Below are 72,089 nucleotides of genomic sequence, written 5' to 3' on the forward strand. Positions count from 1 at the left end.
ACATGACAGACGGGCACCTACAGAGTCATCATGACAGACGGGCATCTACAGAGTCATCATGACAGACGGCATCTACAGAGTCATCATGACAGACGGGCACCTACAGGGTCATCATGACAGACGGCATCTACAAGGTTATCATGACAGATGGGCACCTACAAGGTCAACATGACAGACGGGCACCTACAGGGTCAACATGACAGACGGGCACCTACAGGGTCAACATGACAGACCGGCACCTACAGGGTCATCATGACAGACGGGCACCTACAGGGTCAACATGACAGACCGGCACCTACAGGGTCATCATGACAGACGGGCACCTACAAGGTCAACATGACAGACGGGCACCTACCGGGTCATCATGACAGACGGGCACCTACAGGGTCATCATGACAGACGGGCACCTATAAAGTCAACATGACAGACGGGCACCTACAAGGGTCAACATGACAGACGGGCACCTACAAGGTCATCATGACAGACGGGCACCTACAAGGTCATCATGACAGACGGCACCTACAAGGTCATCATGACAGACGGGCACCTACAAGGTCATCATGACAGACGGACACCTACAAGGTCATCATGACAGACGGGCACCTACAGGGTCAACATGACAGACGGGCACCTACAGGGTCAACATGACAGACGGCCACCTACAATGTCATCATGACAGACGGGTACCTATAAGGTCAACATGACAGATGGGCACCTACAGGGTCATCATGACAGACGGGCATCTATAAGGTTATCATGACAGATGGGCACCTACAAGGGTTAACATGACAGACGGGCACCTACAGGGTCATCATGACAGACGGGCACCTACAGAGTCATCATGACAGACGGGCATCTAAAAGGTTATCATGACAGATGGGCACCTACAGAGTCATCATGACAGACGGGCACCAACAAGGTCAACATGACAGACGGGCACCTACAATGTCATCATGACAGACGGGCACCTACAAGGTCAACATGACAGACGGGCACCTACAGGGACAACATGACAGACGGGCACCTACAATGTCATCACGACAGACGGGTACCTACAAGGGTCATCATGACAGACGGGCACCTACAAGGGTCATCATGACAGACGGGCACCTACAGGGTCAACATGACAGATGGAGCCTTCGTACGTATACCTGGATCATCATTACAGATGGACTTCTATCGGGTGAATCATGCCGGACGGGCTCCTACCGGGGGCATCAAAATAGATTGCGTCGTCAGAGGGCATTATGATAGACAACCAACTACCGGAGTCATCATGTCTGACGGTCCCCGTCAGGGGACATTATGATAGACAACCAACTACCGGAGTCATCATGTCTGACGGTCCACGTCAGGGGACATTGTGATAGACAACCAACTACCGGAGTCATGTCAGACGGTCCACGTCAGGGGACATTATGATAGACAACCAACTACCGGAGTCATGTCAGACGGTCCCCGTCAGGGGACATTATGATACAGATCATTGTAAATTATTACTATAATACGATACATTTAAATTGTTTATTTTCTTGTTTTATGGTTAACCATGAATATTTATACATAACAAACATTTTATTTCATAATGTATATTTCTGTAACGTACTGGATTATTGATGGTTTGTTTGTATTTCTTTACCGTAATCTTTTATTTTAAATGATATTCCATGTGAAGTTTTGTGAAGTGAGATAAACGACTGCGATTTCCTCAATTATTGTAAATCGGCATCCTATCAGACGGGCACTTATCGGGGACATCAGGACAGACGAGGCGCCATCCCGAGACATCAGGACAGACGAGACGCCATTCGGGGACATCAGAACAGACGGGCGCCATTCAGGGACATCAGGACAGACGAGGCGCCATTCATGGACATCAGAACATACGGGCGCCATTCAGGGACATCAAGACAGACGAGGCGCCATTCAGGGACATCAGGACAGACGAGGCGCCATTCAGGGACATCAGGACAGACGAGACGCCATTCGGGGACATCAGAACAGACGAGACGCCATTCAGGGACATCAGGATAGATGGAGACTGCATGTAGAGTAGGAATTTCACCTGGCTATCTTTGTTTGCTTTACCTATAGTCACGAAACCTTAATCTTCTTTTATTCCAAATTCCGAAACAAGTCACCGCTAGCAAGAAATATGATATACTGTACACATTTAAAACATCACATTTAAATCAGGAATAAAAAGAAAATCAGCTCTTATTTATTAGATGTTTTAAAACATTTATACAATTATTCTCATTATATATGCGTGACATTTTGTGGCACATTTTAATCAGTTTTCGTTTTCCTTAACAACTGATCTTATCCTGTCAAAAATAAATGAACGTCAACAGGAATAGGATTTGAAAACCTTGAAAATGCAAACATATTAGTTCAGCGATTACTTTTAAAGTTAGGTTTGTATTGGATATTTATATTTCACTTATGGACAGCTTGACTCTTCTTATGGTGTTTTCTTCTGTTTTTCTGAAAATGATTGACAATGAAAGGTTAATAATGTGACAATTGTTATATATGTATTACATTTCTCCATAACGAAATGTTAAGACAACAAAATAAACATAAGCAAGACAATATCAAAATATATGTTCATCAACAAATAATCAAGATAGGAATGAAAATATCACACCATCTGTAAGTCTCTGCGAGAGGGCAACAGATTACCAACGGGACACTAACGTAATATGAAGGCAAAATCAGCGCATAACAATGTTATTGAAGCGTAAACTTTTATCAAAATCACGTGTTACGGTATTGAAAGGATCACATTGTCACAAGCTGCCTGCGTTATGAAGTCCTCTGTCAAACAAGTAATAATATCTTTGTGCATTTCAAAACCCTTTTTCTGACCTTGATAAACAATCTCAAACGACCGTTTATGCCGGTAGAATATCCTAATGTTGTTCTGACACCTGATAAAAGACACTAATAGGGCATTTGTCCACGAGGACAATAACCTAATTTGGAAAACTTTTCCCCATTTAAATCCGTTTTCAATAATGTAAACTGGTTGTATGTATTTATACATACTCAGCGATGGTCTTCGTTCTTACAGTCAGGTGTAATCTTTAAACTCTCGGTTCTATTTTACCGAGCAGTATGAACGCCCCCGTCATTCGCGAGGTAGGATTACTAACAGGGGTATTGGGAGAGTATATTTACAAGATCATATGATGAGATCGAGTAGTAGGTGGCTAATGTCCCGATAGCACACTCTTTCGGAGGAATCTATGGATTGTGTAAGTACTATTTTATACATTAAGCCAGTAGATATAGCATATTTGTATAAATGATATTACATTATTTGCTGTAGAATAGAGGAGGCTGATCGGTGTATCCTTTAACTAGGTAAATGACGAAGAAGACAACACTGAACGTTGATGATGACATAATTGTTAACTGTGTTGTACTTTTTAACTTTTGATGTCCCTTCGGTCTAGAAAAAGAAAACGAACTTAGGTGGTTGTCATATAGAGTGGTACATAAATGTTGATTGTATGGACATATTTGTTATGGTTTTTTTTTTGGTTTTTTTTTTTTTTGGTCTACTGTAATTTTCTGAATACTACTGTTTGTAATATATACGTTATCACAAAAAGATGTAAAAAATAATCAATATGCATGTATCCATTGTAGCACTGAAATATTGTAATGTAACATACGTATAAATTCTTCCTATTTGTATGCCACACGGACCCGTTATTTTGAGTCTACGTTATTTTGAGCTGAGCGTTGTACAAGTCGTTATATAAATATGTTAAACAAACATACACGCATAATAAATTAGCAACTGTATGAAACATTTTAGTAGTGTATTTTGGTTCACTTTTACTCAGTCAAAATCAATCACAGCCGAGGTAATGCGACATGAAAATCCGTAAAATTAAATACTTCAACAGGAAAGTCAACAGAGGTTTGTCGACAGTTAATGTGAACTATATTGCTGATCACAAGTCCGTCGTGGGTTGACCAGTTAGATTCACTGACCCGCGTTATCACCGTACAGACAGTGATAGATCGGCGGATCGTCCCCGTAATAAACTATGTTATCACTGGGTGGCGTTAAGAGTATTTCGGAGTGTAATTGCTTACCGCAGAATACAATGATACACTGTACAAACATTCCCAATTACGTCAGTTAGATCTATCCACACGTAGAGGGTGTGTAAATACTAATTACTGTATGATAATACTAATTTGTGAAAATACCCTGCCAGCAGAAAAAGTACAAATCAAGTCATTATAAATAAACCATGTTGTATACAGTGTTTCAGAAACTATGATCATTTTTCGCTAACTGTATTATCTGTATTACGTGTACAACCTGAAAATAGTACAGGATTTTTCTTAGTTTTTTCTTTGACATTGGTATGTTCTTACCGTTAATAACAAAAAAATAAACGTCATGTTATTTTAATTTTTGAATCGTCGTTTTAAATTCATTACTATGCCTTAAGGAAATATTAGCGCAAAGCTAAAAATGTAAATAACTGCAAGAGACAAAATCATGTGTACGCGTCATGTCGTGTGATCAGTCTAATTAAAATGAGTCTTGTAATTTCCGCTTCTCTACAATACTCTACGTTACACTGCCATACAGTACAAGTCTAGTTTTAATAAGATTGGTCGTGTGCTCGGATCAGAGGAGGAAATGTTTCTAAGTCAGTCAATTTTTATATGTAATACATGCCCGACAGAGAGTAATCAGGTAACTTAAAAACAAGAATAGATTGCTGTATATGTTTATACAAATCCAGATACATATTATATGTTCTTTACTACGCTATCATCACTCTCCAAAAGTTTGAATTTTCACTCTACTACGCTATCACCACTCTCCAAAAGTTTGAATTCTTAATTTACTACGCTATCACCACTCTCCAAAAGTTTGAGTTTTTTCACTTGTAAGTTTTAAGATAATAGATAATTACAGCTATAAGAAATCCTATCGTGCTCCCTGTCTATATTTCGTGTGTAGTTTTCGGTCTGTAAGCGATCATTGTTAGGACTCTGTTACTTTTCTCAGTATTAATTGGTTATTTTTACACTGAGTGTGGCATTATATTGGTGAGCTGCTGTTGATACGTTGTCAGTGATATAGCATCTTTAGGATGACGTGAACAGACAAGATGGGCATGTGTTGGAATGGTTTACTTGGGCCAGTTTCTTAAATGTTCCTTAACTTAAGGGAATGCCTGAACGTAAAATTGTCCACAGAAAAGCATTATTGGATTTACGGAGAACTTTCCTTAAATTCTGTAATACTCTCCTACCCCGGATTTTTTAAGTTAAGGAATTTCTTAAAGTTAAGAAATGTTTATGAAACTAGGTCTTGATATTAGGAAATTACAATAACATGTTCTGAAATCAACTGAATGACTTTTTTCTGCAGGACTACACATGCACGAGAAATATTAGCAATTCATAATTTATCCTTAATAGAATCCTTTCGTCCGGAATCCCATTTGAATTAAATAGCTTTTACTATGAATATATTTACACTGATGTGCTTACCGTCTCGTTAATTTAAATATTTTCGGTATGATTTATAGACCTTACAAAGCTATGTAAGTTCCAACTGATGTGTAATTATCTTAGCTTCACTGGATTACAATGGATCATCTCACTTGTACTCACAATATAATGATACGAGTACTAAATCCTTGACTAAAGTTAACAATGGTTGACATGATGCCGGATACCACTGTGGGTACACAGTTTCGTGTACATGGATGTTCATGCTGTTTTTTGTGGTTTGTTTCGTGTACATGGATGTTCATGCTGTTTTTGTGGTTTGTTTCGTGTACATGGATGTTCATGCTGTTTTTGTGGTTTGTTTCGTGTACATGGATGTTCATGCTGTTTTTGTGGTTTGTTTCGTGTACATGGATGTTCATGCTGTTTTTGTGGTTTGGTTCGTGTACATGGATGTTCATGCTGTTTTTGTGGTTTGTTTCGTGTACATGGATGTTCATGCTGTTTTTGTGGTTTGTTTCGTGTACATGGATGTTCATGCTGTTTTTGTGGTTTGTTTCGTGTACATGGATGTTCATGCTGTTTTTGTGGTTTGTTTCGTGTACATGGATGTTCATGCTGTTTTTGTGGTTTGTTTCGTGTACATGGATGTTCATGCTGTTTCTGTGGTTTGTTTCGTGTACATGGATGTTCATGCTGTTTTTGTGGTTTGTTTCGTGTACATGGATGTTCATGCTGTTTCTGTGGTTTGTTTCGTGTACATGGATGTTCATGCTGTTTCTGTGGTTTGTTTCGTGTACATGGATGTTCATGCTGTTTTTGTGGTTTGTTTCGTGTACATGGATGTTCATGCTGTTTTTGTGGTTTGGTTCGTGTACATGGATGTTCATGCTGTTTTTGTGGTTTGTTTCGTGTACATGGATGTTCATGCTGTTTTTGTGGTTTGGTTCGTGTACATGGATGTTCATGCTGTTTCTGTGGTTTGTTTCGTGTACATGGATGTTCGTGCTGTTTCTGTGGTTTGTTTCGTGTACATGGATGTTCATGCTGTTTTTGTGGTTTGTTTCGTGTACATGGATGTTCATGCTGTTTTTGTGGTTTGGTTCGTGTACATGGATGTTCATGCTGTTTCTGTGGTTTGTTTCGTGTACATGGATGTTCATGCTGTTTTTGTGGTTTGTTTCGTGTACATGGATGTTCATGCTGTTTTTGTGGTTTGTTTCGTGTACATGGATGTTCATGTTTTTTTATGGTTTGTTTCGTGTACATGGATGTTCATGCTGTTTCTGTAGTTTGTTTCGTGTACATGGATGTTCATGCTGTTTCTGTAGTTTGTTTCGTGTACATGGATGTTCATGCTGTTTTTGTGGTTTGGTTCGTGTACATGGATGTTCATGCTGTTTTTGTGGTTTGGTTCGTGTACATGGATGTTCATGCTGTTTTTGTGGTTTGTTTCGTGTACATGGATGTTCTTGCTGTTTCTGTGGTTTGTTTCGTGTACATGGATGTTCATGCTGTTTTTGTGGTTTGTTTCGTGTACATGGATGTTCATGCTGTTTTTGTGGTTTGTTTCGTGTACATGGATGTTCATGCTGTTTTTGTGGTTTGTTTCGTGTACATGGATGTTCATGCTGTTTTTGTGGTTTGTTTCGTGTACATGGATGTTCATGCTGTTTTTGTGGTTTGTTTCGTGTACATGGATGTTCATGTTGTTTTTGTGGTTTGTTTTGTGTGATATTTGCTCCCGTCGGCTGTTTTGTTATTTTGTTTTCGGTTACCTATCCGCGTGTGTTCGATAGACACTATGATGTAATTTTTCCGTTCAGAGCTAAATAGCTTAGTTGATTTACATGCTTTTTCAATATAAATTAGCACACGTTTTTCTTCCAGCTTCTGTCATCTAATTATGTCTCCTTATTTATTTTACAGTGACGTTTACACCCCGGTCTTTAAGATGTGACTTACACGTAAAGGGATTTACATCAGAAACTGGTTATTTTAAATTGACAGTACCCATCGAGTACACCTGTGTCATTTAAAGGCCTGCTCGAGTGACTACTAGGAATCTTAGCTGGTGTCTCCTGCCACGACAGCATGTTATCCCATGACCTTTCCGTGTTGAAGAATATTCCTGGAGGTTTTCACGTATCAAACATAACACCTGTTGGAACTAAGGACGAGTTTTCAAGTTTCCGTTTTTATTATTAAGGCTTACCGTGTGACATATACAAAGTCGTTTTTAAACTGCAGATTTGTCACATATGACAGAACCGCATACTTACGTAACAGCTTGCAAGCAGGCAATGTAGAGTAAGATCAAAAGAAAATAATTTTGTTTTGGAGATCAGACTATCTTACATTTTGCCAGACTTTCTAGCTGTTACATGTGGTGATGCCACTGTTGGATACTATAACTAGGCTTTAGGTTAAGGAATTGAGGCCAAAGGAAAAGAAGGGACTTTAGGTGAAAATATTTCGTGCGAGTAAGCAGCCCAACATGCCGGAAAGGGATTTCTTAACAAGGTCTTGGACAGTTTTGTCCTCGAGGAGAAAGCCAAGAAAGATCCGAATTCCGGAGGTCAATACCTACTCTTCACAGGTAAAAAATAAGCATCTTTCTGTAGATTCTTTTCCTAGTATTCAACGACGCTTTGGTACCTTTTTTATCTTGAAAATATCTGAACGCATTGTCGAACTAATTCAAGATAGTGCTCATGTCATTTCTTCTTTTAACATCAAGAAATATCATTTCGTGGGAATGTCTACTATTATTTATATATTGTGTATATATATGTATGGATTTATGTATGCTAAATGCTTCAGTTTTCATTCGGTTTCTCCCCCTAGCATTAAAGTCATATTTCTGGTACATTACCAGGTCCATCGTAAGTCATATCGTGCAGTTTTCAAAAAATTTCATAAGGAGCGATATATGTCACAATTTTAAAATTCGCGGATATGTGATAAAGAAATACCCCCTAAACTGTGTGATAAAGAAATACCCCCTAAACTGTGTGATAAAGAAATACCCCCTAAACTGTGTGATAAAGAAATACCCCCTAAACTGTGTGATAAAGAAATACCCCCTAAACTGTGTGATAAAGAAATACCCACTAAACTGGGTAATAAAGAAATGCCCCCTAAACTGTGTGATAAAGAAATACTCCCTAAACTGTGTGATAAAGAAATATCCCCTAAACTGTGTGATAAAGAAATACTCCCTAAACTGTGTGATAAAGAAATACCCCCTAAACTGTGTGATAAAGAAATACCCCCTAAACTGTGTGATAAAGAAATACCCCCTAAACTGTGTGATAAAGAAATATCCCCTGAACTGTGTGATAAAGAAATACCCCCTAAACTGTGTGATAAAGAAATATCCCCTAAACTGTGTGATAAAGAAATACCCCCTAAACTGTGTGATAAAGAAATACCCACTAAACTGTAAGTAGGTTATGGAATGGAGTGACAACCTACTTATTAATCCAACATATCAGGATAACTTTATCGCATGTATAACATGCATGACATTGGTCAGAGGACAAGTGTCCTGATGACAGACCTAGTAACAAGTATGTTGTGGTGATGTCCGCCTATACCCATTTTCGAATGTGATATGGGTATAATATCTTTTCAATGGATTCCCGGTTCCTTTATTTTTATTCTGTTGTATCCCATTAGTATATAACAAATCATTGAGAAGCTCAATACATTGTCCTATGATGTTAAACAAACCTACTTCCATTTAGAATCTGGTCTCCGACGTAATATTTTCTATGTACAGTGTCTCCAAGGTATATCATACGCCCTTGAAGTTAACTATGCCATATGATACTTTGTCAGGCGTCTCTTTGCAATGTAGAATTTTGTTCGTAGTTTAAACTCATTTTGTCGACATTTTTCGTTTTTATGTCGGTATCCCCTGTTGTTATTTTTTTGTCTATATTATATGTTTATATTTTAACTCTACCATGTATATTATTTCTCACTTACCTTTGAAATGCAATGAAATAACACTCAAGTCTAAAACGTGTATTTTTATACTGGTATGGTGTCGCCCTATGATACTATATCAGTACTTTTCATATTTTTCTTCCTTTCCCCCTTTTTATTTTTTAAGAGAGTGTCACTGAAGAGTACAGTTGATAAGAACTACTGTATTTCCATACAACATAGTGTAACATTTTATTGTCATAATCCATCATATCGACCAGTAGGAATTTCGTCTGTAGATATTTGAGTCCTAAACACGTCCCCATAGAATCCTAATTGGCCCCTATCATTATCCTGATAGATATGCAATGGATGTTTGTATTATTTTGTTGGACGGTCGAGACAACGTCGCGGAATTCTTCCGTAGAACGGAAACCAAAAGGTGTCCCGACTTTCTACTCACCCAGAGCTTATCGGATTAAACTGTCCATACGATGAATAAGACAACAAGTCTTAAAAACGTGCTCGAGTATTGATTTAGAGACATGTTAGGATTGTAGAGACGATCAGTCATTTTGTGTAAAATCTCGATAATCTGTCGGGGGGCTGAGGTCAGGTAGGGTCTAGTGTCTGCTCGGGTTTGATTTAAGGTTGTGACCATGATACTGCTATCGGAGTGTCTACGTGCTATCGCCCGTGTTAGTCACTTCGGCCTGGGGGTTTGATTGACGACATACCATTGTAGTCTTCAACTAAACAAGGTACTGGTTCATCCTCACCAGTATTAATATCAATATATATGTACGTAGATTTACTAATGGTCGTCGTCGATTGTATTTTTCTATCCTTCTTTGTGAGACGTTTAATTTCCTACCAGATACTATTTATATGATGATTGAAAAAAACCTGTGGTTGAAAAATGTGCGAAGCATGTGGTAAAATAAGGATTTCAAAGGCTAGAAGTCAATATTTGTAAAAATGAATAACAGGTTTGTTGAATTGGAATCAAGAATTTTTACAAAATGTTAGCTAATATAGCCCGAATTATTTGATAGATCATCACTTCCGGTCGTGATTTTGTCTTGTCGTATTTGCATTCGTAACTGCTCGGCCAATTCCTTACTTTCCAATCAATCGGAACTCCTCGTAATTTCCCCCCTACGTTCGCAGACGGAGACGAGGTGTTCCGATTGACTTTCCATCTAACAGTAGAGAATCGACAGAGGTGTTCTGAGTGGTCGTATTTGTTTAGACCCCACTTCCCTTAGCTATATATAATCTATGAATGATGATTGCTGTATCCCTAACAGATGGGGTAACTTAAAAGGGGAAACGGGGATAAATGTTTGAAGCATACCAAACATGGGGTATTCTAGGACAACGGGGTTTTAAGAGTTTGATTTTCTTTGCTAAATCTACCAATAACACCGGCATGTATCTTTTTATTACTTTCTCATATTAGTGTCGCTTATAATCTATTCAACAATATTAAAACTAAGTACCAAGGTATATAAAGAGAACTCGAAGCATTTACTATGTCAGCTGGGAAACGTAATCTTTTATCACATTTCGATTTATCAAATGAAAGTGACAGGATTAACAATATTTAAATTTTATTGCGACACGGATTTGACGCGGTTTGTCATCGACAAATCTGCATGGTATTCTTACAGCTAGGTTTATGGTTGAATGCTTTGCTGTCTGAAGTGTATAAAGGCAAGGTGCTGTGAACATGAGAGTAACGTAACTAATACTCAATATGTTCAGTAAAGAAACACATTTGACATCTTTCATATTCTAACACTACTTTGAGTGCTTCTTTTCAATAACGTTGGGATCGTATATTTTAACACTTATAGCCAAACTAAATTTGTTTCTCTAGATATAATGGCTTTTTAAGCTAACAAATCTTTAGCAATATAATTTTGATAGACATAGTCAATGATATGCTTATCCGTTTTACTGAAGCACAGTTCAATATGACAATGCGATTGAAAAATGTAAAACGATTACTTACGGTGTACACGAGATAAAGGCGCTAGATTTACATTCAAAACGCATACCAATGGGTTCCTAGAGGCACGCGGATTTAAATGGTAATGTAAGATAAACATATTTAATACAAGATATTCAAATGAATAAATCGGTTTTTTTTTCAAATTTAAGAAATATATGTATGCCTTGTTATCATAGTTGTAATGTATTGAATTCGAACCTGATATGAGCTATTTCGCATGGATTCAAATAAATCATACGTAGTCACAATGACATAAATATATACCGAAGCAAGTGAGCAACTTTATCCCAAATGGATACGACTTGTGCAGGTGTTTGTTGTTTGATAGACATATCAAATTGCGATTTTGCTTGTTACTCAACCAGAATATAGCAATAAATCTAGACGTGTTAAATTAAAACAAATCTGTTTTCCCTTTCAGTTCCAACAATGCAATAGTTTACACTCCCGACTTGGGCTACCGTTGAGAACCGACGTAGAATCAAGGACATCCCATTTTCCTGACATCTCATCGTTTCCTAATTTGACGTCATCTCCTCATTTTGCAAGGTCTGCGCCACCGAATGCTTTCCGTGGGTTACATGTATCCGGTAGTCCCGCTGGTCATCCAGCACGACCTGCGTGGCAGACGGATCTTTCAAGTCCGGTAGAAAAAGTGGACACTGGTCAAGTTACACTTACCAGTCAATCGTCGGCGGTGACTGTTGACACTGACCATCACATAGAGGACGATAATGAACACAGGCGGAAACGCCAGATGACGCCGTTACAGTTAACAGAGCATTTACGTCTTCGTGGATACGGTGAGCCCCGGATGTTGACAACGCTGAGTTCTGGTGCAAACCAAAAGTTTAATTCTCCTAATAGCAAGTCAAGAGTTCTTCCTAAAAGTCCATCGAAACGAGAAAAAATCAAAGGAAGGGCAAGACTTGACTACGAAATGGCAAATATGAGAGCTGTTGCTTTTTGTGAACAACAAACTTCGAAAGTGTTCAGAACAGCATCGGCGAATATGCGCAACAGGGACGTCCAATTTGTTGAGGATGAAATGCGAGAGAAGATGTACAAAGAGGATGTGGACACGCATGATCAGACAGAAGGTATAGTCGTGATGGCGATTGACAGGGAAGATCTCTTCAAACGGGTGAATACTTGGATAGAAGAGGTGGAATGTGCCTGGAACGAAGTCACGTGAATTGCACACTTCCAGAACAGAGGAATTGAATCTATTCACGACGCTAGATGAGCAGATAATTCGTGACCAAAGTATAAAATGTAATCAAGAAGGTGTTGAATGGTTTGATTGATCAAAATCCGCAAATGACGTGTACGAATTCTGAAATACGTATATTTATGTGATTGTTTAATATCTGACGATGTGCTCGGATTGCCCACGATGTTTCAGCGTAGTCATCGATTTCAGCATTGATTTTTGGTTTCTGAATATAAAGTTCGGTAAATCGATTTTCGTATATTCTAATAAACTCGCCTGGTATCATCATGTAAGTTGTTACGTTATTTTCCCTTAATACTAAGTATTTGTGTACTTGACAGATAGAGTAGGGAACCACTCTTTCGTATGTGGACATTTCTTCCATGTTCCTTTAGTTCTCTTGTCCTCCAATGAGCTGCGGTGGTTTCAGACTCTTTTGTTCATTACATTGTTTCTGGTATTGACCATCCTCATTGATATAAGGTTCCATTCCTCATCCAGCGTCCAATGAGGATTTGGTCTACGTCTTATCCTCCTGTCCAACTCGTATAATACATGTTCTATCCAGGAGAGGTCAGATCAACCTGAAATTTGATGAGGGTACCAAACCGTACATGGATGGGCATTCTCGATTACACCATAATTACATTCTATATCTTGTTTTTATTTCCTGTAAACCGGGCAGTTTCTAATTGCGTTTGGTTTTCCTTTCAGTATATTTGATTTTACACAAGTATATATGATGTCTCGAAATATGTCACCCAATATTAAAACCAGTCTTGAAACAAGCTGTCATGCCAGGAAATGCACGTACAATGTATATGCAAGTTTGTGATACATTAGACTGGTCCAAGTCTCAAGAAATAGAACTTATAAATAAGATTGAGCCTTATAATTATGTTATCTCGAATATGTCTCATTTTATGTTTCAAACTAGGGATATCAGGTAGTGGAAGACTTCAGCTGGGTAATGCTGTAGAAAGTAAGGGGCTGGTAGCCAGACTTCAAATGTATCATATCAAATAGGACAAACGTGTTGATCACGTCATCCATGGAGGCAGCCTCTCGTCGTGACAAAAACCAGCAGTAGACACATTTGTTGTACAATAAACAGTGTTTACAATTTACATACACACGTATATTAATGAACAAATGCCGCATGTAATATTTCAATCAATCAATTGCCCTATATATGAAAATGCATTAGTAATTAGCATTTTGCTCATGTCAGCACAGTACAATTTCCAATGGATATTATTTTTGTGTATTCAATAACCGAATATGGTTTTATGACTATGCCTTGATTGTACATGTACATAGAACATTCAACAGCAGGCAAAATGTTCTTCAGTGTACGGGTAATTCGTTAAATGCTCACGAGTGTATAAATAGCTGTGTGGATTTTTCTCGTTGCATCCAAGTAGTAGTCTCTATTATGTACATTCCTTTTTAAAGGTTCTCTTTGGAATTCTCGGAATTCACTAGCTGTTTTGCATAACTCTTTACAGGGACAAAAACAACAAATTATGTTCATGAATAAGTATGGAAATCGTTCACATAAAATTACCATATAGACAAGCATAAATTTGATATTCAGAAATGTGATATAGATCAAGCTAGATTGATTTGCAAACGTCCATGAGGCACTAATTGCACGTTAATTATAACAGTGTGAAATACTGGTGTAACATCGACAGGAAATAAGCCTTACGATGTACATATGTAATGAGATTGCGATCCCAGCAGAAACGGTTTAAGTGAACAACTAGACTGGCCTCTGTCTCTAGAATATTAAAATTATAAATAAAATTGAGCTCTATGATTTTGGTCCCTAGGATATGTCTGTTTCTAAGTTTCAAACTAGGGGCAGATAATCTGGTATTAGAATTAAGCTTGGCAATTGTTAACAAAAAAACTTAGGGTCTGGTGGCCAGTCTAGTGAACAACGTATGAACTTGCGTTTGCTTAATATTTACTCAATACCTCGCATAAAATCTTTCGCCTATCCAAAGCTGACCACAAGCAAGACATTTTGAAACTTGCAATATTTTAAAAGCCGTTAGAAAGAGTTCTTAAAAAGGTGAAGAACAGCTACAAATTTAACTTGCAATGTATATGACTTTATGACTGTTGAGCGGTAATCTCTGTTGGGAACGGTAATCTCTGTTGGGAGCGGTAATCTCTGTTGGGAGCGGTAATCTCCGCCAATTTAGGTATGAAACATTGATTATCGATTTAACAATTAATAATCAAGAGAATGATTCACACATGTACAGAATGCAGTATCAGATACAATAAATGTGGAAAATTCACTGACGAACAATGGATGGGTAATACATTTACACTTAATACAATTACTCAACAAAATCATTACAATTACCAGTTAAGAAAAGGCAGAACAAATAGGGAGCATGAAATGTATAATTAAACTTTTAGAAATCAGTATTCTACACAGAAAATAGTCATGAAGGTAAAGAAAGGCCAGTGTCCTCAGCGACTGACCAATGGCTGGACATACATCTATTAATTGACTGACCATTCTCCTTTATCTCATGTGACCGCGAATATCAGCACGAGTCTTGAGAATATCCATCAGGCGAAACAGATGAGATCTCTTACGAAATCAACTACTCTCTATAACAGGATGAGGTCAACCCAATAATAAATAAGACAATCAAACATCACCGTGAGGCATACGAATGGAAACGGTTCAATAAACCTCTGAAACTCAAAGAGTATATGAGCTCAAGGTTTTACTACTAAAGATGTATTGAAGAAAATGCGATTTCATTCACAACTATATAAAACAATAAAATTTACAAACCCAAATATTAAAATGAAACGTTTTTAGTCTGCACTAAGCTAAGAATCTACGCAGAATTAAATAAATAGAGCCGCCATGATGGAAACGACAGAGACTGCCACGATTGTGACCTCAACAATGTGTAAGCTAATGTTAAATTGTCACTCTACCTGGCTCAGTACAACACTTAAAGATGCTACACCGCCTATACAGTACTTGTCACAAAAAGGCATCTCCCGGCCCTACGGTATAGATATATATCTAACACAAACAACTGAAAAATAGTAACATCGTCCTAAATACAATGAGTTTATAAAGGCGGAGCATGATATGATTAAGTATGTATACACTTTCATTTCAAAGTTACAACGAGAACGAACTCACTTTCTTCAGGATGGTTATAGCATGATGTAAAGTTTGGTATAGTATCAGTATCAATATTATAATATTATAGCTGTCTATTATTGTTTACAAAACATCATTACTCTGAGTGATGTGGCAGCTTTAACATAAATAAGGACGTTTGAACAATTCATTTTCGGCAGAACGTATGTAATTATGAAAAGCATTTGATTTCTTAGTTTTCTCTCTCTCTTTTCCATTAGATAGCACTTTAATGTTGTCCTTATCATACTTTATATAAAACGGTATCAACTTTCGGGTTATAAATTGCAAAAAGGAAGTAACTGGACTACTTCTCTATGTAACAATAACATTGACGTGGAAATGTTATTATGATTAACATTGCTGTCATTCGTGCAATTGAACGAACGTTTTCAGTGAGGAGGGGAGATAACCGTGATACTCCATGCTCGTGTTTACTATCACCACAGCTGCCATACATTTCAAAGTTGTGTACTTGAGTGGACACACACAACCTTGGTCCATTAGGAATTCCATAGGGGTTTCCTTTTTACAGTTACGAGCATCAATGTGTGCGCCATTTTCTATTAAAAGCCATGCCAAGCCCTTCCATTGGTCCGCTCGACCAGGAAAATCAAGTTGTGTATGCCATGATGATATACAATGGTGAAGAGGTGAGTTCCTCCCCTTGTCCATGGCATTTACACACGCACCTGTTTTTATCAGACATCGAATGAGATCAACGTCTGGTATAGCCACGTCCACTTTTTCCGGTCGTGTCATCAACGCTAGATGAAGAAGCTGCTCACCCTGTTCGCTCGCTGCGTCGAGTTTTATCACTCGCTTCACTTCGTTGGTGAATCGCTGACTCTCGACGCTCTGACACTCCGAACGGTAAAACAACTGCATGAAATCGATAATGATCACAAGAAGCGCCCTGAATGTTTTGAATGTGTCCTTCTGAAGAGGTCGAACTACAAGAACGTCTGTAAATTCCTCAAGTTGATCCACCATAATACCAAACACATCCACAATGTCACCCGTCTGTACCTGTCAAATACGTATAGCATGTATTATCTAATAACAAACGTTTGTACATCTATGCATGCGTGCTATTGAGAAGATTATACTCTGTCATTATTAACATATTTTACATTATCACAATATTACAATCATATACATTATGTGCGCTACACGTGAATATATTTTGTATGTTGTAGTCAGCCCACAGGCGCTTGCATAGAAAATGTGATTTTCATTTTTTTTTATTTGACAGTGGTATGTGTAATCTGTTAAGCTAACAGATTACACATACCACTGTCAAATAAAAAAAAATTGAAAATCACATTTTCTATGCAAGCGCCTGTGGTCAGACCAGTCAGCTTTGTACTACTAAAGCCCACTACGATTGTCGTATGTATTACAGGTACACATAACATGCTCTAGAATGGGATATAATGATATATATACCTTTTCACTGATTTGTCCAGAAGATGATTTTGTGAACATCTCTTTGAACAGGTCTACAAACATGCTTAAGTCTGACACAAAGTCTTCGTCTTTTGCTGGTAGCGCTTGTCTGCGCAAAATATAGGCATACTTCCAGAGATCGACCGCACGCTGATAGTGCAAGGAATCGGCATACACAGCTCCCCGGTATAATATCTCATGGATTGTCCGTTCGTGGCGCGTACCCAGGATCCTTTCACGTGCAAGCAATGCATGCATGTAAATTCTGTCCTTGTCCGAAGCCACCAAAGATTTGCATTGCTCAGGTGTTGCAGTTTCTCTATGGAATCGGTAAACTCGTTTGGTTTCATCTGGAATGTTTTTTGTAAGAGGTGCCTCGGGATTAGCGTACCTTAAATCAATAGCCTTTTTCCACAATTCGAGTCCATCTGGAATGTTGTCAAAGTCGTCGATCATTGTCGCGCCCAGTAATTCATAGCCGTCCAGTAGACGTGACAACTTCATCACGGAGTTATCTTTGATGTAGTCGAATATTGTCCGATTCCCATGAATTGCTGCCAGATGGAGAATATGAACTTCTGTAGTAATTGTCACAAAATGAGAAGCTCCGGCGTTAAGGAACAACTTGACAAGGTCAAGCCGACCCGATTTTATAGCGTGATACAGTGCTGTATATCCACCTGTAGTTGTTGCATTTACAGACGCGCCGTTATTGACCAGGAACTCACAGAGCTCGACAGAGCCCTTGGTTGCATTCATCAGGCACGTGCCACCATATACATTCGGCTGATGAATATTGGCGCCATTTTCAACAAGATATTTCACAATGGCCAAATTCATGCAGTAGCAAGCACAACGTACTGGCGTCGAGTTTGTTGAAGTTGTGGCGTGAATATCTGATCCATGAGCTACCAAGAGTTTCACAACAGACAAATGTTGCTCACTGACGGCCACCCATAATGGAGTCACTTTTTCATTAAAAGATTCCGATACTAATACGTATAAACCACGCAATTCAATATCCACACTGCATTCCAATAGCATATACTTCACAATATCTTCTCGACCTTTTAAACAAGCAAGAAAAAATGGTGCGTAATTCTCTTCGACATGATTGACTATCCTGCTTTGATCCTCTTTATTAAAGCCATTTAAATATTCCTTCAACCCTTCTAGGTTGTTCGAATTGATAAATGATTTAACCTTTGTACTTGCATTGTCCAGGGGGTTAGGGTTCTCGTTTGCGCCATTCGAAGTTTGTTCGTCCATGCTGCTGGCATCAAACAGGATGTGGATTTCTTTTGTATGAAACTTTCAATATTATAGACCAGGTTACCTCTGTAAAGAGAATGAACGATAGATAATCTACGTGTAAATAGAATCATATATTGTTTGTCAATGATTGAAATAAACCTACAATAGTAATACAAAATAAACAAACGTTTATAAGTTAATGATAAGTTCTTTATAATAAGGAATACGGAGTCGCAGAAAATATATTTTCCATTCTTCGTCCGTCCCCATCCCCTATCACAATACCGGAGTTTCTTCAGACATTTTACTTACAAAAATGTATGTTAACACTTCAGGTTGCCGTTAGACCTTGGTAACCTGCACGTCTCGTTTTAGCTCGTTTGAATAGTGATACGGTTCTGTAAATATACCTGACGTAGAAATCCAATATTTAAAATCATTTATCGTATAAGGTTATTGTATATGCCTATCCAGATTTTGATATTTCTCTCGGACTAATTCCTTACGTCACCACCTAGGCATGAACACTTACGGACCTAACAATCATTGGTGAGTACTACAAGTGTAGCTATTTGATTTGGCGCTGTTGTATCTAACTCTATTTGTATTGAAAAGTGTTATTCTCTTGCTTGTCTTTTTTTACAGTCCTTTTAAAGAAAGTAAGTGAAAGTGCGGCATTTAAATTATTGAATGACAAATCAAACAGTCGTGACAGTGGAGTTACAATGTAAGGATGTAGATCTAGAGTGTATATTATACACTGTACGTACGTGTGCCATTAATTTTAATTTCAAAATATTTTATTAACAATACACATATAAAATACAGTATTGTCAAAAGAATAAGACAACAGGCTAGGCCTATATAAGTCTTCTTATGAAGATATTCCGGTTGGACCTGGCAGAAAGATGTTATGTTCCATATTTAGATACTAAAATTAATGATACATTGCTAGAAAAAGCACTATTGGCTACTGAATAGACGGTAGTTATATCAAAATAGAAATACGTGTGCCATTCAACATGTGCTGAACACAAAATCAACAAGGAATACCGACATAATAACGATATTATAAATCAAGTAAACTAGGACAAAATATGAACAACACTAAAGATTTGTATGGAGATATAGATTTGTATGGAGATATAGATTTGTATGGAGATATGGATTTGTATGGAGATGTAGATTTGTATGGAGATATAGATGTGTATGGAGATATAGATGTGTATGGAGATATAGATTTGTATGGAGATATAGATTTGTATGGAGATATAGATGCACATTCCATGTGGTCCCCAATTATATGTTACATTGTCAATTAATAATGATGAATTGTCATCAAATTGGCTCGATGGTTCCGACTTAATTCCGTTCAGTCGTTCACGTCTAGTATATATTGTAGCGATCGACTTTAGGGGGAAATTGATAGGCAAAGGACGGACAATGGACGTCAATAAAACTAACTTGACAGTCATATTATACTGATGACAATGTCATGAACATTTGACAACATAATTAAACATATCATATACCGTACATATGTTATACATTATATTGGTGACGATAAAAGATAATAGACTGACAATGATAATATAATGTAACAGGAGAGGATAAAATGTAGCGGCCAAACCGGGGTTCGAACCTTGGACCTCCGAACACTAGCTGGATGCTCTACCAATTGAGCTACATCGTACTTGGTCACCGATAATCGAACCAGTCCAGTCCCGCTACACACCTCCCTCCTTTTTCCCAAGTCTTCGCCATCGAAGACACACGATCGAGACCCTTATACCACCATCGTGGGTATTTTAGCTGGGCACCAATTTTGTAACAGGAGAGGAGAAAATGTAGCGGCTAGACCGGAGTTCGAACCCGGGACCTCCGAACACCAGCCGGATGCTCTACCAATTTCAAAGAGCTGTACCTTGTCACCGATGATCGACCCAGTCCAGTCCCGCTACACTAACATATATTGCCTCATTATTGGGGACCATATATACTTTGGAATGTGTATCTACATGTATCTGATACAAGATTCTTGACATTCAATGTTTACAAGGCTATGTATTTTCTATTAGTCTTAGGCAGTCCAGCCACAGGGGTATGTCTAGTCTTATATTAAAAAATAGCCAGAAATACCTATATATAACGTCAAAAACATAGCCAGAATTACAATGTACCTATATCTGTGGCTATTTTTTTTAATAAAAGACTATATACATGCCCCTGTGGTCCAACAACAGGGGCATGCCAAGTCTTACATTTAAAAATATAGTCAGAAATACCTATATATGAAGATAATTTTGTAATTTTGGCTATTTTTCAATATAAGACTAGATCGACATACCCCTGTGGTCCAACTACACACCACTTATGAATTCACATGTCCCCCGATCGCGACCTCCAGTGGTTGATAAAACACATCAATGCATGTAAATAACATTAACGCATGTTAGAAAAACTCGCTCGATTACACACCAATACAGATAAATATATCTGTTTATGGTACTGACCTTTTGGACGTAACGTAACGCCCATAGCGACACCAAATCGAAAGTTAAACAAACGGCACTGGAAAACCCGGAAGTAAACAATATGCGTTCGGAACAAACATACATGTAGGGTTTTTCATTCATGTTGAGGCAAGTTCCGAATGTGATGTCATTACTACGGAATATAAACTATCCATTAAAATACTAATTAGGTAAGACGAGGCTAACTTTTTTCTATGTCAGCAGTACCGACTTGTAATCTTCGTCGTCCGTGTACTGTACTGAACAGGGCTTACTAGATATATAGTTTACAACGTGATACGTTGGTTAGGTATAGGGTGGAAGGGGAATAACTCGTAATAAATTATATTGTTACTTTTGTCGGGAACCCTTTGATTGGAATAATAAACAGAGATAAATAAGTAAACAATAGAGTGTACTCGAATGAAAAGTGCAGATCCTAATAAACCCCGATAGTATCATTAAGATGTTTACCCGTGAATATAAGAAGTTGTGAGCTAGATTGAAACTTTTCATGAAAATAATTTTTAAAACATTTTACAATTTGTATATATCTGTACACTTTCAGTATTGATCAATGAGCTCGACAATTCTTTTTAATGAAATAATGGTAATAAAACGATTGTTTTGATCAATTTCTGTTACAAAGTAAAATAAATTACATTAAAATAATTATAGGTACATATGTATATTCGTCATTTTGTGTTTATGTTCCGTTGTGGATAACTGTCGAGTATACCAAGCCCATTTTTATCATTAGTTACTTCTTATTTGTTATATGTCAATTTAACTTACAAATCGCATAAAAAACAGATGACCGATTAGGCCTAACTTGTACAGGGAATAATGATGTTTCAGAAAAATGTAATAAATGTCTTTTAAAAAGGGATCGCTATATCTAGATAGCCAAACATTGTACGCAACAATCCGGAAACACACGGTATTTATTCATCAATGATTCCAAAGTAAATACCGTACTGATTGTCCAATAAATACCTGATGTTTTGAAGTCAGTATCAAATAGAGAATAGATAAGGAATAAAATATAAACAGTGACAAATAAATACGCACAATTACCCCCCCCCCCCCCCCCCCACCCAACGGCTTCTGTAAATACACTATTGACTCTTTTTCTTTTCTTGTGATTGAAGAATACTTTCGATGTACATCTTGTGATTAAGATGTTATTTACTATCATGCATCTATTGTTTTTTCCTTTAGTCCATTTGATACCACGATCCTTCACTGTCCTTCTTTCCGCTTTTCTCGTCCAATAATATTGTACATGCTTATTATTTTTCTAGCCATCTTATACATACGTGTAATAATATTATTAGGAACGGGCGTTTATAATGTTCTTGTAACTTGTGCCCAATCCTTTTGCTGTTATTGACAATAGAATGTGTTAAACTAAACTAAACTAATTCAGAAACATGTAAATTGGCCGGATGGTGCAATCAGACTTCATTTGATAATTATATTTCAAAAAACATCTTGCATATATTCATCGTGAAGTATTATAATCATAGACCAACGATGTAGCCGTTTTGTAGATTTCTATGGTGATAGTTAATATTCCCCAGGTGTCCTATATACTGGATTACTGTTACAGTATTATCCTCTGTACAGCACTTGGAGGTTGTAAACGAAGACACAGACTTGCATACTAAAGAGAAAGTCAAAACAGCCCAAGATAACAAACCATCTTTATTGATATTTTATACAACATATGCCTCAAACAATCCAAACGGTGCCAAATTGCATAAAACTAAACAAAGATTAAATGAACACAATGCCTGTATTTATACATGTATTTCATTCAAAAGAATAGGCATGTAGTGATACAATTTAGTATTATATATAACATCACCATGTGTCCTTTATTTTATGTGTTCCCCAAAGCTGTATGTTCTATATATACTAATCTGATTCCATCAAAACTCACAAAAAGGGCCAAGATTCATGGTCAACTTTACGTTTGTACTGGTATCACTTGTACTGCGGCTAGTGTGTCTGGTATCACTTGTACTCCGGCTAGTGTACATGTGTCTGGTATCACTTGTACTCCGGCTAGTGTACATGTGTCTGGTATCACTTGTACTCCGGCTAGTGTGTCTGGTATCACTTGTACTCCGGCTAGTGTGTCTGGTATCACAATATCATGATCACAATGTGTCCTACACATTATGTGTACTTTTGTTAGTTGTGAGAAATGGAAATTATTCTAATAAGTGTTTAAGTTATCTATTAATGCTTTCTTAACAAAAGAGTTTTAGAATTGTGAAAAAGAATACCCCCCAAAAAAATGTTCAGCTGTAGATTTCAGTATCATTATAGATTTAAAGATAATTAACACACAAATGCCAAATGTCTTCCAACAATACACTGTACCAAAAACACAATCATGCAGCATTTTATTTTTCTAATAAAATGAAGGACAGTTCATTCAGCAGCAAAAATACCTTTGCAGGACCCATACTTTTTCTGATTATATATTTTGGTATATTTATTGAAATAAATTCAGAATGTCCGAAACAAAACCACAAAAAGTGTTTGGTATCTATATTAAAAGCAAAGTATAGAGTATTATGTATGGTATTATTTACAGAATACTTTAATTTCAATGCACTTATTTGAAATCCGACAGCTCTGATGATAAGTTGGAACTGAAATCATGGCCAGTATAAACCATTCTAATTCATCTGATATGTAACACAGCATTTCATTGGTCAATTATTTGCAGCTGATGGTATCTGATTGATTGAGGCTAGCACCTGTGGTCCATCAATATCTCATTATGATGAAAATCGATCATTAACAGACTACAGTGACCTCTGTCTCAGTCAGCCTCCACTACAGCTATTAAGATTATTGTTTAAATCTGCTCAGTAATTCAATCCACCCTTTGTTAATTAGAATAGTTAGCCAAATGAACACAAATACCTCTTGGTCTCATACAAACAATTCTTATTCTGTATCATTAGGGAACACCAGTAATAGACACAATAAATAATTCAAATAATTTCATCACTAGATTAAGAAAACATTTTCATGTTAAGAAAATCACTTTCTCAGAAAGAAAAACAAGAGGCCCAATGGGCCTGTATCGCTCACCTGGCCTTACAGCAACTTTGAAGTTGATTTAGGTTATTTCTGCAGAAACTATGCTGATAACCACTTTATTCAAATATCAGTGAGGCTAAGTTTCTTTCTGTCAATAAATTTTCTAGTTCTTCATTCCAGTACACAACTGGCCTATTATCAGGTCTCTTTGAGAAATCATTGTTTAAAGAATTCAGGCTATTTGACCTTGAATGTAGGTCAAGGTCATTCATTTGAACAAACTTGGTAGCCCTTCACCCAAGCATGCTACAGGCCTAATATTAAGTCAGTGGGCTTCTTGGTTATTGCGAAGAAGTCATTTGAATATCTTAGCCTATTTGACCCATGTGACCTATGAAGGTCAAGGTCATTCATTTGAACAAACTTGGTAGCCCTTTGCCCTAGCATGCTACAGGCCTAATATTAAGTCTGTGGGCTTTTTGGTTATTGAGAAGAAGTCGTTTGAAGATTTTAGCCTATTTGACCATGTGACCTTGAATGAAGGTCAAGGTCATTCATTTGAACAAACTTCGTAGCCCTCCACCATGGCAAGCTACATGCCTAATATCAAGTCCCTGGGCCTCTTGGTAATTGGTAAGAAGTTGTTTAAAGATTTTAGCCATGTGACCTTGAATGAAGGTCAAGGTCATTTATTTGAACAAACTTGGTTAGCCCTTCATCCCAGCATGCTACAGGCCCAATATCAAGTCCCTGGGCCTCTTGGTTATTGAGAAGTTGTTTGAAGATTATAGCCTATTTGACCCATGTGACCTTGAATGAAGGTCAAGGTCATCTATTTGAACAAACTTTGTAGCCCTTCACCCCAGCATGCTACAGGCCCAATATCAAGTCCCTGGGCCTCTTGGTTATTGAGAAGAAGTTGTTTGAAGATTATAGCCTATTTGACCCCTGTGACCTTGAATGAAGGTCAAGGTCATTTATTTGAACAAACTTGGTAGCCCTTCATCCCAGCATGTTACAGGCCCAATATCAAGTCCCTGGGCCTCTTGGTTATTGAGAAGAAGTTGTTTAAATGAAAAGTTGACGCCGGACGGACGGACGACGGACGCCGCACCACGGCATAAGCTCACTTGCCCTTTGGGCAGGTGAGCTAAAAAAATGTATGAATATGCCAATAAATGAATTAATTTGTGATTTAAGCAAGGCTCAAACAGTGTTATACAATTAACAAACACATTAACAAATAAAACAAAACAGTTTGAAATGATTTTGCATATAAGCCAAATTGTAATTCCATGGAATTTTTCATGGCCATTTACACTTAATTTATGTCACAACATTATATCAGAAAAAAGCTTATTTTCCATTCATCAACAGGAGCACCACAAAAGGACACATAATACTCACTTCTGACCTTATTCAAAGACTTTTTGTTTGTTTGATATTTAAAGTAGCCAGTGTCATGTCTACGTGATAAAAATACTTACACTGATGTTTTTGTTACCAAGCGTGATGTTCATATTTAACTTAACAGTTTGAAAACTTTAACAATATTGTTGACGGACGGGGAATGGACAGAAGGTGCAAATGGAACACCATAATACATATTATGCATTAAGTTAGTTTCTAACATTTTTTACAAAGATATGATGACGTCAATGTAAAGGGAGTGTCAATCAAATATCTTAATGAAAGTAATAGAGCAAAAAAAATGGGAAGAAAATTTTAAAAAGTCAACATAGTTATAAAATCTAAGAAATGGGAGGCCAGTTTTCATTTATGAACCATTTAATTTGAATGTCACACATAACTTTATCTAATTCAAGCCATCTAATAAGAACAATATACCATATTTGACATATTAAGCACACGGTCCTGAGCTTACAAAAACACAAAAGGCTTTCGTAAAGGTCAAACAATGTTCAGGGTAAGGTTTCCTTGTTAAAATCTTAATGATTTCTTTTTTCATTTTCATGAACATATCTTTATGTTGCAAAACAATTCATGCAGTCTTTGGTTAAGAAACTGATGATAATATTAGCAGATCAGTGAGATAAGGAACTTTTTATATGTTTTAATTAGCACACCTATCCTCTTTTATTGAAAAAAAGATGGGGGTGCACTTATGGGGCAGGTGTGCTTATTAGGTCGAATAAGTACAGTACTGATATATATCATACATAACACATAGAAAATGCATTGATTCTGATTAATATAAAACATCAATAAACATAGCATCATCAGATAAATGCTGTTCTTGGTAAGCTTGAAGCATTAAAGTCTTATTTTATCAAAGGTTGTAGTTGCCTACAGGTACAATAGATGGCTTGTGTTATAATAAACACTCAGAACTTGTCCAGAAAATATCTATTTTGTCACTCAAATTAACACACAGGGTATCTAAACTAAAAATAAGTCTTGGGGATCTGGAGGTTATGTCACACTTATTTACAACAGTCCAAAACACTGTCGGGATTATGAAATTTTGTGCTGGCCAAGATAGATAACTCAGTTTACTCCATCAAAATAGTGTAGCATAAAGGTTTACAGCTATCTCAGTTATAATTAAAGTCTAGCAGAACTGCTCTTTTTTTTCTCATTAATTAACACTGCAGTTTTATAACTTCAACCCAATACTTAACCAAATACCGGTAGGCTAAGGTACTAAGACTAAGACTGTATCAATAAATCATATTTAATTGTAGCCCCAACAAATTGTATCAAGTTTGTTCCCTTTTAAAGTTCAATAACAGATTCACTCAACATTACATTGCATGTGAATATATCACTCAACTTTACATTGCATGTGAATATTTCAATAGCTTTCACTGACTAGCTTGCACATTTGCATAATCAGTATTCAAAACTATACATGGAAATCTGTTGCCATAGGAACAAACTAGTCCACGGTACTACTATTTATCGAGTTTTCATAGAGATGAGATTCCTCATCATGTCAAAGCTGTTGCCATCTGGTTGTACGGAGTGTCTTGTTCCGTCGTCTGCTATGACATCCAAATAGCCATACTCGTCAAGGCCCTGTATTGTGACGTCAACATTCTCCTCCTCAAGATGTACACGGCTATCACTGTCAAGATCACAAATACTCATTATATTAAATGATCATAAAAAATAGCTTTATAATGTTTTATTCAAGTCATCAATTTCAATAATATCTAAGTTTAATTATTTTTTTTAAGTAAATTGAAATGTCTCCTAACATTTTTTTTTGAAACACAATACACCATCAAAATAATTATATAACTTCAAAGCCATGAATTTCTGCTCCTTGAAAAGAAACCTGACACAAGTTTGTCCATCCATGTATGACAGGTATTCGTTAGCAAACGTTATTGACAGTACAGATTACTGGTAACCTGATCTGGTACTTAGCATCTGCAAGATTTACTCACCTGTGCAGCCAGCGTTGGCAGTAGAGTTGGAGGAATTTTTGCCCACTATCAGTCTGGAACTGGTTGATGAGCTGTTCTATGATGGACACTGTACGACCCACCAGCTGTTCCTTACAACAGAGACCTAGTGTGTCACCAGTCTCACTGTTGTGACGTTCAATCAGATCGTTGATACAAATTGTGGGGTTCTTGTTGCTTACATTAAACCCACAACCTAAAATAAATTTTGTAGTTTCATAAATTATATATTTGCATTGAAATATTTTGCAGTATTTTGTTTATATTATAATGCAGAAAGGTTGTTTGATGTTGAATTGTCAGTCTGATGATTTTTTTTCAACTGTGCTTAGTTTCTGATCATATTATATTCACCGCATGTTTACTTGACAAATATAATCCCTTTAGCCAAAATTTACCAATGTTTACTTGTAACGTAATAGTATTTTTTTTTACACTCGTGGTCTTCTCTGGTATCAATATTAACAACTCAATAATTGCTTCTCTCCCCTTGTAACAATATGTCTCTGCTTTCTTTTGACTCTAGTTATCTCCCTTTACATCAATTATTTACTAGTGATTGCTTTTTAGCCCAGTTGTCTCCCCTTGTAGCAATATTTTCTCAATGTTTTCTTTTGACCCTAGTTGTCTCTTTTTGTACAAATATCTAATAGTGATTGTTTTTACCAAAGTTTTCTCCCTTTGTACCAATAGTTAATACTAGTGATTGCTTTTTACTCTAGTTGTCTCCCTTTGTAGCAATATTTAATACTAGTGATTGCTTTTTACCCTTGTTGTCTCCCTTTGTAGCAATATTTAATACTAGTGATTGCTTTTTACTCTAGTTATCTCCCTTTGTAGCAATATTTAATACTAGTGATTGCTTTTTACCCTTGTTGTCTCCCCTTGTAGCAATATTTTCTCAATGTTTTCTTTTGACCCTAGTTGTCTCTTTTTGTACAAATATCTAATAGTGATTGTTTTTACCAAAGTTTTCTCCCTTTGTAGCAATTTTTAATACTAGTGATTGCTTTTTACCATAGTTGTCTCCCTTTGTAGCAATATTTAATACTAGTGATTGCTTTTTACCCTAGTTGTCTCCCTTTGTAGCAATATTTAATACTAGTGATTGCTTTTTACCCTAGTTGTCTCCCTTTGTAGCAATATTTAATACTAGTGATTGCTTTTTACCCTAGTTGTCTCCCTTTGTAGCAATATTTAATACTAGTGATTGCTTTTTACCCTAGTTGTCTCCCTTTGTAGCAATATTTAATTCTAGTGATTGCTTTTTACCCCAGTTTTATCCCTTTGTAGCAAAATTTTCCGATGTTTTCTTTTGACCCTGGTTGTCTCCCTTGGTACCAATATATTAACTAGTGTTTGCTTTTTACCCTAGTTGTCTGCTCTTGTAGCAATATTTACAAACTGTTTACTTTTTTTACCCTAGTTTTCTCCCCTTGTGCCAAATTTTACCAATGTTTGCTTGAAGTATGCCATCAGTAATAGTTGACTTGATTACAACTCCTCCCAGCTTCATCTTGTTACTGAAGTAAATGTCATTGGGCCACTTCAGTCTCAAGTCAATGTCCTGTAATTAGAAACATATATTACTACCATCGTTTCATACCTGACTTCTCAAGGATAGCAGAACCGTGAATTATGGAAAACTGAAATGGACTTTAGAATGTCAGCCACTGTCAGGAGTCATTTCAAAAACACATTAAAAGTCGCACCTGTCCTAGGATTAACTGTACACACTCAAGTGACACCAGCTGTATGAGTAGGTTCTTGTCTTACAGTATTTAATTGGACTTTTCACAGAAAATTTGATTTTATTTCATCATAAGCCAATTTCGAAATAAAAAAATTAAGTTCATAGTCCTGGCAAATGAAACTGGCCTAGGACTGGGCACAGCTGACATACATATTTCATGTCAACCCAGTACAGTATCAAGTAGGATAAAGGTGCGAGAAGCTTGACCTTCTCTTCTTTGATGTCATTCCAACAAATGAACTTTTCCCCAGAGATGACTTCAAATGCTCTCTCTTACATTTGTATTCTCTGTTCTACAGCAGAATATATATATTGATACATGTATATTCTTTCAAACACATGTTCTTTTGATCATGTTTTTTATATCAGAACACACTTTTCGTACTGCATTGTGGGATTCGTCAGCCTGATGATTTTGAAAGATTGGACAAGGATTTTCATAAATATTTGAGTATATTACACCTTGTTTGGAACCTAGCATAGTATGAAATTATGAGGTAGAGATATAAAGACAATATCACATATGAATACCTGTCACAAACATGGACAAATTATCTGAAAATTGTCAGTGTTGACCACCTATAAGCTACCAAAATTGTTACACTTAATCAACAAGAATTACAGCCAATTCAAATAAATCCAAATACTGTGAAGGTGACTTTGGTTACCTCATATCCCGAGAGTGAGCGCACACTCTCGACAACAGCCAGTGAGGTGATATGTTGGAGGTAGGATGCATGTCGGCCAAGTGGACTGTCCATAGGTACATTGACAAGGAGGGAGAACATGGCACAACCAACAGGACTCAGCCAGGCATTGCCACCACGGCCTAAAACACACAATGTAGCCCTGCTTACATTAGCTCACAATGTCACTGTCAGTATAAAATGCAATCCCAATACACTTTGAATGTAACCTAACCGTAATTACACAATATTAATGTATTGTCCTGCAGTATGTCCTCCCTTACTCTGAGCCAAAGTTTATGTGTTCACCCATGGACTTTAACATGGTTATATTGTGATTGGGCAAAGATTGATGAAACTGTCATTTCAGTGTGATTGAACTAGAAAATGTCCCATTAGTGGCCATAGCGTTCTTCTCATATGATCTTACCTGTTGCAAGAGCATAACTGTAGCCCTATATTATTATATACCTCAGAGTTTAGCACATGGTTATTAATTGCAATATCTAGTGATTAAGGCACAATATCCCCTCTGTTCCCAGTCTAACTTGTTATCACTCAGACCCTGTTGATAGACATTAGTTGGAATAAACATGACCAACCTTTGCCCCTTGTCTGTTTCCCTGGAATGGCGATCACTCCAACGTCACTGGCCATGGGTACACAGAACTGTAATCTGAAACAAATACATACATTAAAATCTGGTAAAATTAACTTATGCTCTCCTTGTAGGAAAGCTTCTTAAATTCATCAAATGCTCACCAGAAAGTCACACATATGAGAGTTTCAGTTATCTCCCTATGATTTTCATGCATGCATTTCATGCATATGCAGGATCTTAATCATATCAATTTTATTTTGTTATCAGAAATTCAAGGGTATCACCTGTTTGTTGTATCTAGGGTATCACCTGTTTGTTGTATCTAGGGTATCACCTGTTTGTTGTATCTAGGGTATCACCTGTTGGTGTATCTAGGGTATCACCTGTTTGGTGTATCTAGGGTATCACCTGTTTGTTGTATCTAGGGTATTACCTGTTGGTGTATCTAGGGTATCACCTGTTTGGTGTATCTAGGGTATCACCTGTTTGGTGTATCTAGGGTATCACCTGTTTGTTGTATCTAGGGTATCACCTGTTGGTGTATCTAGGGTATCACCTGTTTGTTGTATCTAGGGTATCACCTGTTTGTTGTATCTAGGGTATTACCTGTTGGTGTATCTAGGGTATCACCTGTTTGGTGTATCTAGGGTATCACCTGTTTGGTGTATCTAGGGTATCACCTGTTTGTTGTATCTAGGGTATCACCTGTTTGTTGTATCTAGGGTATCACCTGTTTGGTGTATCTAGGGTATCACCTGTTTGGTGTATCTAGGGTATCACCTATTTGGTGTATCTAGGTTATCACCTGTTTGGTGTATCTAGGGTATCACCTGTTTGGTGTATCTAGGGTATCACCTGTTGGTGTATCTAGGGTATCACCTGTTGGTGTATCTAGGGTATCACCTGTTTGGTGTATCTAGGGTATCACCTGTTTGGTGTATCTAGGGTATCACCTGTTTGGTGTATCTAGGGTATCACCTGTCCAGTGTATCTAGGGTATCACCTGTCCAGTGTATCTAGGGTATCACCTGTTCAGTGTATCTAGGGTATCACCTGTTGTAAGGTAGCCCTATACTTACTTATCAAACAGAGGCATAGTGGTAGGTAGGACATCTATCACCATCAGTGTATTTCCCAGTGTGGTCGTGGTTAGATTTTTGAAGTAGACATCATCGTTGAAGAACTGTAGAACCCCCTGACCAGTGGAGTGCCCTGTTACTACAGGCAGCAAACTTTCAGTGACAGGTCCCTCGCTTGGAGAGTATTCAGGGACAAACTGTAGAGTGACAGTGCTGGACACAAGTTTACCATCTGGATTCAGCTTCCTTTGAACATTCTCCAGAAACTTGGACTTTGTACTCTGTACAATTTAAATTTTTTTAATATTTAAAATGTACAGTTATTACAACAACCCCCATACATTTTACAGGTGTCATTCACTTTGCACCATAATACACCCATCATAATTTGAAGGTGTATGAAAAAGTAGCAATACAATTAAAAAGTTTGATTATATTAGGTTGTGTGCAGTATATATAATAAATAAGAAATCAATTTAAGCATCTACTGTAATGCAAGAAATGAATGTCGGCAGTTGTACTACATAATATAGTATTATTTCACCTCGGGCTAAAGGACAGCGTAATATCTGCATGTGCCCAGAAATGGAGTCTGAAGCAAATTAACGTGTGTGAAATTATTAATAAAAGGTTTAACAGGTGTACCCTGGTACCTACCTCAGAGTTCGACAGTAAGTAACATGGTGTAAACACAGGTACAGAGCTGGTGTCCGTATCTACACCAAGGTCCTGTAACAGTTCCTTCAGGATGTCACACCGGTCCTGGTTCGATTGTTTCAGCAAGGTAAACTGCTCGTCTGAACTGGCATGTTCTGTTGGGTCTCTGTTGAGTAACACCTACAATTATAAATCAAACCGTGATAATGATTGTCTCTAGTCATTAACAGATAAATAATCATGTATACATTTGACAGCTAGCAATGTCTATATTGTTAAATTGTAAAGCACATGTTAGCTTTCCCCAGCTCCCACAAAATATGGAAAACAGAATACACTCCTTATAAAATATCCACCCGAGAGGTCATAGACAATTATTTTAAACTACATGTACAAATGTGTAAGGTGAACACCTTAATAGAGCGGTAACAATATACTATAGGCATATATAGGGGCAATTAGTCATCTATTATAATTATTATTATTGCTATTGGCAGAGGTATATTTATAGTTCAAGTATGTTAACTTTTTATATTTTCATCAAAAAGTGTACAACCATAAAATGTGAAAAGGTAGAGCTGTATTATGCCGACAATGAGAGGAGTCAATAAATACCATTGACACAATATTGTCAGATAGCTAGGGAGATTCCAAATTACTTCAGAAAAACAAGTATAAAGGAAACAAAATCACATCAATTTATAATCCTTCCCTAAATCTCTCACCAAAGTGGCCAAGTAAATTCTCACCTGTGACATAATGGCATGGCCAGCCTCCGTAGCTTGTGACTTAACATCTAAGATAACAGGGCGGCCATCATGGTTCGTTCCCAGTACAGTTAGTGTGACTTTTTCACCAGTGACCTCTTTCGGATCATACAAGTGCTTCCCACACAATACAGACACCTCTTTCCATGTACGGAAATTGATTTTGGAAATTCCAACATGATCCTGATGTTCGATCTCATGTCTAGCAACAAACATGGCATCAAATGGACTACCAAAACTGAGAATAATTCCTCCGCTCTCAAAGTATCGGAGAAACGCATCACCAACTCCATCATGGAGACTGTCACAAGACACAATCAGAAGGGCAGAATTATCTGCCCATGGATCCCGCTTCACTTGATCATGGTTTAAGGCATAGATAACATAACGTTCAAGATTGACACACTGCTCCAACGTTGCTCGGACATTAGCAAACTTTTTTTCAGTGTCTTTCTTCCCACAATATACCAGAATATTGGGAGGTTTCATATTTCCATGCATCATTTTCACACGTTCTACTGATTCTAGAAACTGAGAGTCAAATTCACAGGGCTCTTCTCCACACCCACTCTCTACCTCGTCCTCAACAACACTTTCACTGTAAGGTGTTGGGGTAGTGGAATCCAGTAGGTTAGAGCTACAGATGCTGGTTCTTGAAGCCAATGACTCGTTGGACCAGTCACATGAAACAGTTTCCCCTAACCGATCCCGCTGAGCCTTTAGTAGGACTGACTGTATATTGTTGGCATTCAGTTCTCTCTGGAAGTCAGTTTCATCCGTAGTGACGTCTTCCCCAGCTTGGCACTCCTCAATATGTGGAACAAGGTCAGCGGCAGATCCACACGTCTTCACACCTTCAATGAACATGTAAGCCATATTAAATAGTTTGATTTAGGTTTTATATTGTTTAATGTCCTATCAACAGCTATCATCATTAAAGGACAGCCTCCTGTGTGTGCAAGAATAACATGTGTGTTGTGATTGTGTGTGTGTTTTGGCAAGCTGGGGTATGTTCAGAATACTGCATGTCTCCATATAGTACTACTATATTTCATCACCATCTTACGCGGAGGCATACTTCCGAAGACACTCAGCCAGACACCTCACCCTGTCACATTATACAGAAGAAGGATGAACCAGTTGTTCCTCTCCTAACAAGAGATCCCAGAAGGATCTTGGCGCCCACCATTGAATGATCTTTATAGGTTCCATGTCAGCTTGATCTTCTCTCTATTTTTCCCTTCCTCTTACTAATCTGTGTAAATTGAGAAACATCCCTCCAGTGCTTTTCAAACAAGGGGAACCCATATATGAAATTTGAGATTTAGCAATAATGACTGTCTGTTGGCCATGCTGTTTTCAGATTGGTCCCAAAATTCAATACGAGGGACCAAGGGGAACCTACATATGAAATTTGAGAAAGATTCCTTCAGTACCTTCTGTATTATAGCGATAACAAACATAAATTATCAAAATCCAAGATGGCTGCCTGTCGGCCATTTTTTTTCCCCAACTCGACTGGTTCCAAAATGCAATATGCATAACTAGGAACCAAGGGGAACCTACATATAAAATTTGAGACAGATCCCTTTTGTAATTTCTGGGAAATAGCGATAACAAATTTCAATTAATTGTCAAAATTAAAGATGGCTGCCTGTCGGCCATGTTGTTTTCCGATTGGTCTCAAAATGCAATATGCATAACTAGGCACTGAGGGGAACCTACATATGAAATTTGAGAAAGATCCCTTCAGCACTTTCTGAGAAATAGCGATAACAAACTTCAATTGTCTAAATCCAAGATGGCTGCCTGCCGGCCATGTTATTTCCCCGATTGGTCCCAAAATACAATATGGATAACAAGGCACCAGGGGAACAGACATAAGAAATTTGAGAAAGATCCCTTCATTACTTCTGAGAAATAGCGATAACAAACTTCAATTGTCAAAATCCAAGATGGCTGCCTGTCGGCCGTGTTGTTTTCCGATTACATAACTAGGCACCAAGGGGAACCTACATATGAAATTTGAGAAAGATCCCTTCAGTGCTTTCTGAGAAATAGCGATAACAAGAATTGTTTACGGACAGAAGGGACGGACGGACCACGGACCACGGACCACGGACGCAGGGAGATTTGAATACTCTGGCTTAGCACATAAAAATGTGCTAAGCCAGAGTAGCGAATACATGTACCTATTTATATACTCTTGTATGACTCTGCCAGGGGACGCATCCCAAAACTTTCCTTGACCTGAGAGAACACACAACTGAAGACTAAAAGTGAGGTAGTGTCAAATAGTAATTAAAGATAATGAAAGTTCCTTTATAAACTCACAGATGGTCAATAAAATCCACTCAGGCAATAGAACAAGTAGCATTTAAAAGCAAACTTTAAGTAAAACTCCCCATTCAGATTGAAATAACAACCATTCAATAGATAATCAAAAGTATAAAGATGCATATTAGCAGGAGTACATTAAATTTAATAATTCTCAATAAGTTTCATTCTTACCAGAAATAAAAACTAAAAGTTTATAATCTTCTAACAGTTTTATGTTGTAGCGTTTTCATACACTCAAGGTATTAAAGGTTGATAATCCAGCTCAGATCTACCAATGTCACATGATGTATATACACAGCACCAGAAAACAGACATGCCATAAACACTGCTACATGTATGTGTGGCACCCTGTTAATTTTGGTTATTTTAACTGAATTACTTTTATAATTGCTCGTTGTGTTGTATTTGTGCTGTTCGTATCCCATCGTGTTTATGTGTCTGTTAGGTAAATGTTCTGTACTCGTCGTGTGATTGTCACGTCGTGCGTATCCTATGCTGTGTTACAGGTAGCCGTCAGTTATGTGCTTTGTATGTGTGGTTCGTGAGTGTCCGGAGAGTATGTTCCTGTGACGTATGTTTGTAATAAACTGGTTTGACCACTGACAGGACAGGACATGCACATTGCGTTTCTCCTTCTTTCTTTCTATCCCTTTTTGGCGCTCTTTCCCCAGTTCCACTCTGTACATTGGTCAGAGAAGACGCTTTATACATACACTATATTTTCCATACATTTGTAAATACGTCCTGGGCACCACATGCCAAGTAAGTAGTGAAATTGTTATTATTAATTATTATTATCTATTAATTCATTATCTACTGTGTTAGATGTGATCGGTATTTCCACCGACGTTTATAATTCCAAATTAAGTTAACTTGTATTGTATCAGTAAAGTTCGTCCCGTGGATGATCTACTCAAATCAGTTATCTATCTATATTTTGAAAGTATATCCTAATAATTCTAACTCCAAATACGTGGCCTGAATGTGGTCTAATCTGAGTATGTGTAATTTTAACTGTTTTAAAATTACGCGCTGTTGTTGTAAAGTTGGGCGCGTTAGTTTCGAATGTACATGACATGTATATTGACAGTAGCTATTTGCTTGATTGCAGGGACCTTTCTTCCTGTACCTATTTGATATGTGAAGAATAAACATGTGAACAGAAGCCCCTGCCGTCCATTATCTTTTGCCAAGGCCCCTCCCAACTGAAATCCCGACTTTGTCACATACGTATAATCAATAAGGGACCAAAGGAAGCCATAATGACAACTCTAATGTGCAGTGTGATTTTCAACCTTTATACACAGGTTTTCTACAGCCTCTGATCAGTGTCTCCATATAAATTAGGATATAGATACATGTATACATTATGTACTATGTATGATTATATATCATGGCAAAGTAATAATATTTCAATGGTAAGGCCAAAAAAAAATTAGCTTTGTGTCTGCACGTAACCAAACCCTCCGTATATATCTTTATCCCCTGACCCTGTAGTTTTTATTGACTAAAATACATAAAAAATGAATCCGATCTGGAAATTCGGATCCTATTTGCGAGATTTAGACAATGCCAGAAAAAAGTATCCCTTTGACACTTTACTTGTACTAAATGGCCCATATGCAATTCAAGCGTCTTTAGTTACTTACATGTAGATCGTGTAAAACAATCATGGCGGGAAGCGATCTAAATATGTACATTTACATATTATGCATATATTACATCATATTCCAGCATTTGATTAATCAAATTTGAGATACGAAAAAAAAAGTGAAATAAAATAAAAAGTATTTCTAACCTATCTACCCTATTTTTTTCGGCATGTTTTAATAGGACAAAATGAAAAAAATAGCTGTGTTTCCACTAAATAGGAAAGATGTTCATTTGGGAAAATAATGCTATGCTAGGTAAATCAGCCTGTTTTCAACTGTAAAACATACATGTGCATTGTTATGTGTACATACATGTATATGCCTATAATTATTATAACTTTTACTATTTCTTGTAAACTCTTCCGCTAATTGCCTAAAAATATATTTGTAATTGCACTGCAGCTAAGTACAAATGTATTGTATTATTGTTCACATCAAATAAAATATATAATCAAATATGTGAATACCATTCAAACCTGCCTATATGTCTGTGCTCTGTTCAGTACCATCTTTTATGGTCTATCTGTTACACTATGAGTCACAGCATATATATATCATAAATAATGGAAGCTGGATTTCCCAACAGTGCACACGTGTCATTTCAATTTTCAGTTAAAAATACTAAAGGCTGACTATAACAAAGTGTATAGGTATACTGTATACACACATGTATAATTTTTTAATTAATTAAACATCTTGCCTTGCTCAGACGACACATGTATTGATAACACATTGCTGCTTGGGTCACTTACTTTCATTTTACTATTAGGAATTTTATTGTCCTAAAAATATCCTTCATGTATATAATATTTTTTTTTTGTTTTTGTTAATTCAACATAAGGTAGGCCTTAAGAGCTGTTATAACAGCATACCCATGCTGTAATTTCTTACCCTACCCCACCCAGTGACCCACCCAATCCCCACCCAGTGACCCACTCAATCCCCACCCAGTGACCCACTCAATCCCCACCCACCCATTCCTCTAATGATCAATTTTTCCTCATATATGTATTGGATATTAGCATGAGTGAGTATCAATAATTCTCAATATAAAGTTTCATTTTTACCAGAAACAAAAACTAAGAGTTTTAATCTTCTAGTAACGTTCCATATCTTCTAGCATTTATTCATACACTGAAGTTGAGGTTGATCTGATCAAGCTCAGACCCATGTCACCTGACATATACATATCAATGAGGGACCAGAAGGAAGCCATGATGTGGATGGTCACGCTCTAGATCTGTTTTAGTGTCATATTCAACCCAGTTTTTCTAGTCTCTGATCAGTGTCTCCATATATAAATCCCAATAATTATATACTAACATATGTTCTGTTATGATAGAAGTTCCTTAAATCTTCTTCATTTTGGGAAAATAACACTTTTGCAAAAGGAAACCAGCCTGTTTTTGACTGTAAAGCATACAATGTGCATCATAATACAAATTATGTGCCTCGATAGAAAGCCAGGTGCTAATATTCCTTGTAACTTAACTCTTCCCCTAGGTATTATTTAGTAATATCAGTAAGTGTTACACTTCAGCTATAGATACAAAATAGACAATACAAACCTGCCTATATGACTGTCCTCTATTCAGTGAAAAGTATGGTCTGTTACACTATGAGTCATAGCATAGCCTTATAAATAATGGAAAGCTGGGTTTTTCCAAACACGTGTCTACATTCACATTCAGTTAGAAATACTGAAGGCCCACTGTACCATAACAGAACTGTACACTATATACACATTGTACTACATCCATGTATATAATATGTGACCATCTTGCCTTGATCAGACAACAAATGTATTGATTAATGATCAATGCTGTCACTTTTTACTTTCATTTTACTATGGACATTTTACTGTCCTTTGTATATTAATTGAAGGTACATGTACATGTATTTATGAAAAAAAGGCAAATCCATTTGAACCTCTACCCAAAATTATTTGTATTGTCAGCAAAAATTACTTTATATTATAGGTATTTGGTGGATAACTAGTCTACACTAGGCATTTTTTTTTGGGGGGGGGGGGAGGGAACTAATTATTTAATATTTCTAGATTACAAGATCATGCATGTTTATGCCTCACTCATTCATAATATATCTTTGCCTTCTATGATACTTATATAAAAATCTGATTATCAAAACTTCAATTGAAATGTAGCTTTTAACTTTTAAATTACGACATCTCCAATATGCCCTTTAAGTTTAAGGTTTTCCTTGTTAATTCAACACAGCTAGAGTATACTAGAGCATATCTGAGCTGTAGTCTCACCCCTACCTCATCCCCACCAACACAGCTAGAGTATACTATAGCATATCTGAGCTGTAGCCCCACCCCTACCTCATCCCCACCAACACAGCTAGAGTATACTATAGCATATCTGAGCTGTAGCCCCACCCGTACCTCATCCCAACCAACACAGCTAGAGTATACTATAGCATATCTGAGCTGTAGCCCCACCCCTACCTCATCCCCACCAACACAGCTAGAGTATACTATAGCATATCTGAGCTGTAGCCCCACCCCTACCTCATCCCCACCAACACAGCTAGAGTATATACTATAATAGCATATCTGAGCTGTAGCCCCACCCCTACCTCATCCCCACCAACACAGCTAGAGTATATACTATAGCATATCTGAGCTGTAGCCCCACCCCTACCTCATCCCCACCAACACAGCTAGAGTATATACTATAGCATATCTGAGCTGTAGCCCCACCCCTACCTCATCCCCACCAACACAGCTAGAGTATACTATAGCATATCTGAGCTGTAGCCCCACCCCTGATCATCCCCACCAACACAGCTAGAGTATATACTATAGCATATCTGAGCTGTAGCCCCACCCCTACCTCATCCCCACCAACACAGCTAGAGTATATACTATAGCATATCTGAGCTGTAGCCCCACCCCTACCTCATCCCCACCAACACAGCTAGAGTATACTAGAGCATATCTGAGCTGTAGCCCCACCCCTACCTCATCCCCACCAACACAGCTAGAGTATACTATAGCATATCTGAGCTGTAGCCCCACCCCTACCTCATCCCCACCAACACAGCTACAGTATACTAGAGCATATCTGAGCTGTAGCCCCACCCCTACCTCATCCCCACCAACACAGCTAGAGTATACTATAGCATATCTGAGCTGTAGCCCCACCCCTACCTCATCCCCACCAACACAGCTACAGTATACTATAGCATATCTGAGCTGTAGCCCCACCCCTACCTCATCCCCACCAACACAGCTAGAGTATACTATAGCATATCTGAGCTGTAGCCCCACCCCTACCTCATCCCCACCAACACAGCTAGAGTATACTATAGCATATCTGAGCTGTAGCCCCTGGTGACCCCTGATCATCCCCACCAACACAGCTAGAGTATACTATAGCATATCTGAGCTGTAGCCCCACCCCTACCTCATCCCCACCAACACAGCTACAGTATACTAGAGCATATCTGAGCTGTAGCCCCACCCCTACCTCATCCCCACCAACACAGCTAGAGTATACTATAGCATATCTGAGCTGTAGCCCCACCCCTACCTCATCCCCACCAACACAGCTACAGTATACTATAGCATATCTGAGCTGTAGCCCCACCCCTACCTCATCCCCACCAACACAGCTAGAGTATACTATAGCATATCTGAGCTGTAGCCCCACCCCTACCTCATCCCCACCAACACAGCTAGAGTATACTATAGCATATCTGAGCTGTAGCCCCTGGTGACCCCTGATCATCCCCACCAACACAGCTAGAGTATACTATAGCATATCTGAGCTGTAGCCCCACCCCTACCTCATCCCCACCAACACAGCTAGAGTATACTATAGCATATCTGAGCTGTAGCCCCACCCCTACCTCATCTCCGCCAACACAGCTAGAGTATACTATAGCATATCTGAGCTGTAGCCCCACCCCTACCTCATCCCCACCAACACAGCTAGAGTATACTAGAGCATATCTGAGCTGTAGCCCCACCCCTACCTCATCCCCACCAACACAGCTAGAGTATATACTATAATAGCATATCTGAGCTGTAGCCCCACCCCTACCTCATCCCCACCAACCCATTATTCTCATTTTAAGTTTCCATCATAAAAGTATATACTTTACATCAAATTAACGAATGCACATCTACCAAATTTTTGGTTACATAACCATTTACATAATTACAAGCTAAAATTCATTCTGCATAATAAAATATTGCTGAACATGTTTTCAATAATACAAATCCTACAGATTTTGAGAGGAAACTTTTGATTTAATAAAATAACAGTCAAAAACATCTTTTAATAATTTCCCAAAAAAACTTGTTTAATGATGAGAAAAAATAAACTGAAATGTAATTTTGATAAAATGAATTGCAAGTCTATGAATTATTTTTTGAAGCTTAAAACTTTGAACACACTTGGTATAAACCTCATCTGACTGATGGCAAGACCCGAGTTTTTTTAGACACTTTGATTCATTTTGTCAATCTATAAAAAAAAAACACCATTAGGACCGTTCCATAAACGAAACCAAGGCATGAAATTGATGCTGAACTTTAAAAAGACATGAATTTAGATCTCAGTTTTTACCACATTCTAAAAAGTACCCAATTATCAATTTTCAAACCTAGTGTTCAAACCAAATTTTGGAAGTCCTATAGCTGCCTGATTTCATTTGTTCAAATCTTTATTCACATTTCATTCCATCTTTAATATTTAATTTTGATCAATGGATTTAAAAAAAAAACTGTGCTTGTCTTTAAGTGAGCGATTTCTGCTGTCAAATTTTGTATAATACAGATTTTGATTTATTATATTATCACATGAGCTGGTTCAGTGCGAGTGAGACAATGATTTCATACTATACATGCATTTAATTGAAAATAGTCACGGAATTCAAAATGATTATTTATATACACTGGTATATTAACAGGTACATTCATATTTCTTCTGACATGTCTCTATTTAGAACAGATCAACTCTTAAGCTTACACACAACAGCTAGGATAATTAGACAGAAGATCATGATCAATGGAATTTATATCTACATGTCGGAATACCCTCATACCTACACTAATTAACTATTACTGCACAGGTTGAAAATACCACTAAGTTTACATGTTCCTGGTCCCAAATGTGAAATTATGTCTCCAGTATACTTTATCATTGACATACCAGAGAAACACCCTTAATACAGCAAGTGTGTATCAACTTACATTAAGCTCTCAGGTAAAGCCTGCTGCATGTATAAATATTTGATAGCACTGACTCAGGATTCTGAAGGTATTATAGAGATATATAGGCCTAATATAAGCTTGAAGATTGGGTATCAGTCTAAGAAAAGAGATAGATATGTTGTGTTAATTCTGAGTAGTTTTAGTGCAAATTGATCCGCAGATCAAAGTGAAAGGCACTTTTAAGCATAATCAAGCTGAGACAAACAGTACAGAAGCACATGTTACCGACTGTACCCTGTTGTTACTATATATATACTGACCTTACATTGAGGTATTGTTTAGACTAGTGTCCTAATGTTCACAGGGTATAAATCCCTGTCTGGCTCCATCAGTGATTTTTAGTGACTCAGTCATGGTTCTTGTCATGTATTGTGTACCCAGTTCTTTATCTCTTACTATTGACACTCATCAAAATTTTTAAAATGGTATGTGTAATAGACTTGCCAGAAAAAATCCTACAGAAATTTCTACCCTATTGTATTTTCCTCCTTAGTGTCAAATTACGTTATCAACATTAACTCAAGTTCTAGCAGTACAAGTTGTCATATCAACATCAGTACAAGTTGTCATATCAACATCAGTACAAGTTGTCATATCAACATCAGTACAAGTTGTCATATCAACATCAGTACAAGTTGTCATATCAACATCAGTACAAGTTGTCATATCAACATCAGTACAAGTTGTCATATCAACATCAGTACAAGTTGTCATATCAACAGCAGTACAAGTTGTCACAGCAACAGCAGTACAAGTTGTCATATCAACATCAGTACAAGTTGTCATATCAACATCAGTACAAGTTGTCATATCAACATCAGTACAAGTTGTCATATCGACAGCAGTACAAGTTGTCACAGCAACAGCAGTACAAGTTGTCACAGTGACAGCAGTACAAGTTGTCACATCAACAGCAGTACAGGTTGTCACATCAACAGCAGTACAAGTTGTCACAGTGACAGCAGTACAAGTTGTCACAGTGACAGCAGTACAAGTTGTCACATCAACAGCAGTACAGGTTGTCACATCAACAGCAGTACAAGTTGTCACAGTGACAGCAGTACAAGTTGTCACAGTGACAGCAGTACAAGTTATCACAGCGGCATCGGTACAAGTTGTCACATCGACAGCAGTACAAGTTATCATATCAACATCAGTACAAGTTGTCACAGTGACAGCAGTACAGGTTGTCACAGTGACAGCAGTACAGGTTGTCACAGCAACAGCAGTACAAGTTGTCACAGTGACAGCAGTACAAGTTGTCACAGTGACAGCAGTACAAGTTGTCACAGTGACAGCAGTACAGGTTGTCACATCGACAGCAGTACAAGTTATCACAGCGGCATCGGTACAAGTTATCACAGCGGCATCGGTACAAGTTGTCATATCAACATCAGTACAAGTTGTCACAGTGACAGCAGTACAGGTTGTCACATCGACATCAGTACAAGTTGTCACATCGACAGCAGTCTAGTTGTCACATCGACAGCAGTACAAGTTGTCACAGCGACAGCAGTACAAGTTGTCACATCGACATCAGTACAAGTTGTCACAGTGACAGCAGTACAAGTTGTCACAGTGACAGCAGTACAAGTTGTCACAGTGACAGCAGTACAGGTTGTCACAGTGACAGCAGTACAAGTTGTCACATCGACAACAGTACAAGTTATCACAGCGGCATCGGTACAAGTTGTCACTGCGACAGCAGTACAAGTTGTCACATCGACAGCAGTACAAGTTGTCACAGTGACAGCAGTACAAGTTGTCACAGTGACAGCAGTACAAGTTGTCACAGTGACAGCAGTACAAGTTGTCACAGTGACAGCAGTACAAGTTGTCACAGTGACAGCAGTACAGGTTGTCACAGTGACAGCAGTACAGGTTGTCACAGTGACAGCAGTACAAGTTGTCACATCGACAACAGTACAAGTTATCACAGCGGCATCGGTACAAGTTGTCACAGTGACAGCAGTACAAGTTGTCACAGTGACAGCAGTACAAGTTGTCACAGTGACAGCAGTACAAGTTGTCACAGTGACAGCAGTACAAGTTGTCACAGTGACAGCAGTACAGGTTGTCACAGCGGCATCGGTACAAGTTGTCACAGTGACATCAGTACAAGTTGTCATATCAACATCAGTACAGGTTGTCACAGTGACAGCAGTACAAGTTATCACAGTGACAGCAGTACAAGTTGTCACAGTGACAGCAGTACAAGTTGTCACAGCGACAGCAGTACAAGTTGTCACAGTGACAGCAGTACAAGTTGTCACAGTGACAGCAGTACAAGTTGTCACAGCAACAGCAGTACAAGTTGTCACACCGACATCAGTACAAGTTGTCACAGTGACAGCAGTACAAGTTGTCACAGCCACAGCAGTACAAGTTATCACAGTGACAGCAGTACAAGTTGTCACAGTGACAGCAGTACAAGTTGTCACAGCGACAGCAGTACAAGTTGTCACATCGACATCAGTACAAGTTGTCACAGTGACAGCAGTACAAGTTGTCACAGTGACAGCAGTACAGGTTGTCACAGTGACAGCAGTACAAGTTGTCACATCGACAACAGTACAAGTTATCACAGCGGCATCGGTACAAGTTGTCACAGTGACAGCAGTACAGGTTGTCACAGCAACAGCAGTACAGGTTGTCACAGCAACAGCAGTACAAGTTGTCACAGTGACAGCAGTACAGGTTGTCACAGTGACAGCAGTACAAGTTGTCACAGTGACAGCAGTACAAGTTGTCATATCAACAGCAGTACAAGTTGTCACAGCGACAGCAGTACAAGTTGTCATATCAACAGCAGTACAAGTTGTCACAGCCACAGCAGTACAAGTTGTCACATCGACAGCAGTACAAGTTGTCACAGTGACAGCAGTACAAGTTATCACAGCGGCATCGGTACAAGTTGTCACATCGACAGCAGTACAAGTTATCATATCAACATCAGTACAAGTTGTCACAGTGACAGCAGTACAGGTTGTCACAGCAACAGCAGTACAAGTTGTCACAGTGACAGCAGTACAAGTTGTCACAGTGACAGCAGTACAAGTTGTCACAGTGACAGCAGTACAGGTTGTCACATCGACAGCAGTACAAGTTATCACAGCGGCATCGGTACAAGTTATCACAGCGGCATCGGTACAAGTTGTCATATCAACATCAGTACAAGTTGTCACAGTGACAGCAGTACAAGTTGTCACAGCAACAGCAGTACAAGTTGTCACAGTGACAGCAGTACAGGTTGTCACATCGACATCAGTACAAGTTGTCACATCGACAGCAGTCTAGTTGTCACATCGACAGCAGTACAAGTTGTCACAGCGACAGCAGTACAAGTTGTCACATCGACATCAGTACAAGTTGTCACAGTGACAGCAGTACAAGTTGTCACAGTGACAGCAGTACAAGTTGTCACAGTGACAGCAGTACAGGTTGTCACAGTGACAGCAGTACAAGTTGTCACATCGACAACAGTACAAGTTATCACAGCGGCATCGGTACAAGTTGTCACAGTGACAGCAGTACAGGTTGTCACATCAACAGCAGTACAAGTTGTCACAGTGACAGCAGTACAGGTTGTCACAGTGACAGCAGTACAAGTTATCACAGTGACATCAGTACAGGTTGTCACAGTGACAGCAGTACAGGTTGTCACAGCAACAGCAGTACAAGTTGTCACAGTGACAGCAGTACAGGTTGTCACATCGACAGCAGTACAGGTTGTCACTGCGACAGCAGTACAAGTTGTCACAGTGACAGCAGTACAAGTTATCACAGTGACAGCAGTACAAGTTGTCACAGTGACAGCAGTACAAGTTGTCACAGTGACAGCAGTACAAGTTGTCACAGTGACAGCAGTACAAGTTGTCACAGTGACAGCAGTACAGGTTGTCATATCAACAGCAGTACAAGTTGTCACAGTGACATCAGTACAAGTTGTCACAGCAACAGCAGTACAAGTTGTCACAGTGACAGCAGTACAGGTTGTCACAGTGACAGCAGTACAAGTTGTCACAGCGGCATCAGTACAAGTTGTCACAGCAACAGCAGTACAAGTTGTCACATCAACAGCAGTACAAGTTGTCACAGTGACAGCAGTACAAGTTGTCACAGTGACAGCAGTACAAGTTGTCACAGTGACATCAGTACAAGTTGTCACAGTGACAGCAGTACAAGTTGTCACAGTGACAGCAGTACAAGTTGTCACAGTGACATCAGTACAAGTTGTCACAGTGACAGCAGTACAAGTTGTCACAGTGACATCAGTACAAGTTGTCACAGTGACAGCAGTACAGGTTGTCACAGCGGCATCAGTACAAGTTGTCACAGCAACATCAGTACAAGTTGTCACATCAACAGCAGTACAAGTTGTCACAGTGACAGCAGTACAAGTTGTCACAGTGACAGCAGTACAAGTTGTCACAGCAACAGCAGTACAAGTTGTCACAGTGACAGCAGTACAAGTTGTCACATCAACAGCAGTACAAGTTGTCACATCAACAGCAGTACAAGTTGTCACAGTGACAGCAGTACAAGTTGTCACATCAACAGCAGTACAAGTTGTCACATCAACAGCAGTACAAGTTGTCACATCAACAGCAGTACAAGTTGTCACAGTGACATCAGTACAAGTTGTCACAGCAACAGCAGTACAAGTTGTCACATCGACAGCAGTACAAGTTGTCACATCGACAGCAGTACAAGTTGTCACAGCAACAGCAGTACAAGTTGTCACAGTGACAGCAGTACAAGTTGTCACAGTGACAGTAGTACAAGTTGTCACAGCGACAGCAGTACAAGTTGTCACATCGACATCAGTACAAGTTGTCACAGTGACAGCAGTACAAGTTGTCACAGTGACAGCAGTACAAGTTGTCACAGTGACAGCAGTACAGGTTGTCACAGTGACAGCAGTACATGTTGTCACATCGACAACAGTACAAGTTATCACAGCGGCATCGGTACAAGTTGTCACAGTGACAGCAGTACAGGTTGTCACAGCAACAGCAGTACAAGTTGTCACAGTGACAGCAGTACAAGTTGTCACAGTGACAGCAGTACAGGTTGTCACAGTGACAGCAGTACAAGTTGTCACAGTGACAGCAGTACAAGTTGTCATATCAACAGCAGTACAAGTTGTCACAGCGACAGCAGTACAAGTTGTCACATCGACAGCAGTACAAGTTGTCACATCGACAGCAGTACAAGTTGTCATATCAACAGCAGTACAAGTTGTCACATCGACAGCAGTACAAGTTGTCACAGTGACAGCAGTACAAGTTATCACAGTGACAGCAGTACAGGTTGTCACAGTGACAGCAGTACAGGTTGTCACAGCAACAGCAGTACAAGTTGTCACAGTGACAGCAGTACAGGTTGTCACAGTGACAGCAGTACAAGTTGTCACAGTGACAGCAGTACAGGTTGTCACAGTGACAGCAGTACACGTTGTCACAATGACAGCAGTACAAGTTGTCACAGTGACAGCAGTACAGGTTGTCACAGTGACAGCAGTACAAGTTATCACAGTGACAGCAGTACAAGTTATCACAGTGACAGCAGTACACGTTGTCACAGTGACAGCAGTACACGTTGTCACAGTGACAGCAGTACAGGTTGTCATATCAACAGCAGTACAAGTTGTCACAGTGACAGCAGTACAGGTTGTCACAGTGACAGCAGTACAGGTTGTCACAGTGACAGCAGTACAAGTTGTCACAGTGACAGCAGTACAGGTTGTCACATCAACAGCAGTACAGGTTGTCACATCAACAGCAGTACAAGTAAGTTGTCTAAATAACATATGGAATGACAGCAATGGCTGCAGCTTGCATGAGTATTTTTCTGGAAAACTGTTATGAATACCCAAAAGGTGGGACTGATACTATGTTTCTGATTCGTTGAAAATATTCTGGGAATCATTTCAAAAAGACGCCATTTAATTCATTCATATTTCCAGCATTTTTATTCTGACATGTCCTTTCCAGCATCACTATAATGAAAGTAGTTCATAGTGAAAAGTTCGATTCTATGTAAGTAAACTTCATTTCACTTTTACTAAAATTTAATTATCAATTTCAAACCTCTTTACTTCATGCTTATGAAAGATTATGTAATACCACAAACTTTTTTTATCCACCTCTACACATACACTACCCTGAGTTTGTTCTTTAGATTGCTCATGTATGCCCTGCTCCAGATTTGAGGAAATGGAACTGATAACACAACATGAAGCTTAAGTTCAAATTTGGAAAATAATTAATTCAACTTTCCAATTTGACCATACAGTATTTTACACTTGATCTCCAAATAGAAAGAACCTCCATCCATGCGAAATATTCCTATCATATCACTATCACTAACTAAATGGCAAACTCTTTTAAACTTGTAAACTAAATCTAGATGGAGGAATAAAGGGTAACACTATTGTTCCCATCACTTTGGGGTGGAGAATTTAAAATATCCTTATAACTTACTGACAATTCTCTGAACAAGCAGTTCCTCATCTAATGTCAAAGCTCCCTCACAGAAGGCAAAACAGAGGGTGACAAGCTCTTCCAGAGAACATCGCATCAGAATGCCAAAAGGAGGCCCTGTCCTCCAGGCCAGGGCGGTACCATGGCTGGCTACCTGTAAAAAAGGTCAAAGGTCAACTCTCGACAGATCCCATATCATATCTATTAGTTTAAAGTTTACTAAAAAATTTACCAATATTTTTCAAAAAATGAGACAAGAAGGTCTCATCCCAAAAGAGTTAAGAAAAGTCGTAGAAAAGATAATGGTTACTTACATGTATTTTCTGAGGTTCAGGAAGAGAGAATTCCCGGAGGAGGAAGTTCCTGCGGTCCGTAGGTCTAGCAGCTTCCAGTAAGACATTGATATTCTCCTCTCCACCTTCTGTATGGTAATGCTTCTGCATGGCATAGTACGACGTCCAGTCAGCAAGGTTCACTTCAACCTATATATTGGAATAAATATATCATTCAGGTCACGCAGTCTAGAGGAGCAGATCATCTGTACAACGTACAGTTCTGATGATAAATGATTGGGACTATTAGGATCACCTGCCGATAATTGATTGGGACTTAAGGATCACCTGCCGATAAATGATTGGGACTATCAGGATCAACTGGTGATAAATCATTGAGGCTTTCAGGATCACCTGTTGGTAAATTATGGGCACTACCAAGATCAACTGCTGATAAATGATTGGGACTATTAGGATCACCTGTACATTAGTTCTGGTGATAAATTATTAGAACTATCAGGATCATCTGTTCATTAGTTCTGTATAAATTATTAGAACTATCAGGATCATCTGTACATAATTAGTTCTGTATAAATTATTAGAACTATCAGGATCATCTGTTCATTAGTTCTGTATAAATTATTAGAACTATCAGGATCACCTGTTCATTAGTTCTGTATAAATTATTAGAACTATCAGGATCATCTGTTCATTAGTTCTGTATAAATTATTAGAACTATCAGGATCATCTGTTCATTAGTTCTGTATAAATTATTAGTTACTATCAGGATCATCTGTTCATTAGTTCTATATAAATTAGTAGAACTATCAGGATCATCTGTTCATTAGTTCTGTATAAATTATAAGAACTATCAGGATCATCTGTTCATTAGTTCTGTATAAATTATTGGAACTATCAGGATCATCTGTTCATTAGTTCTGTATAAATTATTGGAACTATCAGGATCATCTGTTCATTAGTTCTGTATAAATTATTAGGACTATAAGGATCATCTGTTCATTAGTTCTGTATAAATTATTAGAACTATCAGGATCATCTGTTCATTAGTTCTGTATAAATTATAAGAACTATCAGGATCATCTGTTCATTAGTTCTGTATAAATTATTGGAACTATCAGGATCATCTGTTCATTAGTTCTGTATAAATTATTAGAACTATCAGGATCATCTGTTCATTAGTTCTGTATAAATTATTAGGACTATCAGGATCATCTGTTCATTAGTTCTGTATAAATTATAAGAACTATCAGGATCATCTGTTCATTAGTTCTGTATAAATTATTTGAACTATCAGGATCATCTGTTCATTAGTTCTGTATAAATTATTAGGACTATAAGGATCATCTGTTCATTAGTTCTGTATAAATTATTAGAACTATCAGGATCATCTGTTCATTAGTTCTGTATAAATTATTAGAACTATCAGGATCATCTGTTCATTAGTTCTGTATAAATTATTGGAACTATCAGGATCATCTTACATTAGTTCTGTATAAATTATTAGAACTATCAGGATCATCTGTTCATTAGTTCTGTATAAATTATTAGAACTATCAGGATCATCTGTTCATTATATTAGTTCTGTATAAATTATTAGAACTATCAGGATCATCTGTTCATTAGTTCTGTATAAATTATTAGAACTATCAGGATCATATGTTCATTAGTTCTGTATAAATCATTAGGACTATCAGGATAATCTGTTCATTAGTTCTGTATAAATTATTGGAACTATCAGGATCATCTGTTCATTAGTTCTGTATAAATTATTAGAACTATCAGGATCATCTGTTCATTAGTTCTGTATAAATTATTAGAACTATCAGGATCATCTGTTCATTAGTTCTGTATATAAATCATTAGAACTGTCAGGATCATCTGTTCATTAGTTCTGTATATTATAACTATTACGATCATCTGTTCATTAGTTCTGTATATAAATCATTAGAACTGTCAGGATCATCTGTTCATTAGTTCTGTATATTATAACTATTACGATCATCTGTTCATTAGTTCTGTATATTATTAGAACTATCAGGATCATCTTACATTAGTTCTGGTTATAAAATGTTTGAGACTAGATATATCTGAGCTTGCAGCAAACAAGTTTTTAACTATGTTATTTCTACTTGAACATGCTGCTGTAGTAATTAAGCACACCCATATACCTGTTTTCCATTGAAATGGATCAATTCATAGAGAGATTGTTTACTTTACTAATTTGCCTATAAACAAACTTCAGTCTTTGGACAAAACTACATATCATTCCAGATTAAAAAAGAGAAAAACTAATTAACTAAACAAAGTATTAAAAAAATCTTTTGTCCTTGGGGCCTACATTAACATACATGTATATGGCACAAAACAAATATAATTGCATTCATGGGTGTGTCATATTGATCCAGTGTTACTTGTGATGAAAAATTTCACAAGAAATAATAATACATTGAAAATTGTTTTCTAAGAATTTAAATCCTTCTGATAATAAATTGTCATGATGTCTAAGACATTATTGAAGCAAGGACAGTATCTGCATGAACAAGAGGCCCAGAGGGCCTGTATCGCTCACCTGGATTTCATGATATATATATGAAACAAGAATGATGATTAAGTATAATTGTCACTGGTATTGCTATGTCAATATATCATAGGCATTTTATATGGTTACATGAGGTTTTTATGCCAAAAAATGCAATAATCCATGAAATGAAATTGACTTTTGGCGCAACCCCTTAGGGACGCTACCACACAAATGTGAGTGATATCCATTGATTAGTTTCAGAAAAGAAGTTGTTTAAACCAATTGACCCCTTTTGACCCCGCCCTCTGCACCCGGGGGGTCAGTTCCTTCCTTTATAAGATTTTGAATCCTTACCCAAAAAAATGCTACCAGTCAAATATGAGCTGTTTCAGAGAAGAAGTTGTTCATATCAATTTAGCCAAAATTTTTAACTGACCCCTTTTGGCCCCAAACCTCAGCTCCCTGTTGGGGTCAACACTAAAATTTGTACAATTTTGAATCCCCACCCCATGACCATGCTACCATACAAATGTGAGTGATGTCCATTAATTAGTTTCAGAGAAGTTGTTTATTTCAATTTAAGCAAATTGACCCCTTTTGGCCCAGCCCCTCAGCTCCAAGGGGGTTGGCCCCGTCATTTGTTCAATTTTGAATCCTTAACCCAAGGGAATGCTACCAGTTAAATATTAGAGATATCCATTGCTTAGTTTCATAGAAAAAGGGGGTCAGCCCCATCATTTGTACACTTTTGAATCCCCACCCCAAAGGAATGCTGCCAGGCAAATATGCGCGATATCCTTTGCATGGTTTCAGAGAAGAAGTCGTTTATATTAATAGAGCCCAATTGACCCCTTTTGGCCCAGCCCCTCAGACCCCTGGGGGGTCAGCCTCATCATTTGTACAATTTTGAATCACCACCCCATAGTGATGCTACCAGGCAAATATGAGCGATATCCATTGCTCGGTTTCAGAGAAGAAGTCGTTTATATCAATATAGCCCAATTGACCACCTTTTGCCCCACCCATCAGGCCCCTGGGGGGTCAGCCCAATCATTTGTACAATTTTGAATCCCCACCCAATAGTGATGCTACCAGGCAAATATGAGCAATATCCATTGCTCAGTTTCAGAGAAGAAGTCATTTATATCAATATAGCCCAATTGACCACATTTGGCCCCTCCCCTCAGGCCCCCAGGGGGTCAGCCCCATCATTTGTACAATTTGAATCCTCACCCCATAGTGATGCTACCAGGCAAATATGAGCGATATCCATTGCTTGGTTTCAGAGAAGAAGTCGTAAATATCAATATAGGTATATTGACCCATTTTGGCCCCGCCCCTCAGGCCCCCAGGGGGTCAGCCCTACCATTTGTACAATTTTGAATCCTCACCCCATAGTGATGCTACCAGGCAAATATGAGCGATATCCTTTGCATGGTTTCAGAGAAGAAGTCATTTATATTAATAGAGCCAAATTGACCCCTTTTGGCCCCGCCCCTCAGACCCCTGGGGGTCAGCCCCACCATTTGTACAATTTTGAGTCCACACCCCATAGGGATGCTTCTGACAAAATTTGGTCAAATTCTGATCAGTGGTTATGAAGAAGAAGTCAATTGTTGAAGGACGGACGGACGGACGGACGGACGCAACGGTATGGCATAAGCTCACCTTGGTCCTTCGGACCAGGTGAGCTAATAATCCTGAGTCATGTACATGTCACCCTACACATATTGTATGATAAATAATTCTGTACAGTATGTCACTTCCAACATGAAGATTGTTGATCATTTAATACTTCCACATTCCATCGGTTTTTATAACCATTGAGCTGTTGGATCAAAATAACGATTAACAAATTTAAAGAGATTGTTGTTTTTGTTAACAAAAAAACCAAACTTAAAAACAAACAAACAAACTAAACTATCCCCTTCTCCCTTAGCTTATACTAGGCAATGCATTTTTGCACGCAATCGACCTTTGACCTTGAGGTCCACTGGTCACAATTATCCAATGACAGAACATGTTGTCAGTAAGGTGACAAAGTATACAGCAATTTACATTAAGATACTGTATCTTCAATGGTTTAAAAATCTTAACCGGATAAGAAATTAAAGAAAAAATTGCAATTTGGCCTTTGACCTTGAGAATAAGATCAAAGTGATCTTATATTGGTGCATTGTACATCAGCTTTAGGCAATTGACAAATGCAAGTAAACTGCAAGTTAACGTTTCATAAAGATATTTTCAATGGTTAAGAAGTTCTGACCTTTAATTAAATATAATCTTGAGGTCAAGGTGCCGCACAATGATCCAATATGAGTAATGCACTTCATCAGCAGGGCTCAGTGGATATTTTTACCTGTGGTGATCGACATGCATGACCTATTTGGCTACCAAGTCATACAATCTAGGGGCAAATTGGAAAAGTTAGTCGCCCAGCCAAGTTGTCTTACATTTAAAAAAAAAAATCTTTTAATTCTTTAGTTCAGTATAACATCTCTCTGTAACCTTTTTGATTGTGAACGTCATTTTAGCATTGACTACAACCTTTGAAAGATTAACCAAATCGCAAATTTACACAATTTTTTAGTGGCCATGCAGCTGCCTTAAATTGTAGTATAGGTCAATAGCTGGTTGTCAATGGTGAATTTAAGGTGCCATGGCCACTAAAATAGGCGCTACTTTGAGCCCTGATCAGCACATGGGTGATTAATGTACAGCAACTATCATTAAGATATCTTGCACAAGTTATCCCCTGGACAAACATTATTGGAAAAATTTGCACCTTTAACCCTTAAATCAAGGTTAATGTTACAATGACCAAAACAGCAGCACACCACATTGGCTTCAGGTGATGCAAGTATACTGCAAGTTTGGTCAAGATATCTTTAATGTTGTAGAAGTTATGGCTCAGGACAAGAAATTATTAGAAGAACCAGAAGAAGAATTAAGAACCTGTACTTATATAATATCAAATTTCCTTCATTTGAAGGAGAAACATAACTACCAAACTGAAGAACCTACCTGTGGCATTAAGGTTGTAAGGACAGCCTTCCTATTAGGGTCCAGTACACATTGGGTTTCCTGTGCAGCAGTGTCGATATTCAGCGATTTCAACAGGTCATCAAATCCCTGCGGTGACCTCTGAACCACAAGACTCAACCCACCTGACCCTACAACCTTGGAAATGGCTCGTCTGAACATGTTTCGTCGAGTCCACTGTACCAGCCACCGCACCAGGTACACACTCACATATCCCACGGATAGTATCATGTTGTAATTGTCCACTCACAATGTCAGTTAGGTCTCATCAAATTTAACACCTCACACAAAATTGTTTAACATCCCTGAAATATTGAATCCTTCTGATCACTTAAATAATCCTGCTTGTCTAGTTTTAACTAGAATGGACTACTGTCTTCAGCAGGCAGTACAAAATCTGCTTTGAAATCCGGCTGTTACAAATACTTCCAGGTTGCCATGGCAGCAAGGTATATACAGGGTGGTGTTCCATCAATCTTCAGACACTGACAAGTAGTAATTTAGTACTTCTGTAAGCTGCAATTAAAAAGATCATGTGTAATAATCTGAAGTATCTTCTCTCATTTCAGTTGCACAGGTAATTGTTTGAACATCTTTCACATGATGTAAAGATTCTTGTGTACATATATCTTGCAGTCATCTCCTAGATGATTGACTAGCGCAATGCATGCATGTTTTGACATTTGACGCCCCTATGAGACCAAGTCAATTTTATATCCTAAGGAAATGGAGAAAAATGTATAAAAGCATCCAAGTAATTGAAGAGAAACACTGGAGAGCCTGTCTGTACAAGGTTTGGGAAACTATCGATCAATAATATAATTCTCTTCCTCTATGTCAGTTCAGGGTCCAACATCTGACTTCCCCTCCAATATCTTCATATGGCCTTATGGCTTGCGTGATAAAGGGACAGACAGACATACACGTGTACAATAACAGTATTGATAACCTCTCCATCAATTCAAAATGGTGACAAATGCATCCCAACATTTTCATTCTCAAATGGCGGATCACTTATCTGCTCACTGAATTTAAAAAGATAATGAGGCTCATCTCACTTATCATCAGTTCACTCCTCTGAATCACATTAAGATCTAATGATGAGTTTCCTAGTCAGCTGTAAATTCATATACTAATAATTAGTTCCCTAATTTGTGTAATTAGGACAAATTTCTCTCTCTTGATCATAGGTAGATATAATAAATTTATTTAAAATGATGACAAGTCCCCTCCCCTTTGGATCTCTGATTACATCTGAATTAAGTTTTATTCACACATCAAATGATGACAAGCGACCCCCCCCCCCCCCCCCCCGGACTGGATCACTGATGGCCAGTCCTCCTTCCCTCCTACCCCTTCTAAGTAACAAACTAACACATTAATGAGTTCATATTATTTATCAGCATCCAAGCTGTTAAAATTACAGGGCCAAAAAGCATCAGAGTATACTTGCTCATCATGACACGGAAACAAATCAATTCAACAAACTGAACAAGAAAATGGTGGTCATTGTCTACTGATACCTAATTGTAGCTGTTAAGCAGTCTTTTGTCATTACAGCTAAAACTATTAATGTGCTTGAAGTCATAATAGACCAAGCTTGATAATCATATCAACTTTACCAATGTCCATCAAAGCATGCATAAATCCATGAAACAAGAGATCTCAAGAGGGATTGTATGAGTTTTGCTTGACATTCAGTTTTTCTCCACCTTTTAGATAGATCCAGTGCTTTCTTTGAAAATAAACTACATCAATTACAAATTCCATCCATATGCAGCCACACAGTATGGTGTTAAGAAGGGTCTTTTGGGGCATTTGCGGGAGCGAGGCAATCATGCATTATTATACAAAATAAACACAATAAATAAAAATCACCATCACTCACAGGTCCATAACATATAGAACATCTAACCTAAACCCTACTCACAAATCCATAACATAGGGCATTCTATGGGCACCTAACCCCACCCATAGGTCTGTAACATAGATATGGTATCCAACCTAACCCCCACTCATAAGTCCATAACATAGGGCATTCTATGGGCACCTAACCCCACCCATAGGTCTGTAACATAGATCATATGGTATCCCACCTAACCCCCACTCACAAGTCCATAACATAGGGCATTCTATGGGCACCTAACCCCACCCATAGGTCTGTAACATAGATCATATGGTATCCCACCTAACCCCCACTCACAAGTCCATAACATAGGGCATTCTATGGGCACCTAACCCCACCCATAGGTCTGTAACATAGATATGGTATCCCACCTAGCCCCCACTCACAAGTCCATAACATAGGGCATTCCACCTAACCCCCAGTCACAAGTCCATAACATAGGACATCCCACCTCGGCCCTATCCACAAGTCCATAACATGGGACATCCAACCTCACCCTAGCCCGAGTTTCCTCTGGCCCTGACACCATGTCTGGTGTAGGCCAGACATGGTGTCAGGGCCAGAGGAAACTCGGGCTATAACCACAAGTCTATGATATAAGACATCCTACCTCGCCCCTATCCACAAGTCCATGATATAAGACATCCTACATCGCCCCTATCCACAAGTCCATGATACAAGACATCCTACCTCGCCCCTATCCACAAGTCCATGATATAAGACATCCTACATCGCCCCTATCCACAAGTCTAAGATATAAGACATCCTACATCGCCCCTATCCACAAGTCTATGATATAAGACATCCTACATCGCCCTTAGTATCCACAAGTCTATGATATAAGACATCCTACATCGCCCTTAGTATCCACAAGTCTATGATATAAGACATCCTACATCGCCCATATCCACAAGTCTAAGATATAAGACATCCTACATCGCCCCTATCCACAAGTCCATGATATAAGACATCCTACATCGCCCCTATCCACAAGTCTATGATATAAGACATCCTACATCGTCCCTATCCACAAGTCTATCACATAGGACATCCTACATCGCCCCTATCCACAAGTCTATGATATAAGACATCCTACATCGCCCCTATCCACAAGTCTATGATATAAGACATCCTACATCGCCCCTATCCACAAGTCTATCACATAGGACATCCTACATCGCCCCTATCCAACAAGTCCATGATATAAGACATCCTACCTCACCTCTAAACATAGGACATCCTACCTCACCCCATCCACAAGTCCATGATATAAGCACTGGTGCCTGACTCGTTTTATAAAAAATTTAACATACAGTAAAACACGTTTAGTACGAACACGCTTATAGCGATTTTATGGATATTGTGAACTGATTCCGATTCCCCAGCTATTCTCCCTCTTACTTCTATATAATTCTGTAAATATATTGCGAATTTCACATTGCGAAATATTGTCTATAACGAACCAATTTAGTGGTCCCGTCAGCTGAAATTCCATGTTATTTTAACACTATATTACGAACTCATCTCCGAAGTCGGAGTCATGCAATGGTGATCACGACCGTGTTATCGATAGGCACCCGAGGGCATGTTTCAGGGTATATATTTGTACGGCTATTGAATCGGTGAGTTATGTTTTCGATGACCTCTGAATAAAGTAAGTTGTTTTGTCGATGTTTATGTCAAGTTGTTAATCCATTCTTAGATGTCTAATTAGTGTGTACACAGTACATGTACATGTATGTTTCGCAATGGCTTTTTATCATCAAGCGATTGAGAGCTAGTGAAAACGAGACATCCAGGGTAAAGGTCACCGCGACCGATTTCGTCAGTATTGATGCAGATGTTGTAAAAGACATTAAGAACGTTTTGGACAGTGAAGATGAGGAGAAAATAGAGACAGAGGAGGAACATTCCGTAATCAGTGGTGCTACGGCGAGTGATTATTTACACGAGATAAGCCATTTTCTGGAGTCCCAAAATGACATGCCAGATGTTTTTAGTACTTTGTACACACTTGCCTCACAAGAAAAGTTTCAGCAGAAAATTATAACGGACTTAAAATAATTGAATCGCTTTTACTTTGTACTTGCTTGTAATTTTATTTTAGTATTTTCATACAGCGAAGTTTTCAGGAAAAAACAAAAAAATTTGTAATACACGTAATACGAACTATCAATATAACGAACTGATTCAGTTGGTCCCCTGGGATTCGTTATAACCGTGTTTTACTGTATACATGATGATGGTGTAAGAGTACATATAAATGAGACTTTATATGTACTCTTATATGTTGTTATTTTATAAAACGAGTCAGGCACCTGTGATATAAGACATCCTACATCGCCCCTATATATCCTCAGGTCCATAACATAGGACATCCTACATCGCCCCTATCCACAAGTCCATGATATAAGCACAGGTGTCCGACTCGTTTTATAAAATAATAACATAAAAGAGTACATATAAATGAGACTTTATATGTATTCTTATATGTTATTATTTTATAAAACGAGTCAGGCACCTGTGATATAAGACATCCTACATCGCCCCTATCCACAAGTCCATAACATAGGACATCCCACTTAACCCCCACCCATAGGTCCATCAAACAGGACATCCAACCCTCGCCCACAGGTCTGTAACATACATTAGGCCTAGGACATCCTTCCTCACCCCTATCCACAGGTCCATCACATAGGCCACCCCACCTAACCCCAATAAAAGATCTAACTGTTAGAGGTCTCGGACATAGGACCTGGGTCCTATAAATACAGGGATCACTTTGGGCAGAGATTTGGGGATTTTTACCCATGTTTTTCAAAAAAATCTCATTAAAAACCTCTTTATACAGACAAATCTCATAGGAATTTTGCTAATCTCATAAAATCTCCCATAGGTTTTAAGAGCCAGAGTTATCCCTGAAATATATAATATTATAACGAAGCTAGTAGAATGAATTATTCATATAGGTTCCAGAACCAGGACACATGACTGTGATACAGATCTATATTCTGTAGAGTGAGACCGAAGGTGTAAACTATCCCAGGGTCATCATCACGGTGTCGGTTATTTAGAACCCATTTTTCAGACATGTGCCAGTGCATTGCTTTGTTCTACTGTGACAGGTGATATATTAATTAAGAAGCGGCGTAAATTACATCCATGTAATTTAACCAAAATGTCTATTTATAAATGCAGCGTTTGACCTAACTATCACGTGCTGATTCCGGTGTTCCATTAGGCCTACCTGTCACTAACGCAGTTCTGTTGATCCGACGGACGGTTTCACATCAACACAGCTACAGAGACGGTGTAGAGGCGGAACTAAATATGATTGCATCGCTAGTATTCAAATTTGAAGTCGACTTGATTGATAGATATGTTTGAATAAATATTTACGATATTATCATTATCTTTACTCAACTCTGAAAGAGGTTTGTATAAAACGTTAAGCAAATATTCGAACGATACCTCCCTTGTACAGGGGTGATGTTTTGCCTATACACCGATCAGCAGGCGAAAGCCTTGCCCAAGCCCGACATTCGAAGGGACCACACCAGCAAAATTTCGATCTAGACGAAGAGGACTATATGATAACTGCCTTCTAAGCTAAACTTTACATGCTCGTCTAAGTGTGTTTCCGTAAGGTAAATAATATCGTTTTCCCCAGCCAAATCCTTTATATATTCCAATTTGTTTCTAACACTTCTTATATCTTGATTGAAAATAGATAATTCATTTGGACCAGGATAAGATTCGATAGCCTATATCCATATCGGTTATAGTATTACAATATGTAAATGCCAGATTATTAAAATCACTTCAATATTCAAAACATATGCGTTTAACGACTGAAATAATGAATGAACATACAGAAGTATATATATATATATAGTCATTTTTGAAAAATAAAGTAAAAATAAAAGAGTGTTAATATTTAACGTTATGTTCAGAAGTATGAAAATATATTTGAACAAACATTTGCGTGAGACTCTAGTGTAAAAATTTTCATTCGCCATTTTATAGCTTCACCAACTACTGGGTAAACAGAAGTATTCTACAGTGTAGAGAGCGAATACACAGGGTGTTGAGGAGCTCTCATTGGTCCAATTTACCCCCTCCATTTGTCAAACAAAATCGACTACATCTAGATATATCGAAATCACCTGGACCTGGAATGCACCCTAAAGTTCTGAAAAAAAACAACAACAGATGCATAGTATCTGTATACTAAGGTGTTCCGTTAGGGCCAAATTTCCAATATCGCTCCTTCGCTCCTTCGACCTAAACGCGAACGAATGTTTGTTTTTGTTTAACGTCCTACTAACAGCCAGGGTCATTTAAGGACGTGCCAGGTTTGGAGGTGGAGGAAAGCCGGAGTACCCGGAGAAAAACCACCGACCTACGGTCAGTACCAGCTGGCAACTGCCCCACGTAGGTTTCGAACTCGCAACCCAGAGGTGGAGGGCTAGTGTTAAAGTGTCGGGATACCTTAACCACTCGGCCACCGCGAACGAATGAAAATACGATGGCGAAGGAGCGAAAACACGATGGCGAAGGAGCGAAGGAGCGAAAACACGATGGCGAAGGAGCGATGGAACTTCGCTCCTTCGCCATCGTGTTTTCGCTCCTTCGCTCCTTCGCGTTCGGAAGTTCGATGGGAAGTAATTGATTTATTTATTTTATTTTATGTGATGTATGTATAAGTATTCCAAATGATTTTGTAGCTACCGTACCTTGAAGAGACGTTTAAAGAAACTTTGCCTCAAGAAACGGGTAAATTAGAGTTTAAGTGAAATTGTCACCGCTATTAAGGTTAATATACAATGTACACTCTCTCCAATAGTATGTTCCACGTCTTATAGTATTTCGACTGATCCTATTATATATGTATCGTATCCAAGTTGAAAAAATGGCTCAATGAACCGAACTATTTATGAAAACTTCTCTCCGCCCACACTTCATTTAACTTTCAGATTAATATACTTAGTAGTTATCTTATTACTGTTTTCCATTTGGGAAAATACATGTACCACTGAAATTTTTGGAAAACACTTTTGTGTCTAAGGGGAACTGTACTGAAAGTCGACGAAAAAATAGGGCTAAAACCCACTGAATTGAAAGTGTTGATTAACCATTTTTGAAAATTGTAGAATCTATATGGTAAAACAACAATATTTAACTCAAATTTAGTGTTTGCGTAATTATTTTTTTCATGTAAAACTCTAACAATTTGGTTGCCTGGTAAGGTATTTAGGCTTCATTTATAAACACTATTAAATCTTCATATCAAAAGGAGGAAATCGAAGGGAGTGGACAGGTTTTGGGATGCCGGAGCATGGCATAGCTGCTGGAAGGTACCTTACACTACATAATCAATAATTCGTTATAGCTGCAGGGGATGTATACTTACATGTATATAGATGGTGTTATTCTGAAATGATTGTTTTCAAACTTTCTGGTGGCGTCACGTGACTAAGTCAGTGTTTCCAAATATAATATATGTCGTTATTACTATACATGCAAGTAGATACATATCTTTGATTAAGGATCAAATCATAGATAGAAAAGTAATATTTCTGAATGTTTGAAAGCTATATGTATTTCATTGTGGTGAACGATTTTGTTCCTGTTCTTTGCAATATTATTCTCATTCAGAATCAAAGAGTCTAGCACAAAATTAATTTTGAACCTTAAAGTTGTGTACATTCAAATATACATGTATGTACATGAATTGGTAGTCTTTGTAGGTCAATTTTGTGCAAATTAGTTCATTAAAATAATGTCGTATATCAATATATAGTGTACTAGTGACATTTTTCTAATTTCTGAAACCACTGAACATAAATCAGGGAATGGAAAAAACGGACACTTTTCGAAACTAGGTATATACCTCCATCGAACTTCCGAACGCGAAGGAGCGAAGGAGCGAAAATACGATGGCGAAGGAGCGAAAACAAGATGGCGAAGGGGCGAAAACACGATGGCAAAGGAGCGAAGTTCCATCGCTCCTTCGCCATCGTGTTTTCGCTCCTTCGCTCCTTCGCGTTTAGGTCAAAGGAGCGAAGGAGCGATATTGAAAATTTGGCCCTAACGGAACACCATAGTATAGTACTATTATTGAATGTTTAATCACTGGTTTGGAAGGAAGCCAGCATTACCTTATTTAAAAAGGCCAACAAAAAGAAGACGGAAAATTACAGACCAGTTAGTCTTACAAGTGTAGTGGTAATCAAAGTCGACCAATAGAGTCAGTATCATGGCACATACAAGGAAAACAATCTGGCTATGTGATTAACACATTGCTCAAGATCATGCAGGCATTTTTTTCAATCTCCAACTTCCGAAAGCGCTTGATGATATAACACAGCAATTAGATGAAGGAAATACCAATACTTTATTTGGACTCCTTTAGACAGCAGTTGGTTTAACCAGTATTTATTTGTTCAAAATGACAATAAGATAATACATCAACAGAGAATAACAGAGAATTCGGAAAGAAGTACTTACGTACTTATATTAATCCGTCTTCTCTTTTGTAACAGGCACGATAAACAGAAAAGATGTCATGGTGAGCCACAGACATACATCTTGTATGGACATGGCTCAACATGACTCCAGGCACGTAGGTTGTAAAATCAGCAGAGAAGAGATAATACTGTCGTTATAATACATGTAGTAAACAGTAATCATAGTAATATCAATAAGTAAAATGATAACATTAACACATTAACAATAATGTGGTTGAATAGAAGAGAAAACATTGAAACGAGAAGGGGTAGAAGGTTAGGGGGTGGGGAGTGGGGGGGGGGGGGGGGGGGGGTGGGGAGTGGGGGAGAGAGAAGGGTGGGAGTGGTGGAATAAATTTCTTGGAGGAGTAGAGTACAACACACACTCGTAAACCCTCGTAAAGTAGTGGCAGCTGTAAATATGGATTACAAGATATAGATTTTGATATGATAACTAGCCTCATACAGAATCAAAGCGTTTACTTTTAACAATGAATGCTTGAACAGCATTAAAAATATTAACGTTTTCTGCCTCGGTACGCGACGAATCACGTTGGAGGAGGAGGTCTAAAGACAAGTTGTTGATAGGATTAATGTATTGACGACATAGCAGGCTATACGTATTGTACTCCAGGAGATAGTGCTTTACGGTTTCTATTTGACCGCAAGTACAGAAAGGATTTTCAATCAAATTTTTGCGAAATAGGTGATCTCGAAGAGAGCTACATTTCAAACGAAGTATGGCATGATAAATTTGACCCAATCGTTTTCCAGTAAAAATAGTACATGGGAATTTTCAATTTACCAGAATTGAGATGAATTTTCAGAAATGAAATGGAAGGATTAACTTTAATATTAGGAGACAAATTATTCCATAAGTTAACAGTAAGAGGAAATAAAGAGTTATTATAAAACGTGCTTCTGGTCTGTAGGTTAGCAATATTTTGAGATTGGCGTGTATTATGATCATGCATTTTTAATTCAAACTCTTCTGAAGTAGACATGGTCGAATATACTATTTCAAGTAACTCATTTGTACCTAACGCAATTTGCTCAACGTTGACGACGAGAGTATAATGAACTTATCATAAAAGTATCATATACAGTGGTAAAAGCGTAATCTTAAGTGGTCAAAGCTGACAATGAGTAAGGATGTTGTACGTCTTTGTAACATGACTGCTACGATGGTGAATCAGTTTCAGTTACCTTAGAACAGTAGAGATGTCGACACTCATTTTAACTTACTTTCGAACTTTCACGAAAGACCGTAAACTTTTTAAATGCATATGAACCATTTGGATCAATAAAACGGAACCTGGGTTCAGGAAGTTTTCAATCCGTACAATGTGTTGAAGTGTGATGCAGGTTATATTGTTTGCCTTAATACCAGGATAATAGCTACAAAAGAAGACGGAATTCGATAGAACTAGCCTGAGAGACTGGCGGATCAACTATTGGATTTCCTGGCTACACAGTTCCATGTAATAGTAAAATGTACCATTCATCGACATTAAAAACATAATGTAAGCAAGTGATCCTAATTTCTGTACCTGAAAACATGGTTAATATTGTACTACGATTTAGGTCATCTTCCGGTACTGTGCCGAAAAGGAATTGAAGTTAAGTGCTTTGCCTATAACTGACAAATACCATTTGAGGCAGCAGTGTGTACCCTAGGGATCTATCTAATGAGGTATATGAGGATTCACTTTCTGGCCCATACTTCTGTAAACAAACGTCCCTGGTCCGTCAAATTGTAAACACCTTCAAATGAAATATACAATGTATAATATATTGTGAAGCTTCAAGTAAGTATATATATAAGTCAACATCCACATCGTTGCCATGGTGTCATAATTCATGCAGTTTGTCACCGAAGGAAAAAATCAAGGTCCGTACATATTTTAGGCTGCAGTGGTTTTGGCATGTATTGATGGGATCCCATTGCAAGTTAATCGGGTATTTTTTCTCAGTTATGATTGAAAGTTTCCCTTTCGTCTTCCATTGTCAAATTTGAGAAAGAAAATAAAGCATAATTAAATGTGTACAGTTATTATCAAAATATCCCGGAGAACACAATTCAAATTTTGTAGAAAAGCTTATATTTCCGTCGCATGAGTAACATCCTCGTAGGTCCCCAGGTATAGGTTGAGACTTGATCAACATCTCTTGGCATTAGATGTTATTAACAATGAACACAATCTAAAATACCATCAATGACGAATAACTATATATTGTCTATACTGGTATAGACCTCATGGCCCCTCTCCAATGATCGCTGAACCCCTTCGTAAAATGTTTAAGAGTTGTCCATACAGCTTGTTACCCTCCCCGCGGTAAGAAGTTACTACAATACGTTCTGACGCTCTACCGAATTTTTAGATCTCTATGGTGCCGCCGTAGAATTTAATTGTAAATGGAACCCGATTTGCTGAAATCCTCATGGTGATGACATAATAAGGATCTATACCGTGTGATCTCTGAAATCTTAACTTTCTGTAAGGATTTTATCGTTTCTTGGTATTAATCATTTGTATGCATCCGTGTCTTGATATACAGAACGAATCGTAAAACGGACAACCAAAACCATACTTTAAGATTTTATTACAATAAAAGATTACATTTAAAAGCATTGTTAGTTGTAAGATACCACCACTAATAGGATCAGAGTTTCTATCACTTCTATGACACAAAATGTCACATGTCGAAAACAATAAATGTTCAATTTCCTCACATTGCGGAATATAAATCGCACATTTCTCCCAATTTCAAGGGAGTGCGTGATCCAGAACATCTAAAACAAAAGAAGAAAAAGTGTGAGTAAGGATATACATGTAACCGTCGCAGGAATTGTCAAAGTATATTAAAAGTACATTACAACATTTCGTTAAAACCTTACTTTAAATGTGCAGTACAAATTATGTATATACAATTTCAAACAAAGCAGCCAACCTATTACGTACTTCAGTGCTGATGTTAGTACATTGCCGCTTTAAACAGACTGCGATAGGGACGTGTTATATGTTGTAAATGTGGCAAATCTTGCTATTAGAATTGATTCATTCAACTCCAAGACTAAACTTAATTGAATATATATAGGTGTTAACCCTTTATTACTTCACTGTATTATCTTTGTTTAGCAGACAATGGAATGTTGCTTTAATTCAAATGTATATTAACGAAGGAACAAAAAAAAAAAAGTTCCAAAATGTGCAGTATGTCAATAGAGACCGTATGTGATCGTAGCCCCTGGAGTGTATGTGATCGTAGTCCATGGAGTGTATGTGATCGTAGTCCATGTAGTGTATGTAACCTTAGCCTCTGGAGTGTACGTTATCGTAGCCCATGGAGTGTATGTTATCGTAGTCCATGGAGTGTATGTGATCGTAGTCCATGGAGTGTATGTGATCGTAGTCCATGGAGTGTATGTGATCGTAGTCCATGGAGTGTATGTGATCGTAGTCCATGGAGTGTATGTGATCGTAGCCCCTGGAGTGTATGTAACCGTAGCCCCCGGAGTGTATGTGATCGTAGTCCATGGAGTGTATGTTATCGTAGCCCATGGAGTGTATGTGATCGTAGTCCATGGAGTGTATGTGATCGTAGTCCATGGAGTGTATGTGATCGTAGTCCCTGGAGTGTGTGTTATCGTAGTCCATGGAGTGTATGTGATCGTAGTCCATGGAGTGTATGTAACCGTAGCCCCCGGAGTGTATGTGATCGTAGTCCATGGAGTGTATGTTATCGTAGCCCATGGAGTGTATGTTATCGTAGTCCATGGAGTGTATGTGATCGTAGTCCATGGAGTGTATGTGATCGTAGTCCCTGGAGTGTGTGTTATCGTAGTCCATGTAGTGTATGTGATCGTAGTCCATGAAGTGTATGTGATCGTAGTCCATGTAGTGTATGTGATCGTAGTCCCTGGAGTGTATGTGATCGTAGTCCATGTAGTGTATGTGATCGTAGTCCATGGAGTGTATGTGATTGTAGTCCATGTAGTGTATGTGATCGTAGTCCATGGAGTGTATGTGATCGTAGTCCATGGAGTGTATGTGATCGTAGTCCATGGAGTGTATGTGATCGTAGTCCATGTAGTGTATGTGATCGTAGTCCATGGAGTGTATGTGATCGTAGTCCATGGAGTGTATGTGATCGTAGTCCATGTAGTGTATGTGATCGTAGTCCATGTAGTGTATGTGATCGTAGTCCATGGAGTGTATGTGATCGTAGCCCCTGGAGTGTATGTAACCGTAGCCCCCGGAGTGTATGTGATCGTAGTCCATGGAGTGTATGTTATCGTAGCCCATGGAGTGTATGTTATCGTAGTCCATGGAGTGTATGTGATCGTAGTCCATGGAGTGTATGTGATCGTAGTCCCTGGAGTGTGTGTTATCGTAGTCCATGGAGTGTATGTGATCGTAGTCCATGGAGTGTATGTAACCGTAGCCCCCGGAGTGTATGTGATCGTAGTCCATGGAGTGTATGTTATCGTAGCCCATGGAGTGTATGTTATCGTAGTCCATGGAGTGTATGTTATCGTAGTCCATGGAGTGTATGTGATCGTAGTCCATGGAGTGTATGTGATCGTAGTCCCTGGAGTGTGTGTTATCGTAGTCCATGTAGTGTATGTGATCGTAGTCCATGAAGTGTATGTGATCGTAGTCCATGTAGTGTATGTGATCGTAGTCCCTGGAGTGTATGTGATCGTAGTCCATGTAGTGTATGTGATCGTAGTCCATGGAGTGTATGTGATTGTAGTCCATGTAGTGTATGTGATCGTAGTCCATGGAGTGTATGTGATCGTAGTCCATGGAGTGTATGTGATCGTAGTCCATGGAGTGTATGTGATCGTAGTCCATGTAGTGTATGTGATCGTAGTCCATGGAGTGTATGTGATCGTAGTCCATGGAGTGTATGTGATCGTAGTCCATGTAGTGTATGTGATCGTAGTCCATGTAGTGTATGTGATCGTAGTCCATGGAGTGTATGTGATCGTAGTCCATGGAGTGTATGTGATCGTAGTCCATGGAGTGTATGTGATCGTAGTCCATGTAGTGTATGTGATCGTAGTCCATGGAGTGTATGTGATCGTAGTCCATGGAGTGTATGTGATCGTAGCCCCTGGAGTGTATGTGATCGTAGTCCATGGAGTGTATGTGATCGTAGTCCATGGAGTGTATGTTATCGTAGTCCATGGAGTGTATGTGATCGTAGTCCATGTAGTGTACGTGATCGTAGTCCATGGAGTGTATGTGACCGTAGCCCCAGGAGTGTATGTGATCGTAGTCCATGGAGTGTACGTGATCGTAGTCCATGGAGTGTATGTGATCGTAGTCCATGGAGTGTATGTGATCGTAGCCCCTGGAGTGTATGTGATCGTAGTCCATGGAGTGTATGTGACCGTAGTCCATGTAGTGTATGTGATCGTAGTCCATGGAGTGTATGTGATCGTAGTCCATGTAGTGTATGTTATCGTAGTCCATGTAGTGTATGTGATCGTAGTCCATGTAGTGTATGTGATCGTAGTCCATGTAGTGTATGTGATCGTAGTCCATGGAGTGTATGTGATCGTAGTCCATGTAGTGTATGTGATCGTAGTCCATGGAGTGTATGTGATCGTAGTCAATGGAGTGTATGTTATCGTAGCCCATGGAGTGTATGTAATCGTAGTCCATGGAGTGTATGTGATCGTAGTCCATGTAGTGTATGTGATCGTAGTCCATGGAGTGTATGTGATCGTAGTCAATGGAGTGTATGTTATCGTAGCCCATGGAGTGTATGTGATCGTAGTCCATGGAGTGTATGTGATCGTAGTCCATGGAGTGTATGTAATCGTAGTCCATGGAGTGTATGTGATCGTAGTCCATGTAGTGTATGTGATCGTAGTCCATGGAGTGTATGTGATCGTAGTCAATGGAGTGTATGTTATCGTAGCCCATGGAGTGTATGTGATCGTAGTCCATGGAGTGTATGTGATCGTAGTCCATGGAGTGTATGTGATCGTAGTCCATGGAGTGTATGTGATCGTAGTCCATGTAGTGTACGTGATCGTAGTCCATGGAGTGTATGTGACCGTAGCCCCAGGAGTGTATGTGATCGTAGTCCATGGAGTGTACGTGATCGTAGTCCATGGAGTGTATGTGATCGTAGTCCATGGAGTGTATGTGATCGTAGCCCCTGGAGTGTATGTGATCGTAGTCCATGGAGTGTATGTGACCGTAGTCCATGTAGTGTATGTGATCGTAGTCCATGGAGTGTATGTTATCGTAGTCCATGTAGTGTATGTGATCGTAGTCCATGGAGTGTATGTGATCGTAGTCCATGGAGTGTATGTGATCGTAGTCCATGGAGTGTATGTGATCGTAGTCCATGGAGTGTATGTGATCGTAGTCCATGGAGTGTATGTTATCGTAGTCCATGGAGTGTATGTGATCGTAGTCCATGTAGTGTATGTGATCGTAGTCCATGTAGTGTATGTGATCGTAGTCCATGTAGTGTATGTGATCGTAGCCCATGGAGTGTATGTGATCGTAGTCCATGGAGTGTATGTAATCGTAGTCCATGGAGTGTATGTGATCGTAGTCAATGGAGTGTATGTGATCGTAGTCCATGGAGTGTATGTGATCGTAGTCCATGGAGTGTATGTGATCGTAGTCCATGGAGTGTATGTGATCGTAGTCCATGGAGTGTATGTGATCGTAGTCCATGTAGTGTATGTGATCGTAGTCCATGTAGTGTATGTGATCGTAGTCCATGGAGGGTATGTGATCGTAGTCCATGGAGTGTATGTGATCGTAGTCCATGGAGTGTATGTGATCGTAGTCCATGGAGTGTATGTGATCGTAGTCCATGTAGTGTATGTGATCGTAGTCCATGGAGTGTATGTGATCGTAGTCCATGGAGTGTATGTGATCGTAGTCCCTGGAGTGTATGTGATCGTAGTCCATGGAGTGTATGTGATCGTAGTCCATGGAGTGTATGTGATCGTAGTCCCTGGAGTGTATGTGATCGTAGTCCATGGAGTGTATGTGATCGTAGTCCATGTAGTGTATGTGATCGTAGTCCATGGCGTGTATGTGATCGTAGTCCATGGAGTGTATGTGATCGTAGTCCATGGAGTATATGTGATCGTAGTCCATGGAGTGTATGTTATCGTAGTCCATGGAGTGTATGTGATCGTAGTCCATGGAGTGTATGTGATTGTAGTCCATGGAGTGTATTTAATCGTAGTCCATGGAGTGTATGTGATCGTAGTCCATGTAGTGTATGTGATCGTAGCCCATGGAGTGTATGTGATCATAGTCCATGTAGTGTATGTGATCGTAGTCCATGGAGTGTATGTGATCGTAGTCCATGGTGTGTGTGTGACCGTAGTCCATGGAGTGTATGTGATCGTAGCCCCCGGAGTGTGTGTTATCGTAGTCCATGGAGTGTATGTGACCGTAGTCCATGGAGTGTATGTGATCGTAGTCCATGGAGTGTATGTGATCGTAGTCCATGTAGTGTATGTGATCGTAGTCCCCGGAGTGTATGTGATCGTAGTCCATGGAGTGTATGTGATCGTAGCCCCCGGAGTGTGTGTTATCGTAGTCCATGGAGTGTATGTGATCGTAGTCCATGGAGTGTATGTTATCGTAGTCCATGGAGTGTATGTGATCGTAGCCCCCGGAGTGTACGTGATCGTAGTCCATGGAGTGTATGTGATCGTAGTCCATGTAGTGTATGTGATCGTAGTCCATGGAGTGTATGTGATCGTAGCCCCCGGAGTGTACGTGATCATAGTCCATGGAGTGTATGTGATCGTAGTCCATGTAGTGTATGTAATCGTAGTCCATGGAGTGTATGTGATCGTAGTCCATGTAGTGTATGTGATCGTAGTCCATGGAGTGTATGTGAGTGTAGTCAATGGAGTGTATGTTATCGTAGCCCATGGAGTGTATGTGATCGTAGTCCATGGAGTGTATGTGATCGTAGTCCATGGAGTGTATGTGATCGTAGTCCATGGAGTGTATGTGATCGTAGTCCATGTAGTGTACGTGATCGTAGTCCATGGAGTGTATGTGACCGTAGCCCCAGGAGTGTATGTGATCGTAGTCCATGGAGTGTACGTGATCGTAGTCCATGGAGTGTATGTGATCGTAGTCCATGGAGTGTATGTGATCGTAGCCCCTGGAGTGTATGTGATCGTAGTCCATGGAGTGTATGTGACCGTAGTCCATGTAGTGTATGTGATCGTAGTCCATGGAGTGTATGTTATCGTAGTCCATGTAGTGTATGTGATCGTAGTCCATGGAGTGTATGTGATCGTAGTCCATGGAGTGTATGTGATCGTAGTCCATGGAGTGTATGTGATCGTAGTCCATGGAGTGTATGTGATCGTAGTCCATGGAGTGTATGTGATCGTAGTCCATGGAGTGTATGTGATCGTAGTCCCTGGAGTGTATGTGATCGTAGTCCATGGAGTGTATGTGATCGTAGTCCATGGAGTGTATGTGATCGTAGTCCCTGGAGTGTATGTGATCGTAGTCCATGGAGTGTATGTGATCGTAGTCCATGTAGTGTATGTGATCGTAGTCCATGGAGTGTATGTGATCGTAGTCCATGGAGTGTATGTGATCGTAGTCCATGGAGTATATGTGATCGTAGTCCATGGAGTGTATGTTATCGTAGTCCATGGAGTGTATGTGATCGTAGTCCATGGAGTGTATGTGATTGTAGTCCATGGAGTGTATTTAATCGTAGTCCATGGAGTGTATGTGATCGTAGTCCATGTAGTGTATGTGATCGTAGCCCATGGAGTGTATGTGATCATAGTCCATGTAGTGTATGTGATCGTAGTCCATGGAGTGTATGTGATCGTAGTCCATGGTGTGTGTGTGACCGTAGTCCATGGAGTGTATGTGATCGTAGCCCCTGGAGTGTATGTGATCGTAGTCCATGGAGTGTATGTGACCGTAGTCCATGGAGTGTATGTGATCGTAGTCCATGGAGTGTAT

At 38.6% G+C, this 72,089-nt stretch overlaps 3 protein-coding genes across 3 annotated transcripts; 1 reads left to right on the plus strand and 2 right to left on the minus strand.

Moving 5' to 3' along the window:
- The first annotated feature begins 3,073 nt into the window (after positions 1–3,073).
- Positions 3,074–12,947, plus strand: LOC117339324. The gene is made up of 3 exons (XM_033900855.1): positions 3,074–3,260; positions 7,426–8,095; positions 11,868–12,947. Exons 2-3 carry the CDS (start codon positions 7,994–7,996, stop codon positions 12,639–12,641), a joined length of 876 nt encoding a protein of 291 aa, XP_033756746.1. The 5' UTR covers positions 3,074–3,260; positions 7,426–7,993; the 3' UTR covers positions 12,642–12,947.
- Positions 12,948–14,188: 1,241 nt separating this feature from the next.
- Positions 14,189–21,151, minus strand: LOC117339323 (protein fem-1 homolog CG6966-like). Its single transcript, XM_033900854.1, has 3 exons — positions 21,063–21,151; positions 17,296–18,633; positions 14,189–16,875 (listed from the first exon to the last, which is right to left on the minus strand). The coding sequence occupies exons 2-3, from the start codon at positions 18,562–18,564 to the stop codon at positions 16,213–16,215; spliced, it is 1,932 nt and encodes a 643-aa protein (XP_033756745.1). The 5' UTR covers positions 18,565–18,633; positions 21,063–21,151; the 3' UTR covers positions 14,189–16,212.
- Positions 21,152–26,106: 4,955 nt separating this feature from the next.
- Positions 26,107–59,936, minus strand: LOC117339376 (biotin--protein ligase-like). The gene is made up of 12 exons (XM_033900934.1): positions 59,832–59,936; positions 54,661–55,194; positions 49,136–49,303; positions 48,822–48,975; positions 33,082–33,953; positions 32,333–32,512; positions 31,676–31,956; positions 30,598–30,671; positions 29,978–30,138; positions 29,009–29,123; positions 27,539–27,752; positions 26,107–27,213 (listed from the first exon to the last, which is right to left on the minus strand). Exons 2-12 carry the CDS (start codon positions 54,907–54,909, stop codon positions 27,045–27,047), a joined length of 2,637 nt encoding a protein of 878 aa, XP_033756825.1. The 5' UTR covers positions 54,910–55,194; positions 59,832–59,936; the 3' UTR covers positions 26,107–27,044.
- Between the last annotated feature and the right edge of the window lie 12,153 nt (positions 59,937–72,089).

Source organism: Pecten maximus, chromosome 12 (genome assembly GCF_902652985.1).
Source record: "Pecten maximus chromosome 12, xPecMax1.1, whole genome shotgun sequence".
In the NCBI taxonomy this organism is placed as follows: domain Eukaryota; kingdom Metazoa; phylum Mollusca; class Bivalvia; order Pectinida; family Pectinidae; genus Pecten; species Pecten maximus.

What these genes read in the sequence shown, in the direction of transcription:
- LOC117339323 (XM_033900854.1), bottom strand. Translation starts at nt 18,564, where the DNA reads ATGGACGAACAAACTTCGAATGGCGCAAACGAGAACCCTAACCCCCTG. An exon ending in CTGGACAAATCAGTGAAAAG is followed by an intron (nt 16,876 to 17,295) that starts GTATATATATCA and finishes CGTATTTGACAG; the next exon opens with GTACAGACGGGTGACATTGT.
- LOC117339324 (XM_033900855.1), top strand. Translation starts at nt 7,994, where the DNA reads ATGCCGGAAAGGGATTTCTTAACAAGGTCTTGGACAGTTTTGTCCTCG. An exon ending in TCAATACCTACTCTTCACAG is followed by an intron (nt 8,096 to 11,867) that starts GTAAAAAATAAG and finishes TTTCCCTTTCAG; the next exon opens with TTCCAACAATGCAATAGTTT.
- LOC117339376 (XM_033900934.1), bottom strand. Translation starts at nt 54,909, where the DNA reads ATGATACTATCCGTGGGATATGTGAGTGTGTACCTGGTGCGGTGGCTG. An exon ending in GCTTGTTCAGAGAATTGTCA is followed by an intron (nt 33,954 to 48,821) that starts GTAAGTTATAAG and finishes TGTTCATTGAAG; the next exon opens with GTGTGAAGACGTGTGGATCT. An exon ending in GCTCACTCTCGGGATATGAG is followed by an intron (nt 29,124 to 29,977) that starts GTAACCAAAGTC and finishes TTCTAATTACAG; the next exon opens with GACATTGACTTGAGACTGAA.